The 72,089-nt window shown below is 29.5% G+C and overlaps 3 protein-coding genes and 1 pseudogene across 3 annotated transcripts; 3 read left to right on the top strand and 1 right to left on the bottom strand.

The window, feature by feature from the left end:
- Positions 1-15,497: 15,497 nt before the first annotated feature.
- LOC124828559 (uncharacterized) lies at positions 15,498-16,341 on the top strand. The gene has a single exon (XM_047301890.2). It carries the CDS (start codon positions 15,561-15,563, stop codon positions 16,083-16,085), a length of 525 nt encoding a protein of 174 aa, XP_047157846.1. The 5' UTR covers positions 15,498-15,560; the 3' UTR covers positions 16,086-16,341.
- An 8,606-nt stretch (positions 16,342-24,947) lies between these two features.
- LOC124828556 (pectinesterase inhibitor 3 pseudogene) lies at positions 24,948-25,865 on the top strand (annotated as a pseudogene).
- Positions 25,866-29,593: 3,728 nt separating this feature from the next.
- On the top strand, positions 29,594-40,703 carry LOC124828539 (ARM repeat superfamily protein). Its single transcript, XM_047301860.2, has 18 exons — positions 29,594-30,165; positions 31,501-32,020; positions 32,111-32,371; positions 32,821-32,912; positions 33,327-33,536; positions 33,608-34,000; positions 35,346-35,524; positions 35,672-35,765; positions 35,854-35,910; positions 36,271-36,408; positions 36,507-36,566; positions 37,588-37,701; positions 37,862-38,023; positions 38,121-38,249; positions 38,365-38,466; positions 38,539-38,618; positions 39,349-39,480; positions 39,839-40,703. Exons 1-18 carry the CDS (start codon positions 29,656-29,658, stop codon positions 40,425-40,427), a joined length of 3,822 nt encoding a protein of 1,273 aa, XP_047157816.1. The 5' UTR covers positions 29,594-29,655; the 3' UTR covers positions 40,428-40,703.
- A 1,766-nt stretch (positions 40,704-42,469) lies between these two features.
- FAB1 (fatty acid biosynthesis 1) lies at positions 42,470-53,693 on the bottom strand. The gene is made up of 14 exons (XM_047301859.2): positions 53,165-53,693; positions 51,675-51,880; positions 51,396-51,599; positions 51,166-51,276; positions 50,952-51,047; positions 50,772-50,817; positions 50,607-50,686; positions 49,856-49,924; positions 49,566-49,650; positions 43,706-43,860; positions 43,321-43,401; positions 43,180-43,239; positions 42,930-43,086; positions 42,470-42,839 (listed from the first exon to the last, which is right to left on the bottom strand). The coding sequence occupies exons 1-13, from the start codon at positions 53,331-53,333 to the stop codon at positions 42,970-42,972; spliced, it is 1,479 nt and encodes a 492-aa protein (XP_047157815.1). The 5' UTR covers positions 53,334-53,693; the 3' UTR covers positions 42,470-42,839; positions 42,930-42,969.
- Between the last annotated feature and the right edge of the window lie 18,396 nt (positions 53,694-72,089).

Raw genomic sequence — 72,089 nt, 5'->3', positions numbered from 1 at the left:
CTTTGTCAACTACGGCACGAACACACTATTTACAAGATTGGTTATCTCACTCTTTCTTCCTCAAACACTCAAGCAAACTTGCTATTGTTTTTCACTCAAGCACTCAAGACACAATAGCTCTAATGCAAATTTGTTAGAAAATAAATGACATACAAATATTGATCTAAATTACTTTGAATGTATTTTGATTGAATTTAACAAACCATTAAATAGTCGTTAACATAATAAATAAACCCTAAAATTCCAATCATATTTACGTAGGCATACTTTTAGACGAAATGAATTTTTCAGGTTTTACCATAGAATAGAAAAGAAAACATGGTAACTAGAATGATGAGAAAAATGAATACGATGACGATGTTTGTTGTCACATTTGGAATGAATCAACATAGAGATATCTAGAAAGGTGGAAGGGAAGGTATACGTTAATATATGCATGCATCTCTCACATTCAAGCATTACTGTGAGGTGGCTTGGGATTTGGCATTATTTTTGGAAAACTAATGGAGGCTGGGTGGGAAATAGCTAGGAACTCTGCACTTGGAAATTTAGTAATATGGTTCACTTTAATGCATGCATGGAAAATTGGAAACGGCTCTTCATATAATCCATGTCATATCATTCTCACTTTTTCATGCCAACAATTTATAAATTTAATAATTCATTAATGTATGGATAATATTCTGCCTCTTATTTTTAAAATATGAACCTTATTATTTACTTTCTCATGAAAATGTCAAGGCTCTTACAAGAAATTGGACCATATTATTTTTTGTTGACAATATTGTGATTCAACGCCAGCGGAAAAGTCTATGATATCTGTTTCAAAACACCCCTCAAATATGGTTTTTGTAATACATTACACGAAACTATGCGTAAATGCACAGTGTGGTAGTTTGTACTAATACTTTATATATATTAATTATTATAATTGGGTGACACTGTATATGTGGATAGAATATTGTTTAGTCTTTGGAGGTTTCTTTCTGTGCTTTTGTACATGCTTTTCCAACCGAATCCCAATTAAATTTCAATGACAGTAATCTATGGGGATTATTGCTTAAGAAAATGTACAATAATAGTAAGTATAATACCGTGCTCTGTATTTTACTCTAAAAATTGCAACAACATCAAAAAAATATATCTTGACGCCGTTTATTGCTTAAATATATTGTTGACAATTTGATTTTAATAATATAATAGTATGTATATTTTATTTAACAAAAGTTGTGAATAAAATATTATTATGATAGATGCTTCATAGTTGTTATCTAATTTGCCCATTACTTAATTATGTGTAAATGATATAAATTCCAAGTTGTAAGTCATATGGACGGAATTTGTAATTATCTTTTCATTGTAACTTCTTCATAGTTATGTAATATTAATTATCTACATGGAAGTTTCTGAGATAGAGTGTAGAAGACATAAATTCTACAAAATATATGACAAAATCACTATTTATATATGAACTTTTTTTACAATAACGACAGACATTATACAAACAAGGGTTGCATCTATAAAATAAAAATACATTTTTATTATTTTTATTTACTTTGTACACAATTATATCCTTACAACACCTCGCAAGTTGAAAGCATTAAAGAAAGTAATTTCACTTAAATTAATAATTATTTCTATTCGATTAATAGCTTAGTACATTCTTTGTCTTGTCGCAGTAATTATTAGGATATACTATGTTAATTTATGATTGAGATTTAATTTATTTATTGGAGAATTGAAAACCATCCGTACACATGTAACTTACTAGAAGGAAATTCCTAACAAATATAAACAACTAACCAACCACTTGCACTTGCAAAGACAAACAAAAATCAACAATAACATAACTATTTTAAGAAAAGAAAAACTAAATTCAAGAATTTAGAATGGACATTATTGAATCTCATTAATAATGTGTTTGATTTTATGTATGAACAATTTTAATGAATATGTTAAAGATGACTTTTTCATCTGTTTTCGTGTTTGTTTTCATGCCTATTAGAGAATTTGAAAGAGTTGATTTGTATGAGAGAAGATATGAGTGATCTCCGCATGTTGCAAAGATTTGTCAAAAATGAATTGTTTATTTAAAGGAAAAGACTAGAACACTCTTGCTTTATATCAAAAAAAGGTTGAAGATTTGTGAACAAATTTCTGCATGTATAGTAAGATTCTTCTATTTTTTGCTCTTTTGAACAAAAACAAATAGTGTAGGGTTGATGGTTCTATAAACAAATGTCATGAAAATGGATGGAATCTAGCCCGACCAAGGGGTATAATTGATTATGGTGGTGGCAGTAACGTGGTGGTAGTAACGTGGTGGAATCGATTATGGGGAGAAGGATGAAAGTGGTAGAATCAATTATGTTGTCATTTTTCGGCTGTAAGGAGAACATAATTGATTCTTTTAATATTTGTTTGGTAATGGAATCGATTCCACTATGTATTTAATATTGGGATTTTTTTTTCAATACTAGGTTGATAACAATGTTGGTGATTTGTTCACAACAAGGTAGCATTGTAGTGGCTCTTAGGTTAGCTCGTTCTAGTTTATGTATTTTTGGGTGGGAAAGGAAAAACTTTTGACTTGTGCTTCATCTTTGAGAAAGGAAAGTGTTGTGTGCTTGTGGTTGAAATAGCCATTAAAACCGAGCTTGCCGAGTTCAACTGAGTTTGCTGAGTTTAATCGACATTGCTGGTCGATCTTGCCTTGCCTAGCTAAACTCAACTTGTTAACCTTACTTGCTAAATTTACCTAACTAAAAAGGTTTTTTCTACTGACCTTGCTTGTTGAGTTTGAGGACTTTATCTTTTGTTATCAAACTTGACTAATAAAACTGAGTTTTTTAAGTTCTAAGAGAGATTTTATCGAAGGATATCCTTTTATTTTTACAATTTTAATTTTTTTCATCATTAACAATTTTAATTTCATTTTAATATAATTTCTACCACTTAAATTTAAATTTATATAAAAAAGAGGTAAATTAATAATTATCTAATTTATCCATTAAAACAATGTTTTTAATTTATCACACTCATACATCATTCACATACTCTTATAAATTTTATCTTCAAATTTTCTCATTTATCTCTTAATCCAAAAAACACCGTTTCTCCGTAACCTCAAATCTATTTCCTCGTTTTTCCTTAAATCTGTTTTATAATTCAAACACTATAATAATTATTCTTACATGACACTGCGTTGTTGAATAATTCGATAATGTTATACAGTTTTAACAATATGAAAAATGTCATTAGAAATTTATTAAAATACATTAATAAAGAATTATACTATCCTGTGATAACTTTTTTACAATAAGTAAAAATATATATTAATAAAGACGGTGATTAATAAGTACAAAATTATAGAGAAAATATGGGACAGTCAGTTATTGAATAGACAACACAGGGACAGTGACTATAACTGCTTCTACTCCACTGTTTCTTCCAACTAAGGTCTAAATTAAAAGCTGTCTCTATTCAGGATAGAAAGCTGGGTACTAGCTTCCTTCTAGTGGAATTTCAAATTAATTAGTACACACAAATTGGACATCAATAATTCAGACCTACCCGTTTCTCACCACCAAACACCCACCATTTTCTTTAAAATTTAAATGTGAATTTCATTCTTCTATTTAAATAGAAACAAGAAAATTAATCAATGAGAACCCTTTTGCTTTATGATTAAAAAAATAATACATTTTAGATTTTAATTATATTTGTTTTAGCAGAACAAAAAATAATATGCATATATAGATGTTAGTGTAACATGAAATAAATTTAAAAGTACTTTTATCCATGAACAGAAGAAAGCCTGACACTGTCCCTGTCGTTCTGGAAAGAAACTATGCATAGAAATGGTTGAATCGACAGCATAGCATTAATTTCTTTTGAATGTTCAGGTTTGAAGACTAAGGAAGATGGAAGGAAATTAAAGCTCAGTGATGATAATATAGCTCAGCATTCCAATCACTTTCAATTAGGACAGTGTATACCTACTTTCCCTTGTCCTTTTCATTTTTTTTTCTTTACACAATTATTTTTCGACAGGAAGTTGGCCGCATAAAAGTTTACATAATATTAAATTTATACAAATTATTGACATAAGAAAAACAATGGATATGGTTCAATTAAGATACATCCAACTTTCTTTGCCGGCTCAAAATCTTTAATGTCACCTCTAATGGGATCTTGACACGTGCATTCAGTCCGTACTACTAGTAATAAATTAAGATAATTATATTTTGATAATATTTTTTGATAATATTTTAACATCAGTATGTGATTGGTTCAAAATTATTTTACAATTAATAATAAACATTAATATGTTGTAAAAAAATATTGTCAAAAAATATTGTCAAAATATTATTACCCAATAAATTAATTAAAATATTCATGACTCGAAGTTCCAAAATCAGAATTTATTTCACAAAATACAAACACTTATTTTAAATTTCCAAAAAAAGCTTCAAATTATTTTTTTAATATTAATATTCACCTACTAAATTAATTATAAAATTATGTTTAAAAAAATTATTTTTATTAAATTAATAAGAAATTATGTTTAAGAATAAAGTTTCAATTTTTTTACTATAATATATTTATATTAAATTAACTAAAACTCTATGTTTCAGAATAAAATAACATTAAATTATTATGAGTTAGAATTAGTTTCTTTTATCTTCATCTAACTTTTTATTTACGATTTTATTTTTTATCTTTTTTGTTTTCTTTTATTGTAGATTTTTTTTAGGTTTTTGACAGTTTTCATTCTTTGAATATCATGTATCAGTTTTTTTTTTTATTTCTTGTTGGTAATTTTTCTTTCTCTTTATGTTACTTTCGTTTTTATTTATTGAATTTGTATTAGGATTAGAAATGTAAATCTTTTGTTCAGTTTTGTTTTTTATATTTTTCGATTTATGAATTTCGAGAGTTTATGAGGAGCTATCATTTTTGTTTGGTTTTACTGACTAGGTTAAGATTTAACCTAATATAGATGAAATCTCTAATGAAATAAGTGATGAATAATTATTGTATAAGTTACTTTAATTAAATGGAGTTTCTCAATGATTAAGATAATAAAAACCTATTTAAGATCAATAATGTCTCAACAAAGATTAAACGATTTAACCTTATAATTTATTGAAAAAAAATGTTAAATGAAATTAATTATACCAATTTAATAGGTAATTTGTTAAAAAAAACTTAAAAAAATTTAAATAAAATATCTCATTCTTAAGTTTGTTTTAGATCTCAAACCCTTGAGTTCATCGTTGTAATAAATGTATAAATTTACTCATCCATATATATAAAAGCAATAAAAATATTTTTAAGATTCACTACTTTATAGCGGATTTGATTGCGTCAATTATATCAAGTTGGGAAAAATAACGATAAAATAAAATTATATGTATTGTGTACAATTATTTATTTTAGTTACATCAATTAAAATTTTTAAATATTTGATTGTATGTTATTGTCAAACTATTTTATTAATCATTTAAGATAAAGTATGATTAAGATAAAATATGGCTAAGATAAAGTATGATATTTTGATTTTGTTAAAAAATTTTGCAATGTAGTATCTTGTTTGACAGACTTTCTAAAAAATAAAGAATCATTAAAAAAATGCAAAAGACAATGGTTGATCTTTTCATATATGAATAATTGTTCTAGTTTGCATGAGGATGAGTTAATGTGAAATTTATTGTTGATTGGAAAAAAAAAAGGATTTTGACCTAAAGTGTACTCCGATTATTATAAGTTGTGATTGACTACAACTAAATTTGGAGTTAAATGCATGTAGTCTCTAAGTTTTCGAATGGTAAAAATAATGTTTTATTTAGATATGGTCAAATATACAAGTCTTCCTATTTATCTTTTTAACTCATTCGGATGTCAATAGTGTTTTGTAGTTTTTTATATTTTTAATTATATTAACTTTTTTTAGATGTTTATATATATAATATTTAATTTTTAAGATTAGTATTAAGATGTTAAAAATTATATTTTAAAATTATTGTTATAGAGTTTAATGTGTTAATTTCTGTAGTTATTTATAGGTTGACATGTATATTTACATGTTTAAGGTTAATATTTATATATTCTATTAGGATTTACAATTGCTATTTAGAAATTTGAATGTTAATTTATTCAATTTTATCATAAGTTTAATTATGCTCGTAATTTTTATTTATTTTAAAAAATAGATATATAAGACTTAGTGTGTTTATATTTGAAAAGATTAATGTTATTGAAATTTTATCATAATAGTGTGAGCTTTAATTTTTTATTTGAGATCTAATAAAAATATTGATATATATATATATATATATATATATATATATATATATATATATAATATTATACATCCAATTTAAATTATTTATATTTATTTTATATTAAAAAAGGTAGTATTGATAATTATTGTTAAATCTTGAATTGTATCAGTCAGTAATTTAGAAGAATTTCTTAAATTGTCTAATTAGATTTAGATAAAAGAAATTTTAGTTTTTTAACGAATTATAACTTAAGAGTTTTTAAGGTTTTTGAAAATATGAGAGATAAAAAGACATGTGAGAGATATGTTGTATAGAAAAAATTTAAAATAATTAGATTAAAAGAATATATTAATTTATTTATTAAGTTTGAAACAAAAATATATCAATGTTTTGTACAAGAAAGAATTATAACTTTGTACCAAAATAAAAACATATTTAATTTTTAAAAAATAATAATATTATGGTAAACATAATTACTTATTCAATAATAGTATAATTTATGGTGTTTAAAGCTGTCAAAACGGGTAACACGGCTCGACCTGTTCCGACCCATGACAAGTTAGTCACTTAGTGAGCCAACACAACCCAGTTCACTTAATAGCAAGCTGTGAAAAATTTAAACCCGACTCGACTCACCACATGTTGGTGGGTTAAACAGGTTGGCTCACTAACTCACTTAATTATAAGTTTTTTTTAAATAAAAAAGTTATAATTTTTTTAATTTAAATCTAAATAAATTTCACTCTAAAATGATGTTAAATTTCAAAGACAATTCAAAATAAAAAAAATATTATAGCGTAATCCAGAAAAGGCGAACAAATAAGTTTTGAATATTGATGATTTTTATATCACTTGTCCATTTATAATATTAAAATTTTGAATACATAAACTTATAATATTTTTCTCTCTTGAAACATCTTTTTATCTGCATCTGCAATATAATAACAAAATGCTAACTAATAATATTGAACACAAAATAATAAATAATTAAATTAAATTAGGTGGGTTCCGGGTGAGCCGAGTTCTAAGTGAATCGGGTTGAAAACTAACCTGTATAAAAAAAATTACATTTTTTCCAATCCAACTCAACTCAAACCCGTGGTGAACCTGTTGACTCGCGGATTACAATCCATTTTTGACAACTAGTAACTCATTTTGACAACTAGTGTTTATAAGTTTTTGTATAAAACACGAGTAAATAGATAAAAAAAAATGTAATACTCTCAAAATTCTATATAATCATTTGAAATATACATTAAATATACAGAGAGAGATTTACATATAAAAACAAAATTTTATAAAACTAAAATCACAAGTAAGATTTAAATATCTTTTAAATGTTGATATTTTTATATACTTGTAGATACTCATGGTTCCATTACATACAAGGTCAACTATTATAATAAATTTTCAATATAATAAATATATATAAAACAATAATTTTTATTGATAAATCACAATAATTCAGTTTTATTTAAAAATCAACATACAACAATCATATATACCACATATCAATATTGAACAAAGAGAATATTAATTAACATTTTCAAAAATACTTCATGAAACTAAAATAATAAATTCCTTAAAATAATATATATATATATATATATATATATATATATATAAAGGATTTTTCTTTTTAGTGTTTTCATTGTTTTCTAAATTTAACCATCTTTTTAAAGTTAATCTCTTTTAATTATAAAACTATTTAAAAAAATATTTATAATAATAATAATATTTTAATTTTCACACATGTGTTTTAATTATATATATATATATATATATATATATATATAATATCATATAAGAAAATATAATAAAAAATAAGTATAATATATCTCTAAGCACATAGGAAAATTAGAATATTAAATAACTCAATCACGCTTAATTAAATTGTGTTCGGTTTTATTTGGGATTATGTATTCAAGTCAATTTAAACTAATCTATTCTTATAGCATTTTGATAATGAGTTTAGAGTGAATGACTTGAAACTGATTTATAGTTTTATTATAGAAAAATTATGTTTTATATACATGTGTATATATAATTAGTTGAACAAATTTATTATGATTTAACTTATTGATTTATTTTAAATTATGAACTAGTTTTTGGAAAAAAAAATTATCTTATCATATCATAATGTTGATCCAATTGACCTAATTCAAATCAATCCACTCAAGAATGAGTTATATTTGATTGAATTTAGCATAAAGAAATACGAAAATCTAACCTAATTCAACCAAATATTTTTTTAGTAGATTGGGTGAAGAATTCATCTAAATTATTTCAAACCAGATTCGTTTAAGATCAATGAAAAATATTAAAATAAAAATACCTTTATATATATTGTTAAAATAAAAATATTATTAAATTTATAAAAAATATATTCTTTGAAAATTTAATAATAAAAAGTACAAACAAAATTTAAAGATAAAAAATTAATGAAAAAAACTATATTAATAAAAATAAATTGGTAGTAAAATGGATACAACCGAAAAAAGGTTACTGAACAGTTATAAAAAAACAATCCTCTTGTATATAAGACTGAAAACACATGTGGATATGTGATTCACTTTTTCTACTATACCAAAAAATAATAAAATTATATAAAAATAAATTTAAATAATTTTTATAGTATTATTGTAGATAATTTTAGTTTTTATACATATAATTTTTCATTATAAATAGTTATTTTAGTTTTAAAATTAATTAAATTTTAGAAGAAAAAAACTAATTAAATTAAAAAACGGTTAAATTTAAAAAATATCATTTAAAAAGTACAATTTGTAAAATAATTATTTTGATATAAAAATAAAATTAAAAATTGACAAAAAAAATGTGTAATATATACAATATTATATATTGACTATGAATAAACTAAATAAAATATTACTTTTAGAGAATATGCAATAGTCAAGTCAATAGACCGGCACCTTTTTAAAATAGACTGTCATTTACTTACATTTCAAAAGTAAATTAATAATTAAAATGTATTAAAATACAGTATTATCTAATATCCTTAAAGTGATAGATATAGCATTGAAGTATTTTTTTATTATAAAGCATATGATTCTGATATTGTAAATTTAGCGTGATTTATAATTTTAAATGAGAAAAGAGTCTAAAGAATTTTTAGTTATTTTGTCTGTACAGTGATTTGTTGATTTTTTTTAATAATTATTTTTCAATGTGATTCTTACCATGAAGTTTGACTGGTAGATAATAGATGGAAAATAATAATAAAATGTCATTAATTTATTGATTATTATCATTACCTCTTATATTAAGGGTATTCTTACCTATTATTAATACTGTTTTTTGCTTTGTTTTTATTCGGTTTGACTTCTATAACTAATTTAGCTGTCATTTAATCTCCCTGGAAATTAGGTGGAACAATTATTATAACCTTTTGCAGCAAAAGTCAAAACTTATATGTGCATGAGTCATCAGCTCCATTCATATTTGAAGGCCAATAATTCAAATATGTTTGTATTTATAATCATATTGAAAATTAAGATGGGTTTTCTACTATTAGACCTGTTTCACTGTATACCGAAATACATTAAATGTTTTTTTATAATAATATTAAAAATATAAAGATGACTATCATATTTATTATTTTTAAATGAAAATAATTCAGATGTATAAAAGCATGCAGTTTTATGTTGAATTTTGAACCAGTTCATTGTCTATGTATCAAGAAAAAATAAAAAGTTGAGTGATAATAATTTTCAGGTTTATTATTTTAAATTATTTGTATAGACAATTAAAAAATCACTGTCTTGTCGTTTTTCTTATATCTAAATAAAAATATAATATGTGGTTGTATATAGTTCTAAAAAATAAACTCAGAAAACACTAAAAGTTTGAGTGAAAATATCAAAATTTTAAAAATATATATAAATTATGTGGTGATAAATCTGGGACCTTTCCCATCTAAACTACCAACATAAAAAAAAGTGAAACATCACCAAAATGAAATTATATAGTTAATTTCAAATAAATATAATTTAAGAGCTACATATGTTTTTTATTCTAGTCTGTCCTTCGTGTTTATTCTATAGTCTATATTCATTTTAATGCATCATCATCACTTTTACATCACACGAATAAATATGATAAATTAGAAAGTATAAGAATTTAGTATTTAAAATCATATTAAAATTAAATGAGAAAATATATGATATATAATAGTCAAAGTCAATTCCATTTGTATGTGTTTGAGGGCACAAAAATCACATCAATAACATCAATAGTTAAAATCTTTGACAAATTTTAAAATAAAATATTGATATTAACATTGTGTTTCTTTGGAGGTATTATTTTGTTCATAAAGAATGATGAAGAAGAATTTACAGATGAAAATCACCTTCTTTGTGGATTTTAGAGCAAGAGAAGACAAGGTTTTGTGGGATAAACTCAGCTAATTTGAGGAAATAAGTTTAAAAATATATTTTTATCTTCGATTATTTCTTCATGATTTTTTCTATGTTACAAAGGACCTATGATGGAAAGATATAGTAATTCGTTTTAAGTTATGTTCAAATGAATGGTGAATACAACAAAGAAGTAATCATGAAAAACAAAAATAAAGTTGTTTGTATTACATTAGAGCTGTAAGACGATGAAAAATATTCAGATTAATAAATAGTAATAATTTTATTATTAGTAAAAAGTTTTATAAATAGTAAAAAGTGAATAGTAAAACATAAATAGTAAAAAAAATCAATAGTAAAAAATGAACAATGACAAAGGGATAAGCCATCGAGTTGGTGCAGAGAAGGATCATATTTGTTTTGAATTAAAATAATATTTTTAATAAAATAATATTAAAATGAATAGTAAAAAGAAAACTTAAATAGTGCCAAAATTTTGGCCTATAAATAACATGCAAGGGATGTTGAATTTCATCAAGGATAAAATAGAAAACTTTATGCTTTGTTTATTTAAATGAATTTGGTGGAGAATGATTGAATAAATTTGAGAGGATTTGATTCAAGTAAACAAAGGGTTAGTGAGAAATCAAATTTAGAAAGAATTTAGAATAAGAAGAAATATAAAGTGGGATGTCTTATGTGTATATAAACCCAGGTGGGACTTTGTTTGTACCCAACATCCTCCCTTCAAACAAAGGGTGAGCTCTGATACCAGATGTTTTGGTACCACTTCAAAAGGTCTCTTACTAAGGAATGTATTTTATGTGTATATAAACCCATGTGTATTTCATATTTTATCCGATGTGAGACTTTGTTTGTACCCAACACTTTCTAGGCTCTTATGTTAATTATTTAATACTATTGTATGACTATTCATGTATTGAATTATTGTGTATGTTTATGTGTTAGTTATATAGCTGTTCAGGTTTGAATTTATGTGTTAATATAAAACTATGTTGTTATTTTGAATATGTGAATAAGAAATTTGTTAAAAACTAGTTGAAGAACACTTTGGTTAAGAAAATACTTGGTACTTAAGTTGTCCATTGTGACGCACCTTTCTTTCCTGTAAGTCTACTCGACAGGTTTTTAACTTAAATCCTATTGAACAGATTATGTACTGTTAAATTATTATGCAATATATATTGTTGGAAATGAAAATTTATGATGAATTCATGTTATTGTGGTGGATATGGAATTATGAATTTGAGCATGGTATGAGTTGATGAATATGAACATGATATGAGTCTCGTGGAGAGATTCTGTAGTGGCATGGTATTGTGTACACATTGATGTTGAGGGTCTCGTTGAGAAGCTCATCCCGATACTCTAATAACTCTTCAGTCTCAAGTAGAGAAGGATGAGTTATGTGGTGAGATGGGCAGGAGGTCCTAGTCTATGTGTCAATTTTGGACATAGGTGTTAACGGACTAACCTTGTGGTGACATGTTGAATTGTATTTGGCCATTATTTTGTTGTATGAGGGAGTGAAGGTCACCATAAGTGCACGACCGTACGAGACTTCCATCGATGTTCTATCCGGATAACAGAGTCTAGCAAAATCATTTTCATGAATATGAGTTAGGTGTAGTAGTAGTATCACACATCATTTTTAATAGTTTGTTACATGGTAGCTCATCCTTACTTGTTTGTGCATATGCCGAAAAAATCATATTTTTTGTAATGATCATATAAAGTATCTGTTATACGGGAGAGCAGACGAGGGAGTGTCGTCTAATCCAATACAAGTGAAGATGGAGGTGGAATGATAATAAAAAAAAATTCAAATTATCTTTAAGTTGAAATCTAAGTTTAAAATATATAATTAATATAAAATCTTTTATATTTCTAAATGGATGACTGTAAAAATGTCACGTATTATTTATGAAATATCAAGTGTAAAAATTTGAAATCTTACATTATCTTATAATCATAAACACTGAAATTGAAACTATTTTATTGATTACACGAGGTGTTGATATTAACGCCTAACACTGATAATACTATATAATATAAACAATATAATATAATATGACACAAACTTGATACCTGAAAAAAAAAATTAAAATTAAAATTAAATATACTAAACTAATATATAATATGTATAAAGAAGATGTTAACGTTGTTTATACAAATTTAATATATAAAATAACTAAACTGAAATAATTTAACATAACTAAATTGAAAATAAAAACTAAATTTCATATTTGCAACAGAAATAGGATAAAAGATATTTTTAGTCAAAGTATTGATTTCATTTTCCTCCCATGTCCAATATTTTAACTTCTTATTTCAAAGTCAAAAACACAAATTCCAATTAAAGTTCTTACACTAGAAGGTAATACCAAAACCTAGGTGAAATCTTAAAATAAGCTCTCTTTGAATTCAAAATATTAATAATGACTCGGGTTATTTTATACTAACTTTCAAAACAATTACAAGTATAACTATTCTTCGCTAAACTTTGAACCATAATCACTAAAGCTTATTATCTTTTTGTGCTTATAATATATATATATATATATATATATATATATATATATATATATATATATATATATATATATATATATATATATATATATATATATATATATGTGTGTGTGTGTGTGTGTGTGTGTGTGTGTAAAAAACCAAAATCACTTAAAACTTTCATATTCAATTTCATATATATTCAAAATGTGTATCTTAAATCAATTATAAATTTCTAACCTATTAATTTAATCATGCAGGTCATTGTATCACTAGCTTTTTCTTACCTTAATCAATAAAACTATAATTTGAAGAGGAAAAGAAGAAAAGGAAACTTAAAAAAAGAAAAACCATATCACTTAATATTGCATTATAATGAGATAATTTATTAAAGTAATTCATTTATACAATGAATTTAAATTTGGTTAATTATTTTATCTAAACAAAATATTTCAAAATTAAAAAAAAATCAATTACAAACAAATCGAATATAAATTTCAAATTTTTATAAATATATGAATATCTTATTTAAACACGACGTAAAAATAAATAAGCATATTCATCAAATCATAAAAAATAAGTTAAAAACTATGAAATCATTGTGCATTTGGATTCAACTTATGCCTGTGTCATCTAAGGGGAAAATATGAGATGAGAAAAATTAGCTCAAAGCCTACTTTTCCTTCCAGTATTATAGTCACCAAGAGAGAACATTTGAGAAAATTTTCTAAGGATATACTTATCTTTTCTAAGTTCACTCCTTAGTTTATTTTTTTCCTTTTCGGTTCTTTACTACTCTTGACCCAAACGAATAAAAAGCCCAACAACTCAAGTTCCAATTTTTCTCGACTAACCACACCACCCATTCAAACATATCCACTATATATATCATTGGCAGTACAACCCAACAATGTTTTTTATTCAACACTGGGCTAATATAATTATGGCCCAATTTAGTGCTGCATATTGGGTGGAATACAGCTACTCATAAAGGTATTGCTTTTGGCACTCCCCATAATTACTAAATGCACCACTGTACTAATATAAACAAACTAAACTACTCTTCATCAATCAATGCACCACACCACTATTGCCACGGTCACTTACATCATCGCCATTTTTTCAGAGGAACAAGAGAGAGAAACGCTTTGGAGAAACACAGAGAGAAAACACGAAAAAATTTCATTCTAGAAAGCTCTTTCTAAAATGTATTTAAGAAAACTCTTCCGGGTGTTATGGAAAACTCGTTTCAGAAAGTATTATACGTGTCTTAAAATGTTTGTCCCATAAATCCTATTCCATAATATATTTCATATGTTATGAAAAACTTGTTTCAAAATAAGATTTATGAAAGTTTTGAACGTGAATATTATCTCATACATTATATATGGATTATAATTCATGTTAGTGTTGTTGATTATTAGGAGGTATTAATTTAATTTAAATAGCTACATAAAACCAATTAGATGTTTCATATATTATTATAAAAACTAATATTTATTTCGTATGATAAAGGAAGGGTCATTAAATATATATACAATTAAAAGAATTCGTCATGGGTGAAATATTTTTTTACAAATTAGAAATTAGTATTTACTGTGATTTAGGATATATGTACCTGAATTCGGTCCCTCTGTTATACATATAATATATAATAAATTCCACTAATATATCAAACATCAATTAATCTAATGAGGAAGTTGTCATACAAAAATAAAGCACGAAAATTCTGAAAAATAATAAAAATGTAATTGATTAATCCAAAACTTATTTAAGTCTGTCTGAAAATACTACATTGTTCCTTAGTTATAAGACACTGTTTTAAGTGATTTATTATTTTTAATTTGTTAATTCACAAATAATAAATGGCATTCATTTTCATAGAAGAAAAATTGAAGAGATTAATTTTAAGAAATGGAAAACTTGCTTTTATTATTCTGTTTATAAATTAACACGAAAAGATGCTTTCTTGGAAAACGTTAGAGTACCGGAAAAATTGAGTAGATAAATTTAATATTATTAATTGAATTTTGAGAAGAAAAAAAAAGAGTAAATATGATGTTATTGTACCTTGAAATGTTCGCCCAGTAAAAACATAGCATGAAATGTTAGACTTACATATACCTCAGCGAAAGTCCAAGGTGTCATTATTTTATTGCTAATAGTTTGATATTTTTGGGATATGTGATGGGATGTACTGTACCATAATTGAAGAAGCATCTTAGGTGTCGATTCGGAGCATCTTATGTAAGATCCCATTCTCCAACCATTTACGTCATATAATAATCAATCTTCACCACATTTCTCATTCGTGTTCATTTCAACCTCTCTCTCTCTCTCTCTCTCACACACACACACACACACCATGAGCAAGGTTGTTTCTCCTCTGGAGGCTCAAGCCTTCAACTATCTAACATTCGGTTTCATCACTCTCATCAACAATTTCTGGACATGGCTAGCCGTTACTTTCTGGAGGATCCCACCAACCAAGTCAGAATTTCTCCCACCGCCCGATCACCCCATTCTGGATGAGTCCGACCCGGTTGCTGTCACGGTTCCACCGTGTGTTCGGAGTCCAACTGTGGTTGGTAATGGGCCTGACGTCGACGTCGACGGAGTGAGGAAGGGGAAGTTTAGCTTGTACTACGAGGGTGAGAGACAACGCGAGAACGAGGAGACGGTGACGGAGGAGTGGGAGGAGATTGACGGAGGAGGAGAATGGTGGGAGAACTGGGAAAGATTGTTAAGGATGAGAATGGGAGAAAACGAGAAAGGGTGGTACACGTGTCAAAATTTAGCGGCGCTTAACGGCGGCGTTGTGCGGTTTTGGGATGGTGGGTTCAGTTTTGGTAGCAGAAGAGACAGCAAACACTGTGTTCTTCTCCGGTAATAACATCAGCATAGAATATTGGATATTAGTTTAGATGCATGTGTGGTGCTGCTGAATTATAATTATTATTATTACCAGTATAATTCAGTATGTATATATGATAGTAGTGTAGTGGTTTGGAGAATTATGACTATGTATGGTTATTTAAAACACAAATGTTAAAAAGCAAGTTTACTTTCCCTATGTTTCATCCATCCTATGTTTATATCAGAGTTAGTTTGTTTCATGGATCCTTTGTTTGATCCCCATACAAGAACTACCAAGGACGTGTTATGTTTTGATGAAGTTACAGCCAAAAGGACTGATTTATTTCTGATGTATATATAAAGTATTGAATTGATCTTGAAATACTAGGATTTAATAATATAAAAAAAACAATTACAAAATTATTTTAATGTTTAATTATTTTGTAAGGTATAAGTACGTAGGAAAATAAAGGGAAAAAGTATTGAAAATGTAATTTTATCGATTTTATAAAAACTGAAAAAGAGATAAATAAAAATATAAGTTCCTCTACTCCATCTATCAACCACGTAAATCAATTAATTTTCCAAATAAAAATAAAAGTTAAGTTCTCTATTTACTCTTTTTAAGATGTATACAATAAACCCACTATTAATTTTTATTTAGAGGAAATACCAACGTTGGTTAATTTACATGTACGTGCGTATATGTATTTTTGTTCTATCTTAATTATAATTTGTTTATTCATCTTGGAAATAGCTCAGCAAAAAACAGTGTAAATTCTCATTCACTGACAACCAATGGGTTTGCTTATTAATGAGTGTTAGAAGTATGTGAAAGATTGAAGTGGTGACTATGTAAAGTTGCTGTGGTTGGTAATAGGATTCCAGAATTGAGTAATATTCTCAATCATTTTGAGAATATACCAACACATACAATAATTGCCCTTAAACTATTCAGAAGTTTTGTTATCTTAGTTATTTATACAATGATAAAATCAAAACCCTAAAAAAGGTTTCACTCGGATTTATCCAGATGATAAAAATTTCCCAAAAATTATGATTTTTTAAATATATAATATTATGATAAAAATCAATTTTATTTTAAAAAATTATATTTATAAATATGTAAATCTTTTAAATGATTTATTTTAAAAATCCAACTTGAAATCATATTTGTAAATACGATGAAGCAAATATAATAAGCAAACTAAGTAACTAAACAAATGAAATAATAAGTGTTGCAAACCGGTAATTGGAAATCTTCTCTCATTTGTTTATAGACTAATTTTAATATGTTAATAGACTAATCCTAATTCAATTTTATTTTTTTCTCTCATGAATTTTGATGAGAAAAGCTTATCTAAACATGGTCGGAAACACTTATATCACATTTTTTTAGTATCTTTTAATTTAATCATCAAATACTGTTATATCATTTTTAGCTTGAAAATATATAAAGAATATATCTATAAACAAGTGAGATGATCACAAATATTTATTTATATTTTAAAATAAAATAGAGCAACATAATAAACTATTATTTTTTTAAATGTAAAACTTTATTAATAGTCTTTATAAACTACTTATTGAATTGATTTATATAACTACAGTAACATAATATATATATATATATATATATATATATATATATATATATATAAGCATTAATTAATCATTTTTAATTGTAGTTAAAATTCAAATTTCATATTTTTACTGTCTTGTTGGATAAGATCACTAAACCAACTTTAAACTTTTGTTGCAAAGAAAAATAATCTAAAATTATATTTCACTTTTATTATCAATCCTCAACAATTTATTGACTTTAAAGTGATGTGATCACAGAAAATAATTAATTTTTAGAAGAATTAAACTATATATATAACTTTTAATAAAATATATATTTAATAGGTTCTACCTATAATAATAGTTATATAGTTAATATTATTTTAGTCAGTGAGTTTGTGAGGTGATGGCTTTGGGACCAGTCTCTCTCACACAGACCATGAAACAAAATTATTAAGAAAAAAGAGGTTGGAGAATGTTGGACGTACAAATACACACATAAACGACAAATTCCACCGATTGTGTACTTTTATATGTACGCCTTTTCAATAGTTATTTTCTGTTACATGAAACTAGATTGAGTGTAACACATATTTTGTTTAAAAACATTGATGTCACCAGACACCTCAAATGGAAAGAGTGGTTGAAAAGATTGAATCAGTATATTTCATACATCCTTCTCCGTTTTTTGTTTGGTTTATAACTTATAAATAATTTATATATAAAAATGTCATAAAAATTTATAATTTTATTTTTATTTATAAAGACTCGTTTGTCCAATCACACATGTTAGTTCTGCACCACAGCCGTTCATTCATCTGACAGTGGAACGAAATTGCCATTTGGTCCACAAGGTATATTTTTATATTTTTAAATAGAAATAAAATTAAAATAAAGTTAAATAACACGGGTTTTTAACTCTTAACATTGCTTTATTTTATCTTAACTGTATAAGATTTTTTAGATAATCTTTTTAAAAGTAGTTTCAGGAAAGCACAATCAAATTAAACTAAGCTAACTTTCTATAAGTTCGGATTATTTATTACATGAGTTAATTTATAAAATAATTTTCATATCAAGTTTTTTTCTTATTTTTATTTTATATATATATATATATATATATATAATTTAGTTTTAGTTAAAAAATAATCCTTGTCTAAAATAAAAGGATAGATAATTGATCACCAGAATGTTTTTTTCTTCTTATTTCCTATCAATGTTGTGATATAGGTATAGTTTGTAGTATGAATGGTAGGCCTAACTCACTCTTGCTCTTAGGCCCAACTCACTAAGGCCCAAAATATATTATAGGTAGTATTTTGTTTATGGGTGTTGCTCCCTCCACCACCACAGCCTTCTCCCTCCACCTCCCCTTTACTATTTTGCCCCTCAGTAAAATTTTATTTTTAGAATTATTGTTTTTTAATTTTACTCATTTATAACATATTTCACTGATAACCTACGTAGTTCCTTGTATGAGTAAAATATTTTTCTGCAAAGCTCAGTGATCGTGAAAAGAATTATCAAGCAATCTTCCTCTTGCTTTCAGTACGTGGTGCAGTGCGTTTGTGGTGTAATGTGCTTGTCGTGGTTCCTCTCCAAGTACGTAGTCATAATCCTTTCAATAATCCTAAACCCTAAACCCTTCCAATAATCCTTCCAATAATCTTTCCAATAATCCTTTAACCCTACAACGTAAAATGAAAACGAAGCCTAAACGGATGACATCCTTCAACGGATGTCAACATCCGTTTAAGGCAAAAGGGATGTCGACATCCGTTTCGCCTTAAACGGATGTTGACATCCGTTGAAGGATGTCATCCGTTTAAGCTTTGTTTTAATTTTATGTTTCTGTTATTATTTTATTAGATATTTTAATATTTTGATTTATTATTTTTGAATATCTTTTTAATGTATTTTGATAATGTATATTTATATTAGTTTATATTTAAATATTAAAATATTAAAATAATAAAATAATACAAAAAAAAAATTTAACTTTAAGAATATAATTGGAATTAAAGATAATTGGGGAGATGGAGGGAGAAGGCTGTGGAGGTGAAGGGAGCAACACCCTTTGTTTATAGTGATATAGGATATATACGACTAGGTTAAGTTACTCAAATAAATTGTTAAAGATATTTCTTGTGGACAATGTCTAAAAATGAAGGTCTTGGGAAAATTTCTCATAATTTGAATTAATGTTAATTTTTAATATCGTAAAACTAATTTGCATTGTGAAAATTATACTCATCTTGTATGGTATTATATATGGATGTGTGAGAAAAAAAAATACATTATTAAATAAAATTGAAAAAACAAATGTAGTAAGACTGAACAGCAACTCTAACACTGTACTTTGACTTTTATGGGTTAGAATATGTGGGTTCTTCAATTACCTCTCACCACAATCAAATATTATTATTGGTGAGTGGTGTGGTTTAATGCAAATACTCGTGCCTTTTAGTTCAAGTTATTTAAGAATTCATATGTTATAAATGTTTTTTCACCAATTTTATTTTATTTTTCTACTGATCAAGAACATGTGGTTATCTTATTAAAAAACACTTTTTTTACTTTAAATGCCACTTTTTTTTTCTTTTCTTGAATTTAAGATTTAAACATTGGATTATTTTCACTCTTTTCCCTGTCAGTAATCAAGAAAATAAATGTTTGAATGATAAAATGTGATTTTGTTATCTTCTATTATCGATGTATATAATAATAATTAGAGTCTCATGTGAGGATTTTGGTATTTTTTTATTATTGATGTAGATAATAATTAGTAAAATAATTATAAATTTGGGTGATGTGGCAAATTCTCTAAAACAATATGACTATTAAAACAAAATTTATTCTTTGACAAATTTATGACATGTGGTTATGTTTACATATAAAAAAATGTCAATTTTTTTAATACTGTTGTATTTTGTATTGACTTCAATTACTTATTGACAATTAAAAAAAAAAAATCTTGATGTGTTAGTACCATTCTTATATGGGTTGATGTTTCATTTGTCTTTGTATCAAATGTATTAAAATTTTTAGTAACATCTTTAAATGATCTGAAATTTTCAACACATATTCTTAAAAACTGATGCGTGGTATTATAGTTCAATAATATAATATATACCATCAAATATTATGTAAAACTTTAGTATTACATATATTATTTTACAAAGTTTGTTATTATACAATAGACAAACATAAACTAACTTATAAAATAAAACTTATATATATTTATCTACTACTGATTATATTTTATATAACTTAATATCTCTAACATTATATTTATGCAATAAAACATTTAATTTAAATTTATTTGAATACAATTAAGTGAAATTCTTAACGTATATAACAAGTAAATCATCCTAATCATTGTCGAAGAAGATGTTTTAATTTGTTTTTTTTTAATTCATCTTATAAATTAAAAATGTAAATCATCCTAATCATTGTCGAAGAAGATGTTTTAATTTGTTTTTTTTTTAATTCATCTTATAAATTAAAAATGTAAATCATCCTAATCATTGTCGAAGAAGATGTTTTAATTTGTTTTTTTTAATTCATCTTATAAATTAAAAATCTTTTTTTATGATTTTGAAAAAGAAAATATTTATGTTAATATCTGTGTTCATAAACAACAAATTTTTGTCAATTAAATTTAATTATTGTAAGAAAAATATTTTTACCTTTTACATTAACCTTTAAAATATTTTTTAAATAATAAAAAATCAAATCGTATTTTAATAATTGGACTAGTAGATTGTTAAACTAAAAGTAGTTCTTTGAAAGGTTGTAAATTATTTTATCATAACAAACACATGGTTTGAAAGATGGTAAACTATTACATGATTGAGTTAGTGGGTATCTTAGAGTTTGACCAATTGTTATTTATCACTATGGAAGAGTTGACCAAATTAAGTACATCATTACTCTTCTAAAATTTGTTAATTTCTATCATCATGTTTAATAAGAATGATAATATCTTAATCTTAAAATTTTCAGAAAAAAATAGATACCAAGTTCTTACCAATATATATATATATATATATATATATATATATATATATATAAGTACCAAATCTTTAATACTATTGTGTGAACTTCAATTATATATATTATATGCACAAAAATCTGCAAGAGTCACTTCTACTTCACCTAAGAGTTATCAGAAATTACAATTAAAAAAATACTCTAAAATTGACCTTAAGTATCATGATAAGAAATGCATGCAGTTTGATGATGCAAACAGTATAAAGTATATCCCCACAATTGACTTGCTTAATTTATCTTCATCTCATGTTTCATTTATCCCAATAAATCTATTGAAAAATAAATTAAATTAAATTCAATTTGTAATTAATGATGTGTACATTTATTTGTAGTATGATTTGATTATATTTTTAATTAATGTAAATTTTGTCTAACACATTTTTCTAAAAAATGAATCTTTTAATATGAAAGTAGATAATATTATTAGTTCAAAATAATATTTGATAGACAAATTCTCATATTATTTTACAAAGCTATTTAGACATTATTAGCCAAGCATATAAGCTAACTATATGATTTAATTGTATTCTTATATAACTTAATATCTTTATAACAAAATCGTTAATTTGTGTTGCACTTTTATCGGAATCCTTACTGCCACGTGTATAATATTTAATTTATATTTTATTTAAATATAAAAATGGAATTTTTAACAAATGACAATTAAATTGTATTAATCCTTGTCCAAGGAGATTCTTTTTTATTTTGTTCATTTTCTAATACATTTTGTAAATTAAAAGAAAAACTTTTGATGATTTTAAAAATTAATTATTTATGTTAACATTTCTATTTATAAACAAAATAATTTTGTCAAATAAGTTTAGTCATTGTAAAAAGAATGAGACTTATTTATTTAGAATTTGACCTTTAAAGTATTTTTTAAATAATAAAAAACTTATCAACCATACTTTAATTGGACTATTCTGGTACATTGTTCAACTATAATTAAACACCCATTTGAAGGTTGTAAATTGTTTAATTTGGAAGACTATAAACTACGTAATGGAGTTAATAGTGCATGGTTGACTAAACTAATATAAGTTACTTCTCCAAAGTTGATGAACACAATCTTACAGACAACCTTTTTTTTTTAAATTGTGCACTTGTCACATAGTATTATTATAAAAGTACACACTTGTCACAAAAATATACTTAACAAATTGTATCCTTATGTGAATAGAATCCTTAATCCTTATTTTTACATATTGACATCTGATTAGGAGTATATTAAATAAATCTATTGTTATGGCTTATTAATAGGGGTGTGATTAACTTATTTTGTATTTAGTTTAATAAAATTAAACAATTAAATTCTTCAATATGAGTTATATTTTTAATTATACTATTGGAAATGTAATTGCTATGATTAAAAATGTCTAATATATCTACATTTTTCTTATCAAATTGATAGGACAGTGTATTATGGACATCGTGATCGTATATTACTATCTTTACTGTTAAAGTTTAACTTAAATATTTATAATTCGAACAGTCTTAATATTAATCTCAATCATTTAATAAAAACAAAATGAAAATGTCTCTATTTAAAATACTAAACACCAGGAACGCTAAATATATATAGAAAAAACAAGTAGAAATTAGTGTTGCTAGGTATAAATACACATTAAATGTTTTTACATCCCATTTTAATATAATGATAATATTAAAATAAATAATCACAGAATCAATAATCAGAAACAGATAATCCATAACTATAATAATATATAAATAATCATGTATGCCTTGTAAGTTACAAGTTAAATGTGCAAAAACTAAAATTTATAAATATTCTGGATAGGGCATTAGGAATCGTAAATTTCAACAACTACGTTGTTAACATTATTGTCTGAAAAATTTTATATTCAATGGTAAGGATAGGCATTAGCTATCTTACTTTATTCATACGTCAAAGACTCAAAAATAATTTCAACGATTTTAGTTTTACATTTATTTAATTTAATTATTCAAAGTTATATTAAAATAAAAATAAATACTCTTTCTTCGATGAACACTCTTACCAATGACTTGAAGTAAACACGTGCAAGAAAGTGTGTTTTTAGCATATATAACAAATCTTCCGGTATTTAAGGAATGGAAGGAAATAACATAATATTAATCTCAATAATTTTTGTAGAATGTACTAAATCTCTGTTGACCATCTACCACTTGGCATCAGGACTGTCTTTTAGCTGGCACGCTGCATTTATTTCGTGAGACTCAAAATCGTTGACCTCCTTTTGTTTTTGTTAGGCGGAAAAAAAAAAAAACAATGGAAGCAACAAAAGATAACGTTGTACATAAACTAAATACTATCGAATTCATATAAAAAAAAAATTGAGTAAGTTTAATCAATTTAAAATATCAAAATTTTATTTATTTTTATTTTTATAACTGAGAAAACAAGAAATATATTATAACAACATTTAAAATTATTTTCAGTATATTTCATAAATAAAAATTAATAATTTGTCGGCATTGATTTAAAATTATATTCAAATAATATAGCATCTACGTGACACTCTCTTTAAGTTGTTTTTTAAATGCTTCATCCGAGGAAGCAATACTTTATCCCACATATATTTATAATTAAATGTTAGTCATGCATGCCCCCTGTTAAAAAAACCACACAAGTTGAAGGGTGTCTCGACATTTCATTTTCTTAAATAAGTCCCTACTTGGATCTAATAATTTTTTTCATACCCTATGTGTTATGTTTTTATTTTTATCTTATTTTGATACTAATTAAACATTATTATCTGACTGTCGTCTTAGGTCAAACTTAAGATGAGTTTACGTAAACAAAAGGAAATTTACCACTCACGAAAACCTAGATATTGATCGCGGTTGCAAATAATTGAGAAGTTTTTTTCATCTTCTATCCAAAATAAATTTGTTATAACAATTTTTGAATCCTGATTTAATTTTATATGATATATTTAACTCTTATGTGGCGACAATTTTGTTGGGAAAATAGCACTGATCAATATTAGAGTGTAAAATGACTGTTTTTTCGGACTATCGACACCATTTCTGCATTAGTATAACTTATTAACATTATTATAATTATTTCTTTCTTAATTGCTCGCTATAAAAAAAATTATATACATAATATAATATACGAAAAGAATGTGCTAACAATAATAATTTATATTTTAGAATCCAAATAGCCATTAAATTAATTAAACCATCAAATTCAAGACTTACAATTGACTCCGACATCATTAGAGTTTGTCCTATAAATACCACCTTCGTTTTCCTTACACAATGTGCCACCCATCTTCTACAGAACCCCTTAACACTCACATTCTCCCACCCCTTCTTCTGTTTGTTTTCTTTTCCATATATAACAAACATGCAAACGCAACCAATTTCCACTGTCGCCTTCACGCTCTTCCTCCTCTTGTTGTCTCCACCACGCGCCGCCGCGGCAAGGCCACCACCAGATCCACTTCGTACATCATGCGCGCAGGCCAGGTACCCCGCTCTATGCGTGCAAACCCTCTCCAACCTTTCCAACACCGCCGCCAAGCCCCTCGACCTTGCCCAGGCCGCCGTCAGAGCTAGTCTTGCCCGTACGCGCGGTCTCTCCGCCTACCTTTGGGCGCTAAAGGCTGCATCGCAGGGTTTCGAACTGAGGCAGCGAGTTGCGGTGAGTGACTGCGTGCAGCAGATATCCGATTCGGTGAGAGAATTGAGCAAGACGCTGTACGAGTTGCAGCACCTCCGCGACAACACCTTCCAGTGGCAGATGAGCAACGTCCAGACCTGGACCAGCGCCGCCCTCACCAACGGCGACACTTGCATCTCCGGCTTTAACGCTGTCGCCGCCGCCGCCTGGAATATGAAGTTAGAGCTCAAGCAAAGAGTCACGGACGTTTCCATGTTCACCAGCAACGCGCTTTACCTCATCAGCCGTCTCGCTGACAGCGTCACGGGGAAGCCTCGCGCCAATTCCGGGAACTGATCCTGTCCGTTCATCACGGTTCTTAGGTATGAATATCTGAAGAGTGTGTTTGGAAAGATGTTAGAAGGTAGAAACCACGTTTAAGCGTTTTTTTTTTTCAAACACGCAAGCACCTGTATAAGTAGTAAGGATCTGTTTGCAGTATAAGCTTTGGTATTGGTTTTCTGCTAAGTAATGAACGTGTGAATTATACTGTTACTAATATAACATGGCTTGACTCGGTTTTCTTATTAATGTAAAATATGTAATAATTTTTATTTTCTATACTGCTTACCTTATTATTATTATTTTATTTTCGCTTCTTTCTTCTAACCTGCTCAAGCTTCCAACTTTCATTTAGCACATTTCAATTATTAAATCTACTATAACTTATATAAATTGAAGAAAATAAAACATATTACAGGAAAAATAGCTAGCATAAAATTTTAGTTTACTACAAAAACTAGTGAAAAATAAAAGCTTATCCAAAACAGGTTAAGGAAAACATAAAAAATTACATGTGAAAGAATTGTTAATTTAAATACTTTCTTAATTAAATTCGACAAACCAAATAGAGTTAAAATAGTATTTATAATTTCTTTACGATTTAGTATACATAAATATAAATTTCCTTCTCTAAACATATTTTGAAATAGTAAATAATTAGATCGTCTTAAGCTAATAAATTATTTAACCCGCAACTTTTCTCAGTAGATAATGCATACTCGTACTTTCATGCAAATCTATGAAAGTTTAATCACGTGACTTGTGTTATATGGATGCGATGCGATCTATACACATCTCTTAATAAATGTGGCACATGTGAAAGTGTTACTATAATCCTTAAGTGCTGACTAGCGATGCATTGTAGAATATTTAAATTGGCTTGTCATGTGAATGGCACAAGTCAGAATTCAAGAGTAACCTTGTTGACTAATATGGGTCCAACTAAAAATAATTATGATGAATATACACTATTATGCAAAACGTGGATATAACCACGAGATATAACGTAACTTATTAACAAAATAATATAATAAAAAATATGATGATAATTTCGTAAATATTTAAAGCAGTATAATATGGGATGGATGGATAATAGATGAAGTATCAAATTTGAATTAAACTTTAAAAATAAAAACACGATACTATTGTGTAGTATCAGTTTTTATCGAAAGTGTGTGCTTTTTTTTATCTTTTTTGTTCAAATTTTTTTTTTCTCGTACTTGGTTTCAATATCATTGTTTGTTTTCCTCGTTCATCATTGTTGTATGTCTCGTTTATGTTTCTCTCCATTCGAAACATCGAAAAACAATTGTTGTTGGACCTCCATTGACGTCCTAGAGGAGCTTCTGTGTTAGTATCACCGCCACCACTCAACCCTTATCATAGTTTATTCTTGTTTTTTTAAGTGTGCTTAAATCAAGTGATAATATATGATTTTAGTTTCAAGAATGTAACAAAATCGTGTTAAAAATGTCTATAGTTTGATACGTTTGCAACTTTTCCCTTACATTAATAATAAAATAAAAAGTTTAAGTATCCTTTTTTTTTCAATAAATTTAGCAATAGTAAAGTATACAATTTTGTACTATATAGACTAATTTAACTATATACACTTTTAATATAAAGTTGACTATGAAATTTTGATAAGTAATTAATATACTAAAATACAAAAAATAAGTTAATTAATAAGTTAAATTTATATACAACAAAAAAGTGAATTATCAAGTTGAGTTTGTGCAAAAGAATCAAAATATTGAGATTATACATAATTGAACATATCAAATCAAATATTTAGCTTTCGACATTAAGTCAACCTTCAAATTTATCTAAAATCCTATTTTTTTCAAGTGAAAAATTCTTATGTGACTCAACAAAATAACTTGCTTCAAGCTCAATGATTAAAAGATGTCGAATAAAATCATAACTAATTATGTGATACATGATTCATCGGGGTTTTAACTAAAGTCAATACAATGAAAGTGTTTTTCAATCACAAACAAAGTGCTAAAAAAAATTATGGTTATGAGTGGTATACACAAAAAAGCATAAAAGTAAAATACTAATGTTAAAACACAACAAAGATAATGTCTAATCTTGACAAAAAAAAATGTAGTTACACATGAATGAAATAGAAAGAAGATACAAAAATGAAGAAACTAAGTTGAAAAGCTATGGAAGCACGAGGGAAGCCTTCCACCAATTCACCCATCACGTGAGAAACGTATTTTCTCTAAAACCTAGTGCTGTCAAAATGGATTGTAATCCGCAAGCCAACCCAACTTACCGCGGGTTTGAGTCAGGTTGGATTTGAAAAAAGTGTAACTTTTTTATGCGGGCTAGTTTTCAAGCCAGCTCACTTAGAACCCAACTCACCGGGTTGTACCAGTGGTGAGCTGGGTTGGTTCACCAACCCACCTAATTTAATTTAATTTAATTATTTATTAATTTATCTTTCAATATTATTAGTTATCGTTTTCTTTATTATATTGTAGATGGTGATAAAAAAGAAAATGTTTCAAGAGAGAAAAATATTGTAGATTTATCTATTCAATACTCTAATATTATAAATGGATAAGTGATACAAAAATTATGAATATTAAAAACTTATCTGTTTGCCTTTTGTACATGTTTTTTATTGTATGATACTTTTTATTTATTTTAAATTGTCTTTCGAGTTTAACATATTTTAGTGTGACATTTATTTAGATTTGAATTAAAAAAAAATTGTGACACCTGGGCACTGAGGTGCAAGAGGCACGAAGTGCAAGGGACACAGACAAGGAGCGACTCCTAGCAGGCTTCCAGTGGAAGGGACACATGGATGAATCGAACATACACCAGAATGAGAGAGATCTAGAGACTTTATAGGTATGAGACTATATAGTTAGAGAATAAGTTAAAAGGATTGATTTGGCTACTCATATCACCAAAATGCATTTGCGGGGGCGTTACAAAATAATTTGACTATTTAACAATTTTTTAATTATTTTATTATATTAATATTTTAATCACCACTTGACATATCTGATTCCTCACTAATGACAAACGTGGAGTGCTTATCCACTATCACTATTTTAATTTTTTTTAAACAAAAAGGTAGAAAAGAATTTGAACCCATGTTCTTAAAATCACCACAATTTCTACCATTTAAGTTACCAAAATTTCTTATTTAGCTTTCCACATTTTATTTTTACATAAACATAAAATTGTTACTATTAAGGTAAATATTTTTCATAGGTATTACAAAAATTATAATTTTTTATTTTAAAAATTTTTATAATTAAATGAACCCGTGAGTCAACCCGTTTAACCCACCAACCCGTGGTAAGTCGGACCGCGTTCAAATTTTTTCAACTTATTAATAAGTGAGCCGGGTTTGATTGACTCACTAAGTGACCAACCCATAATACGCCGAGCCGGATTACCTGTTTTGAGAACTATTCTAAAAAGTATGTCTAAAATCTCAAATGCATTAACTCTCCTTAATGTTTCTCAAAAATACTGGTAATAATACTTGGAATAAAAAATGAGTTAAAATCATTATAATTTTTGGTAAAATTAATAAAATAAAGACTTCCTAAGAAACAACTGAACATAATGCAAGTTTGAAAAAACAATATAAAAATTAAAACTGTGTTTTATACTTACTTTATAATCAATTTTACACAAGGGTTATATTTTAATTAATACAATTTATTTTATTATTTTGTATTTCATAATTATTTATTTTAAATTTAATTAACTATTTAATTAAAAATACGATCTTATATTTTAATAATTATAATATTTTTTATTATGATAACAATAAAATGGTCATAATATGTGTGTACAGTAATATGTTTTAAGGGAATGTTAATAATAATATTTAACAGTGAATCCATGCAGTGGACTGGGCCTATAGGCCCAATATTTGCCGCCTAAGAATTAGAGTTATTAACAATACTATGAATCAGTTTAGGTATTTTCTTATTGTCTGGGTGCTTACACTGATAATAAACCTTGGGAGCAAGCTTGCTAGGGTTTTATCACCTAATCGACCATGGAAGGCCTTGAAATGGAGGAACCTGCATTTTGCACAGACGAAGGCGACGATGATTTGTGCAATTCAATCATCTCTCGTTTTGGCAACTCATCGGAGGAAAGCCACCAGCGCCTCTGCGCTGTCATCGGCGCCATGTCGCAGGAGCTCAAAGACAACAACAAACCCTCCACTCCGTTTGCCTACTTCTGTGCTGCACGTCTTTCCCTTGACAAATTCACGTCTGAATCCAATCCCTCCAGCCATATCATCGACGCGCTTCTCACCGTTCTCTCACTTGCCATCCCCAGAGTCCCCCGCGTCCTGTTGAAGAAGGAGAGTCTGCAGGAACAGCCATTGTCCGAGAGCCTTCTGCGAGTTCTCCGATCTCCGTCCGCATCGGAGAGCGCTATTGTTTCCGGATTGAAGTGCCTCTCACATTTGTTGATTGCTAAGGAAAGCGTGGACTGGTCTGACGTGTCTCCCTTATTCAATGTCTTGTTAGGATTCCTTACGGATGCAAGACCAAAGGTACTTATTCATTTTTTAGAACCTGACTCTGGAGTATGTTATAGGCATTCCTGTTATGTTTTTTGGAATTATAAAATAATCTTAAAAATTTGCTAATAAGATAAATGTTTGTGCGATCATTTGCTTCTGAAATTATTTTTAATTAGCATACAATTACTTTCTTTACATGTTCTGTTTGATGGGTGAAAATTATTAGTAAAATCTTTCCAGAGCAAAAGCAGCAGTATGTTTTTCCAAAATGAGCTAAGGTTAGAGTTTAATGTAACTGATCACTCTCCAACACATTATCATTCTAGTTAATTCAAGCTCAGGAATAGCTGTCTTTGCTCATCCTTGTAAGTGATATTCGCTGTCATGACATTCTTTTCAAGAAGTTTAAAAAACATAAGGAAAACAAGTCATTTCTAGTGAGATGGCTCTGGTGATTGAGGGCTATTCAGTGATGACAGAGGAAGAGTAGGTTCTGATAACTGTTATAATGGTCTGCGGTGGAATAATTTTGGCTTCGTATTTTCCTTGTTAAAGTTAAGTCACTTGCTATAGGACCTGGGTGATTTGCAAACTTGCAGCCACACGAAGAAATGAACATAGAAAAGTATTAGTAGTTTATGGTGGTTTATGATTTGGAATTTTCTATTTATGACGGGTCTCCTAACAAAGTATAGTAGATCCTAAATTTCCTACATAATACCCTTTTAAGATAATTGATGGAGGGCCCAAAGCTTTGTAAACCAAATTTTTTTGGTACAAATTTGAGTGTTTATAACAGTACATTATGTAATCAACAACAAATGGCCTTTGTCAGCAGGCACTATGAGTTCATTTGTTATTTATAACTATAACTATTATTATAACAGTCAAATTTGCTCTAGGTAGCAAAATTTGATTGCTTGGATTCTTGCTATTGTTTTTGTTGCTCTGACTTTACTGCCTGGTTTATAGAGAGAGAGAGAGAGCATGAATCTGTTTAATTTTTCCCCATAAGGAAGCACTAACCATTAAATACCTGCTTGGTTTACTCATTGCTTGCACCTAATAGCCATAACAAGAAATATTTAAAATTGCAAAATAAAAAGGGAGGACCTAAAGCATGTTATGAAGTAGAGAACACAAGGCCTGTTAGTGGAAAAAACTTACCTCCTAGATGAATCAATCATTTTCTGGAGTATAAATCCAATACAATCAGAACACGTAATTTGATATTTTGAAGGATGGTCACATTACTTTTGTTTTGTTTTCTATATGACTTCTTTGGGTGTTGACTAAGGAAGTGCAATGTTTGCTGTATTGTGAAATATGCTCGAATCTCTGTGTGCTAACTATATCTATGCACAGGTCAGAAAGCAATCACATTTGTGTCACCGTGATGTCTTGTTAAACTTTCAAAATTCTTCACTATTGGCGTCTGCAAGCGAGGGAGTCACAGGCCTACTTGAAAGGTTTATATTGCTTGTTGGTGGAGCAAATGCAAGTACTGGTGAAGGAACTAAGGAAGCTCAGCAGATTCTGTATATTCTTGATGCCTTGAAAGATTGTCTTCCTTTTTTGTCACGGAAATCTAAGACCAGCATTCTTAATTACTTCAAATATCTCTTGGATCTGCATCAACCCCTAGTCACAAGGCGCATTACAGATGGTCTGAGTTTTCTCTGTCACTATCCATTGTCAGAAGTTTCCCCTGAAGCGCTACTTGAGTTGTTAAACACATTGGCCCGTTCTACGGAATCAAATAAAATGTCTGGAGACAGATTAACATTTACTGCTCGCTTGCTTGATGCTGGAATGAATAAAGTTTATTCTCTTAACCGACAAATATGTGTTGTCAAGCTTCCCACTGTCTTTAATACCCTTAAAGGTAAGATGTGAATTCTGCTGTGCTTTTGGATTTTGTAGATATTGTCAGAAGGCAATTATGAAAGTGGTATACTCCTTCTGAAAAATGCAGATATTTTGGCATCTGAACATGAAGAGGCTGTATATGCAGCCACTGATGCACTCAAGAGCATGATATGTTCTTGTATTGATGAAAGCTTGATTAAACAGGGAGTGGAACAGATCAGTTTGAGTGAAAACAAAGAATCGAGGAGATCAGCACCAACCATCATTGAAAGAATTTGTGCAACTGTTGAGAGCTTGTTTGATTATCACTACACTGCAGTCTGGGATAGAGTATTCCAAGTTGTTTCAGCTATGTTTCAGAAACTAGGTGCGTATTTGAATGATATTATTTTGGGGAACTAAAGGAAAAATCTATTTTATTTCTTGTTATAATACAAAACAAATTATGACAAATAGTTTGATACCTTTTTATTTTTAATTTAACTATGAAAAATGTAATTTATTAGACATTTTGTTTATTGAAATAGACTATCTTATAATCTGTTGTCACATAACATATACAAGCAATTTTTTTTCATATAACAGATTGTAACAATAATTGATTATAGATATCTTTCTCATAGCTACGCTATATATTTGATTTTTTAACTATTAATTTTTTGTTGGCCATTGGTGACATGCATTATTTTTTTGCAGTTTAGTTAAATTGTGTAAAACTTGATTTGGTCTCATTTCATGAATTTTTTAATATTATCCGATAAAGAAATCTTGGTATGGATGGCTTGATGCTAACATATGAGTTTATGTTCAATACAGGAAACCAGTCGCCTTATTTTATGAGAGGGATACTAAAGAACATGGAAGAAGTGCAGAAGCTTCCAGATGAAGATTTTCCATTTAGGAAACAGGTCTCGTCTTCGTTATCATTTTTTTTCTTAGCCATGTTTATACAGAGCTTACAATTTTGCATGTATTTTGAATTATATTATGATGATTTTGGAGATTCAAAAGCAATTAGGTAGTGATTGTGAACCTGGTGTTCTAGGTGACAAATCTGTGTTCATCCCTTGCTAAATGTAATCTACTGGGACATTTAGTGTTGTTGATGCATGATGCATGTGTTTAACTGGTAACAGAGTGTAGTTGCTCCAAGCTGTACAATTGAGTTTTTTTATGTTCAATTATTTTTGAAGAAGTTTAGTGTATTACTTTTTCTTGGTTCCTTAATCAATATTATTATTTTGGGGATGTGGAACTTGTCTGTTCTTTTTTACTTTTTCTGTCTATGATGTTCCTGATATTTTTACATTTTATGATTGCAGCTGCACGAATGCTTTGGAGCAGCTCTAGTAGCAATGGGACCTGCAACTCTGTTGTCCTTTGTACCTCTGAATTTGGAAGCTGAAGATTTATCTGATGCAAATGTCTGGCTTTTTCCAATTCTAAAACATTATATTGTTGGTGCACCTTTACATTATTTTACTGAAGAAATTCTGGTAATGATCAAGCGTATGAGGGAGAAGGCTCAAAAGGTATATTTGTTTTTTCTAAAAAAGGTGCAGTGTTATATTAAATCACAGTGTTAACTTATTTATGCATGCAGCTTGAGAAGCAAGGATTGATGGTGTCATCAAGGAATGCAGATGCAATTGCATACTCGTTGTGGTCTTTGCTGCCTTCATTTTGCAATTATCCTTCAGACACTGCTAAAAGTTTCATGAATCTAGAGAAACATTTGCGTAGTAAGATGAAAGAAGAACCTGATATTCGTGGAATAATATGCACTAGCTTGCGACTTCTGATTCAGCAAAACAATATTTTGGATTTAGAACACAAGGGTTATATTGGTGAGGATATGGCCAAAGAACAAGTTCACTATTCACAACAGGTTGCAACAGACAATTTATATGTACTGAAATCATCTGCAAAGAACTGGTTAAAAGATTTATCAGAAGTATTCCTTAAATCTACGAAAGATGATGGTGGTTGTTTGCAGGTACTCAAATTTAAATAATTAGGAATGGTTCTGCAATTTACTATAGTTGAATAGAATGCAAATCTTGCCTAACACAACATGTAGTTAGAGTTTTTTGTTCTGTATATGTTGGTGGTCTCTATTTTCGTTTTTCTTCCATGATTTTTATTTCCTAGTTATGTAATTGATATTAATCCTTTATTATTCACAAGATATGTCTTAAGCTTCATTATAACTCCATATTTGATACCGATTTTGTTATGTAATGTCATTAGATTAGATTTACTTATTATCTATAAATTGGTTGAGACACTTAATTGTCCTGTGTCAATCAGTATGTTGGAGTAGAGAAGATGCAGACAGTTTATGTAGATAGTTGTCAAAGAAATTATGTCATAAGCTGTTTTTGATTTAGACACTGTTCTGTATCTGGATTATTGTATGAATTCTTTCATGTGACTGGCACTATGGTTAACTCATGGTTTAAGTATATGTGTGTGTGTGTGTGGGGGGGGGGGGGGGACATGTGTACTCCTTTTATTTATATTCATCTTTGACTGGCAACTGAATAGTGATCACAAAGTCTTGTAGAACTCATTAAGTTATACTAATAGTTAGTTCTCAATGGCAAAAACAAAAGGCTGTAGAAGTGCATTTTCAAGTTTCAGCTCTTCAGTTGTCAATTTATTGGAGATAAAACAATTCTTGCACGAGCCAGTTGTAAAAAATTGAATACCTAATAAAATAATAACAAAGCTTGTTATTTTACTTGTTGTAGGTTGATATTGCATAGATAGATTAGCTGAAGAATCTTGAGACAACTAGGGCTCACAGATGTTAATTACACTAGCCTCTCCTAAATTTTTGTGATATTACACAAACTCCTTGTTTATTCTACTTGTACAGTCACCTTTATTTGTTGTTTGAAAACGTGCACTTCGTTCTCTTATGTAACGGCAGGTTTCTGTAAATGTAATGCAAGCACGGGGAGTTTGTGTAATTTACTAAAACCTTGGGTAATTTATGTAATTTACTGTATTAAGAAGAGTGATTGTGATTGTTAGAATTTAGTGTATTCTTTCAATATTTTATTGTGTGGGCTTCCATTTCCATTTGTTGGACCTTTTTAAATTGAAAGATAGCTACCTTGAATTCCAAGTGTTGTCTTTGATGTACGGGGCAATATTTCCAGTAAAATATTCCCCTCTGGTAAAATAGTACGTAGAATATTGTCATTCATACACATATATAGGTAAGTTATGAGAAAGAAGAATTTTCCGTGGTATACTGTTTGAATTGATTCTCTTCTTTTTACATTTAAACGTGTACAAGAAGTTAATAGTGTTGATCTTGCTTTCATGTACAGTGTACAATTGGTGATGTTGCTTCTATAGCAGATAAAGCAGACGTAAGGAATTTGTTCAAGGAAAAAATGGTGAAGCTTTATAAAATCACTCAGAAAGCCAGAAAAGTAGGAAGCTCCACAAATTCTCATTCTATGCAGATTGATGATGCATCAAACAATTTGTCTCCATCAATTTTAAGGTGCTTATAATCATCTATTTCTTCCACCTTGCCTTGTGATTATTTACGAAGTTGTAAACTTTATTTTTTCTGTCACATGTCTATTTTACTTAAATTATTTTATTTATTGAGTTTCTGCATTTATTTCATATATTTTTTTTATCCCAGGGCACAGCTTCTTGATTTAGCAGTTTCACTGTTGCCTGGTTTAGATGCTGAAGATATTGCTCTATTATTTGAAGCAATAAAGCCAGCATTTCAGGTATGACTGTGATATAAAGCACTGTAAGGAATTTTCCAATCACCTTTTTCTAACAGGAAAGGATGATTATATTGATTATTATTTGCAGGATGTTGAAGGTGTCATGCAGAAGAAGGCATACAAAGTACTTTCAATCATTCTTAAGGTATTTTTTTTCCTTCATTTTATTTTATTTTCCAGTGAACTTAGAAGTTTCAAATTAATTCCTTTTTAATGTAATGTTTTTCGTTTCAGTATTCTTGGTACTACTTCCTTGCTAAAATGCTCTTCCATAACCGTTGTTGCCCTGTATATGCATATTGTCAGGATCTATAGTTGATTGTGTTCTATTAATTCGGCTTAATTCTTTATCTTTATCTTTAAGGGATCATCAACGATGTCATTACTATAGAGTTTCTTGGAGCCCCACAAATTAATTTTAGAAGTTGATGATTTTACTGTAGAGCTAGTGTCATGTTGGTAAATATTTGTGCTTACAGTTTTCTCTTTTGATCATTCTTGACAGAGCTCAGATAGTTTTGTTTCATTAAAGTTTGAGGAGCTGCTTGGAACTATGGTTGAAATTCTTCCATGTCATTTTTCTGCCAAACGACATAGACTTGATTGCCTTTATTTCTTGGTTGTTCATGTCTCGAAGTCAAAGGTATTCCATGCACGACTGTTGCTTCTATGTTTTTGGTAGACTATTGACATGTACTCTTGTATAAGTAGAAATAATCTGAAACTTTGTACTGCCTGTAGGATAACCTGGAGCACTGGCGAGACATTTTCCTTACCGAAATTATACTTGCTCTTAAAGAGGTATTGTTATATTAATTGTGGAAGGTTTTTAGAAGTACAGTTTTAGTTTCAATGCTGGAAACTATTATATGTTTGGATGGAATAAGATTCGATATGAAGAGTCAACTGGGGACTTGCAGCAAAACCTTGTAGTGTTGGTGTTCATGTTTCCTCTATAAGACATGTAACATGGCTGCTGCTTTTTGATTGTCTAATTATTTTTTGCGTTTTAGCTGACCAATTTTAAGGCTCCTAAAACAGCATTTTTTTATGTTTTTGTTTGGTGGAGTCTGGGGCTTAAGTATACAACCTACCATGTGGGTGTGGGGATAGGAAAAGATAAGTTGAAGTTTATGCGAAGCAGTGTTGGATTTCATCATGGGATCTACTATTAGTCTCTAGCAACTGGTATCACGTAATGCATTTGCGTTTATGTATCATAGCGCAACATATTTCGGTCATGTATAAATAGCTTGGGGTAATAGTAGTTCAGATCAGAATCATTCTGGAAGGATTTTTTCAAATGTCGTAGGATTTGTAACGCTTTCACATATGGTTGGCGTTTGTTTTATTTGCATATACTATTTTATTACTATGGGTTATATATTTATGTAATGTGCTCCAATTCAATGTTGACGGGCTGTTGCATAATGTTCCGATAAATTTTGTCTATTATTTCTTAAATGTAAAGAGTCCCTAAAGCCACTGTTTTCATTGCTTATAGCGTTTAAAATTCAAACTTTAATTTCTACTTGTGTTTGTTTTGTTTATCTATTGTATGTATTCTACGTATTTAACCTATTGCTTTTTGTCTGTACATCTTTAGTATATCTTTTGTGGTCTTGACCATTTATATACATACTCATACAATACAATGCTTACGATTCGTCATGGCTGATTTTGTATGATTTGAACTGTTGTGTGCATTATATGTGGACGAAGAATCACAAGATGCTCGGCATGGGCACTACATTTACTTGCTGTAGCTTCGTAGCTTTTCTTCTTGAGGTTTGTTACTAAATTTTAAAGAGTACCCTTGCAGGCGAACAAAAAAACCAGGAACAGGGCTTATGAGATTCTTGTTGAAATTGCCCGTGCCTTTGGGGATGAGGAGAGAGGTGGAAACAGAGAAAACTTGAATAATTTTTTTCAGATGGTAAATATCCAATTTAAAGTTGTTTTTTATCTTCATTGATTAACTGATGTAAACCAATTTGGCTTGATTTTAGAATATTTGAACTTAATTATTCAATACTATACCATCTATATGTTTTGCCCACATCGAGTAATTTGATTTTATGCTTTTGTGAGCTTAGGTTGCTGGACACTTTGCTGGTGAAACTCCGCATATGATAAGTGCCGCAGCCAAAGGTTTAGCCCGTTTGGCTTATGAGTTCTCTGATCTTGTTTTAACTGCTTTGAAATTGCTCCCTGGCACACTTGCTCTGTTGCGGAGTAATAATAGAGAGATAATCAAGGTTTGTTTCGTTGTCTATTTAGTAAGTTAAATGCATTGCTGCCTATGTTATTTTCTAGAACCACTAATTAAATGTGCTTGGTCACATCATTCTGTAGGCCAATCTTGGTTTTTTAAAGGTATTAGTAGCCAAATCACAAGCTGAAGGGTTGCAAACACACTTGAAAAGCATGGTGGAAGGTCTATTGAAGTGGCAAGACAACTCAAAAAATCATTTCAAGGCAAAGGTGGTTTTGCGTCTCACTTGATTTTTTCTGGATACTTTTTTTTGGATGACCGCAGTTTCACAATTGAAACTACTATTGTTCATATTGTAAACTGTGATATTCCCATCGTTTTCAGGTTAAACTTCTTTTGGGAATGCTTGTCTCGAAGTGTGGGCTGGAGGCTGTTAAAGCTGTCATGCCTGATGAGCATATAAAACTTCTCTCCAATATACGCAAGGTCGGTTGAATGTCATTCTGGCAATAATTTATTATAGAAGTTTCCCAGAAATTTGAATCCTTTTTTTAACAGATCAAGGAGCGGAAAGAGAGAAATCGAAGTGTTAAATCTGAAGAAACTAAATCTCACTATTCAAAAGCAACTACATCCAGGTAACAACCATATATATATATATATATATATATATCCATTATTAGAAAGAAGACAACAGTTAAAATCCCACACTCAATATCCAATCCCTTTCTTCTTTGTTCTCTAGCATCTTACACACACACACATATAGATCTTTTTGGGGTTACTTAATCCCAAATAGTGGTGCAGTTCACCCTAAATGGGCCACTATACTGAAGTTTAGATATAAAGTTGTAATTTATGCAGTACATATCTAAATTTTCAAAATAAAAAATACCCAAATTTATGACAGCCATAGTGTCGGTGATAACATCTGCTGTAAGAAAACAAAAGGGCAGAACAGTGTCGATGATCTGAGAACAGTGAGAAAAACCAATGGAAAAAGAAATGCTAGTGTAGAATTCATAACTAAGGTCTTTATGTATCTAACTCACGTAAACTTGTATTTTTTGTATCCATAAATTAAATTTGGATTCTAAAGATTTTAAGATTGATCCACCAGCAATCCTCGGATGCACAATCATTTTAAAAGGACATACTTTTGGCACCTCTCAAAAAACTACCTGTTAAATGAGTTTTTCTAATAGTTGGGTTTTAGTTGAAGTTGAGTTGCATGATTAGTCTTCTGATTTTAACATCTTTAACTCTTGAAACCCTGATCATTTTATTGTTGTGAATTTCGTGCAATGTTTGAATTGCAAGACATGTCTATAATCGTTGCATAAAACCAATAATTTATTTACTTTTCAGGCAAAGCATGTGGAATCATACAAAGATTTTTTCAGATTTTGATGGGGATAGTGGCAATAGCGAAGCAGAACACTTGATTTCTAGAGGTGGCAAAGCTTCCTTACATCCGAAATCATCAGCATCTTCATTTAGGTAAGCTGTAACTTTTAACTTTTTCATTCTTCTCGTGTATAAACTCGAATAAAAATTTAACCTTAAAGTATAATCCAAATAAAATTGCATATAAAATATCAGTACAAATAAATTTAGTTTTTCTGAAAAAGAAATTTAAATAAGTTGAACTGCACAGTATAAGTTTGAAAATTTAATTTCTCTACTTATTTTATCTGTTAAAGTACCCGATTAGTATTCAATGTAGATTTTTCCCGTATACTGAATTTTTTTTTGCCATCTCCACTCTTAACCATCTGAAGATAAGTAATATAGAACCTAGCCTTAGCCAAAAGCTTTCTATCTGAAAATCAATTATGACTGAGTCATCTGTATCTAGGTCCAATATCAGGCTGAGGAAGAATTTGCCGGAGCACTTGTCAGACGAATCTGATGATGAGCCACTCGATTTGCTTGATCGGCAGAAAACAAGATCAGCTCTTAAAACGTCAGAGCATCTAAAAAGAAAGTCTAGGTTAGATGATGGGATGGAGGTAGATTCAGAAGGACGGCTGATTATCCGTGAGGAAGGGGAACGGAGGAAGAAAAAACGTGAGGATGATGATTTTGATTCTAGGAGTGAGCCTGATAGTCACCTGTCTGCAAAATCTGGAACTAAAGGCCAGAAACGGAGAAAAACATCAGATTCTGGCTGGGCCTACACAGGGAAGGAATATGGTAGTAAAAAGGCAGGTGGAGATGTTAAGAAAAAGGACAAACTTGAGCCGTATGCATATTGGCCACTTGATCGGAAAATGATGAGTCGGCGGCCACAGCAGCGGGCTGCCGCAAGAAAAGGTATGGCTAGTGTTGTAAAGATGACCAAGAAACTTGAAGGAAAAAGTGCCTCCAGTGCACTGTCCCTACAGAATATGAAGCGAAAAAGGACTCAAAACAAAGGCAACAAAGGAAATAAAAAGGCCGCATGAGCGTAGGTTGAGATTATCGTAATGCATTCGCATTATGCCAATTTTGAAGCTCCCTGTGCTGTATATCAGTTAAACTTAAAAAGAATGTTGTTTTGTTTTCATTCTTTATTTTATGAGAAAGAGAAGCAGGCTTTGGGGTTGCTGTTTTCTGTGATACAAATTGTAGTGCTCTTAAATTGTTTTACAATAGCCCAGGCTGAGTGTGGAATTATCCATGAAAATAATATTTTTATCTTTTGAATTGACAAAAAAAAAATGTTATATTTTTTGCGATAAGTCGGGTTACAATTGCTCGATTGCTTGTAGTCTAATGAAAAATATTAACATTCCAAATTAAGTTAAAATTTATGATCCATCCTACTTTCCTTTCAGCATCCATGCATCTCTTCTACTTACATTTTGCCATCGATAACATTCTGTTTATGCTTTTCGTTGTTGTTACAAAAGTGTCCAAGTAATTTACAATTTACCCTATCCGTGTAATTTAAAATTTACCTTTTGAGGTGGTTTGATATATTTAGTGTTCTCAAAATGTGAAAGAATGATAAAATTACAGATTTTCGAACGTGTATATAGTTTAGTATTATATTTTTTATGGATTAATCGTCGAGCCAGTGGTACAGCAAACAAGATTAATGTCTAGAGAAATTTTTGAAAAACTGATTTCATACAATTTTATTCCCTCCACTTTTGTTTTAAACGAATGAAGTATTTTTGTTTTTGAAGACAAATATTAGTAAATTATCTTCTGGCTAAAATCAATAATACTTATAATAGATTTAATATAAGAAATCCTTTTGAAATTTTGAAAGCCAAGTTCAGTTGAATTTGATAAAATTTAAATGATTTTGTAAGGTTTAAAATTACAACTTAATGAAAAGGAACTAATTATTATTTTCGTAAAGTTTAATATTTTAGTAATTTAAAGAAAATAATGGAAAATGAGAACTTAAAAATTTAAGAAAAAGGTATTTGATAAAAAGATTAAATAGTGTCAGTTGCAAAATTAAATTAAATTAAAAAGATTACAACAACACTATTAATCATTTTGGTTCCAATACGTCATTGCTGTATCTGGTAGTACTAAATGTGCTTCTCATTCTATTGATGTCGTGGAGTTAAAAAAAAGGGGAAATGAATCGTTAGAGAATTTGTCTGTAATTAAGTACAATTATTCCTAAACTCTGCTCATTACAGAAATTACTCATCTATTTATTATTTATAAAGATGCTGTATCTATGGTTTTTACATTAAAAAAAATTCTAAGGTATGCATAAACTATTCGTGTATTTTAAATTAGAATATAAAGTTGATGATGAAATTATTGTTGTTTATAGATACTTTCAATATTGTTGATGATCAAATTTCTTTCAATAAACTATTCTAATGGGAGCATTTCATACGAGTCAAATTCTGGAGATATTTCTGCAAAGCCTTTTTTTTTCTTTTCTCAATCAGTGCATTTGAGTTTTTGCATCTTATTAATACTCGATTTGCTAGTTTGTGATTTTGTTTATTGGCTGTTGTTTTCCTCTGTTTTGTTTGGTGGTGGTTGTTTTTGTTGTAGAAATAGTTTCTTCAACCTAACCTAACCTAATAAATCCCCAAGTGATGCTCTCTGCACTCTGTTCAACGGCTTTGGGACAGTACGTTGACTTTTTCTTCTTCACGTCAACTCAATGTTGTGAATGGTATGAAACAGGTGTTTGTTTCCAGTTTCTACAAAATATATACAATAGTATCTTTAATATTTTCGTTCGAATTATATAACTCAATTTTTGAAATTATAAAAATTAAATAACAGACGAATGATAAAATCAAACAGCGAAAGACTGTAAAAAGAAAGACGATAAAGAGTGCGTGACGAAGTTTCTGAAAGTTTTGTAACGTCTAAAATAATTTATATAATTTTTTTGTGGAACTTTATAACCATTAAATCTTTTAATCTTTGATATTTTTCTTTCAAAATCTAAAAATATATTTGAATAAAATATTAACTTGAGCAATATTTTAAAAAAAACGTGAAGCATAGACAAAATAAATAGAAAAAATGAGTGAAATTGGTTATTGGCGAATGCCCAGGCAGTGAAATTGGGTCTATTTGTTTGTACATGGGAATGAAAGAAAAGAAAGTGTATCCCATAAAAATGGTTGTTAAACGGTTACATCAAAAGTGGGTCAACTCCTACTGTAGCCATGCATGGTAAAGATAGGATTTTATAGGAGTGGATAGACAGTGACTCACTCACTCTCTCTAACCAGGAGCTTCAGATAGATAATAATCTATCTACTCTCTCTCATTCTTTTCCCAACAAACAGTTTTTCCCTCCAACCAAGTAATCCACACCGCATATTTTCTCACCCAACCAAACGCTCCAGTTAGTATGCAATAACTCTCTCGGTACTCACCAACTGCAACCACACAAAAAACAAACTTAACTGTCGACCATAGTCATAGCACCAAAAAACATAACCTCTTTTTAACTCAGATATAAACCTTACCTTATGATAAATGACAAAGTACTTCCCTATAAATTCTGTTTCACTTGAAGGGTGCAAATATGATTGAAGAATTGTGACCCCCAAAACCAAATGAGTTTGATAAGGCTGCCTTGATATCCAGTCTCTCTTTCTTTGACCCAACAAGCACTTTGGCATCCTTTTTTCATTTCACCAAATCAGATAATTGTATTATAAACAATGTGACAACACAATTTTAAGCAAAAAGCTTGTTGCAATAGGTAACACATACCACTCCTGTATCTGGGTTTTCTAGGTTGATATTGGGATGAACCCACCCTGTCCTAATTGCCTGCATTGAGGAAAAATAAAGCTTTTAAATATACTTAGTGTTGAAAACTGAGCTACTACACTAGTGATTACTAGTTTTAACCTGTACTGTGGCTACAGCTTCCACACCGCCAGCTGCCCCTAGTAGATGACCAATCATGGATTTTGTAGAATTCACTTTTAACTGTATTATGATAAATAACAGCATTAATAAAGACTGGAAATCATTACTACCTTTCAATTGGCTAGAATGAGAACGATAGCAATAATATCATGTAAAGTGAAATGTTTAATTACTAATTTGGTCCGTATATTTGCTCAATCTTTACATTTTCATTCCTTCACTTGAAACTTACATGATGTAGTCCCTACCCAATTCATTTTAGTCCCTATAGTACAAAATCATCGGGACTAAAACAGATTAAAGTTTTAAGTTTAGATTAAAAAGTTGTAAGAACTACATGAGTAATTACCAAAACGCAACTTACCTCGGGGTTTTGACCAAAACAATGTATTAGAGCTTGGTACTCTTTAAGATCTCCAGCTGGTGTGGACGTGGCATGTGCATTTATGTAATTCACATCCTCTTTTGATACTCCAGACTGAGCTAATGCCTTTTCAATGCAAAGTATAACACCGGCCCCTGTTTAAGATCGAACAAATAAAACATAAGTGCAATCATAAGTCTCGAATAATCTGCAGGGACACAACTAGGATCATTTATTCTAAGAAAAAATCATAATTATTTAGAAGGTATATCAAAATGACCCTAAAAAGCTAAACCTAACTCCGGAACCATAAAGAAAATGAGGCAGGATACATGTAATCTTTCACAATTCTGGAATTGTCATGATAAAAGTGAGTAATTACATTCCAAAGTTTGGAGATGATACGAAGACAGATTAATGACCGTTTCAATCGTGCTGAGAATTTGTAACAATAGAAATGAATAGCATAGTTTATAAAAGATAAATCTTAATACAGAAAATCATAGATACACTTATTTTCTTCAAAACATGAGTTACAAGAATTTAGATACAGTGCTCACTGCGGACTGCGATTAGACACCAAATGACAAATGATAGTTACTTTCGATCAACTATCTACAAACTTCAGTAATGCAGCTCACAGACTAAAAATACAAGCAGCAGAAACGAAGGGAAACTGCATCTATGGGCACCAAACCATATTCATTTCCACTTCCACTTCCACTCCCTCCTTTTTTTTAGAGCAACGCATGAAAAAACAGAACAGCACCAGATTCACATTTAAAGCATTAATTTTAAATAATTCAAACTGAAATGCTTCAGAATTAGAAGTTTGGCCATCCATACGAGTGAAAGTGCCAAAACATAGAATGAATTCATAAAAGCTAGCCTAAGGATATATGCATATACAGAGCTTCAAGCTTTTATATTTTATACTATTATTATTGTTAGGATATTTATCCTATTTTATCATGATTATATTGTGTCAAGGGTTACCCTATTTATCATGATTATATTGTGTCTAGGATTACCCTATTTATCATGATTATATTTTGTCTAGGGTTACCCTATTTATCATGTATTTGTGTATCAATTTATTCTTATAAATAGAAGATTGTGAGAGGGATCAATTAAGCCCTCAAGAATTATTTTTTTTCAATCTTAAGTTGGTATCAGAGCGGGTCGATCCCGCTCTGGTTTCTGTCTCGTAATATATATCTGTCCGGCACCACAGTTCTTCGTCGCCCGCCGCTGCCCGCCGCCGGCCACCCTCAACCGCCGGCCACCGTCGCCGCCGCCGGCCGCCGGCCGCCGGCCACCGCCCGCCGTCGTCCATCACTGTCACAGTTTTCTTCGTCTAAACCTTTAGGGTTTTCTTGTTCCTCGCTAGTACTATTCGTCTTCTTCAGAGATGGCGTCTGGCAGTACTCTCTCCTTCTCTGGAAGTCCATCAATTACCTCCGAGAAGCTAAATGGAAAAAATTATCTATCATGGTCTGCTGCTGTTGAAATGTGGTTCCTTGGCCAAGGGCATTATGACCACCTTGAGCGAGATGGAAGCCATGTGCCTACTGAAAAAGCTGATCAGTGGAAACAAGCATATTTCCAGTTGTGTGCCCTGTTATGGCAATCAGTGGAACCCAAACTTCTTGTATCTTTGAGGGCTTTCAAAACTTGTCACTCCTTTTGGAAGAAAGCCCAAAGCATTTATGCCAACGATATTCAACGTCTTTATGACACTACGAACAAGCTTGCATCTCTTAAAATGGCAGACCATGATATGGTATCCTTCATGGCTGAAGCCCAATTTGCTGTCGAAGAACTTAGGATGTTTTTGGAAGTAGATCCATTAAAGGATATCAAAAAGAAACTAGACAAATTTTACATGGTGTTAATCCTTCGTGCCCTACATCCCGATTTTAATCATCTCAGAGATCAACTTCTAACTAGTCATGAGGTCCCCTCTATGGAAACATTGACCACTCGCCTTCTGCGTGTCCCGGTATCTCAAACTCAAGAAGCTCATGAACTAGTGGAACCATCTGTCATGGTTGCCACACGAGGAAGAGGAGGACGTGGCACTAGAGGAGGACGACGAAGAGGTCGGGGACGTACTCAATGCACATATTGTAAAAGGATGGGTCATACTCAAGAGAATTGCTACTCCTTACATGGTTTCCCTTCCAAAACCGCCAATATTTCGAAGACTGAAACTTACACTTCGAAAACTGAAACCTCCACTTCTATGTTTTCTGAGGATGAATATCAAGAGTATTTAAGGTTAAAGTCTAACAGCTTGGCACAACCATCTCAATCTCTCAATACATCAACAGCCTGCGTTTCTCAATCTATGAAATGTCAAAATTCATGGGTAATTGACTCCGGTGCTACTGATCACATTTCTGGTAATACCTCTTTGTTCTCATCTATTTCCTTTCGAGAAAAACCTCATTTCATAACCCTTGCTAATGGATCTAAAACTTCTTCCAAAGGAGTCGGTCATGTTTCTTTGTCTTCCTCCCTCAATCTCAACTCTGTCCTTTTTGTCCCTAATTGTCCTTTTAATTTAATTTCCTTAAGCCAGTTGACTAAAATGTTAAATTGTTCAATAACCTTTGATCATAAATCTTTTGTTATACAGGAGCGTGGTTCGGGGAGACAGATTGGAGAAGGATATGAAGCTGGCGGATTATACCATTTTGGATCTCGTCCAAGGGTGTCTTGTGTTGCTGCTCCTAATCCTAAAGTGCTACATGATCGACTTGGCCATCCTCATTTGTCCAAATTAAAAAAGATGTGTCCTGAACTTAGTGGTCTCCAAACCTTAGAATGTGAGTCATGTCTATTAGGAAAACATGTTAGATCTTCCTTTCCTAAAAGGTCTCAATCAATATGTAATTCTAGTTTTTCCATCATCCATTCTGATATATGGGGACCTAGTCGTATCTCCTCCTTTGGTTTTAGATATTTTGTTACCTTTATTGATGAATATTCAAGATGTACTTGGGTTTATCTTATGAAAAATCGTTCTGAATTGTTAGTTATCTTTACATCCTTTTTGAATGAAATCAAGAATCAATTTGGTCAAGTAATCAAAATATTAAGAACTGATAATGCAAAAGAGTATTTCTCATCCTCCTTTTCTGCCATCTTGAGTTCCCATGGTATCTTACATCAGTCTACTTGTCCTCATACACCACAACAAAATGGTATAGCAGAACGAAAAAATAGACACTTGGTTGAAACTGCTCGTACCCTTTTGCTTGGTGCCCATATTCCTGTCCATCACTGGGGGATGCCATCTTAACTGCATGTTATCTTATTAATAGGATGCCCTCCTCCTCTCTTGATAATAAAGTCCCTTTCTCCATTTTGTTTCCTAATGATTCTCTCTTTCATACATCTCCCCGAGTGTTTGGCTGTGTATGTTTTGTTCATGACATGTCTCCAGGTCTAGACAAACTCTTCGCTCGCGCTCTCAAATGTGTCTTCTTAGGCTATTCTCGACTTCAAAAAGGATATCGGTGTTACTCTCCTGAAACTAAGAAGTATTACATGTCTGCCAATGTCACATTCTTTGAACAGACTCCTTACTTCTCTCCATCTGTTCAGGATGTTTCTATCCTCCAGCAAGTCCTTCCTATTCCAATGGCTGAGTCAAATAGCTCCACTGTCTCTGTCATTCCAAGTCTTGATCACAATCCTTCTACACCTGTTTCTCCATATACTGAGATCATCCCACACAGGGCCCCAATGGATAGTCCACCTCCCCAAGACAATGGTGAATCTCCTACTTCAGATTCTTCTCCCTCGTCACCTCCTCCCACGTCTCCTGGTGCAAATGATTCAGCATGGCCTATTGCCCTCAGAAAAGGTACTCGTTCCACTCCCTCATCCCATTTATAATTTTCTAAGCTATCATCGATTGTCGCCCTCCTATTTTTCTCTTTTATCCTCAGTGTCCTCTGTTGTTATACCCAAGAATGTGAAAGAAGCACTTGATCATCCTGGATGGCGACAAGCTATGATTGCAGAAATGCAGGCTCTTGACCACAGTAATACTTGGGAGCTGGTGCCCCTTCCCCCAAGAAAAAAGGCAGTTGGTTGTCGATGGGTGTATGCAGTTAAAGTTGGCCCTGATGGTGAAATTGATCGGCTCAAAGCTCGGCTTGTTGCAAAAGGTTACACTCAGGTTTATGGTCTTGATTATTGTGACACTTTCTCTCCTGTAGCCAAGATGACTACTATTCGTCTCTTCTTTGCCATGGCAGCCATTCGTCACTGGCCACTTCATCAATTGGATATCAAGAATGCCTTCCTACATGGTGATCTTGAGGAAGAAGTTTATATGGAGCAACCTCCTGGGTTTGTTGCTCAGGGGGAGTCTGGTATGGTATGCAAATTGCATCGATCTCTATATGGCCTCAAGCAATCCCCACGTGCTTGGTTTGGAAAGTTTAGTTCCATTGTTCAAAAATTTGGGCTAAAACGCAGTGAAGCAGAGCATTCAGTTTTTTATTGTCATTCTTCTCTCGGGAAATGTGTTTACTTAATAGTATATGTTGATGATATTGTCATTACAGGAAATGATGCTGTTGGAATATCTCAACTAAAAGAGTACTTGTGTAGACATTTTCAAACCAAGGATCTTGGAAGTCTCAAATACTTCTTAGGCATTGAAGTAGCGCAATCAAAAGATGGAGTTGTAATCTCCCAAAGGAAGTATGCTCTTGATATATTACAAGAAACAGGCATGATTGATTGTAGACCGGTAGACAGTCCCATGGACCCAAACCAAAAATTAAGGACAGAAGAAGGTGAATTATTCTCCGATCCAGAGAGGTATAGGAGGCTGGTTGGCAAACTGATTTATCTCACTATTACAAGGCCAGATCTATCCTTTGCAGTTGGAGTGGTTAGTCAATTCATGCAGGTTCATGTGTTGACCATTGGAATGCTCTCATTCGCATTCTAAGGTATGTAAAGAAGGCTCCCGGGCAAGGATTGTTATATGAAGATAAAGGAAGCATTCATGTCTCTGGGTATTGTGATGCAGATTGGGCAGGTTCACCTATTGATAGACGGTCTACAACAGGATATTGTGTTTTTCTGGGAGGAAACATTATTTCATGGAAAAGTAAGAAACAGAATGTAGTAGCTCGATCAACCGCGGAAGCCGAGTATAGGGCAACGGCATCATTAACATGTGAACTTATATGGGTGAAACAATTCCTTCAAGAGCTTAAATTTTGTGACATCCATACTATGAAGATGTATTGCAACAATCAAGCTGCTCTCCACATTTCATCAAATCCAGTGTTTCACGAGAGGACTAAACATATAGAAATTGATTGTCATTTTGTTCGTGAAAAGTTGTTGACCAAAGAAATATGTACTGAGTTTATTGGGTCAAACGATCAACTCGCAAATGTATTGACTAAGTCATTAAGGGGTCCTCGGATTGAGTTTATTTGTTCCAAGCTTGGTACATACAATTTGTATGCTCCAGCTTGAGGGGGAGTGTTAGGATATTTATCCTATTTTATCATGATTATATTGTGTCAAGGGTTATCCTATTTATCATGATTATATTGTGTCTAGGATTACCCTATTTATCATGATTATATTGTGTCTAGGGTTACCCTAAGAGGGATCAATTAAGCCCTCAAGAATTATTTCTTTTCAATCTTAAGTATTATCATAAAATAACTCGCATCAGTTAAGCAAGAGTATTTCAACTAAGAGGGAAACATCTACAAAAATTTAAGTTGTGTGTGAACTCTTTATGAAAACACGTGTGAGCAAGTTTTATCATAAAGATTATATGAATACAGAGATCTTTAAGCATTTAACGTTTTACCATCAGGACGTGGCTCAGTCACATGATATGCATCACAGGTGAAACTTCCACCAAGGAATTCAGCATATATGTTTGCACCTCTTTTCTGCAATGTAAAAAAAAAAAATTATACGCAAAAAGGTGATAGATGCGTTTAATTTCTATTAATATGCACGTCAAATAAAGATTGATAGAGAATTAGTAGTAGGATTGGTACTGACAAGTTTAAAGAACATTCCTAACAAAAGGTAAATCCTAATACAAAGAATAGCTTGTTTTGTAGTCAAACTATTATCACCAATTAGTACTACCTTAGCATGCTCCAGTTCTTCTAAGAGCAAAACTCCCGCCCCTTCTCCCATGACAAATCCATCACGGTTCTGTGAAATCATAACCACATGCGGATGGTCAGTAACAAAAGTGCGCAACAAGAAAAGCATAAGCACTCATACACAAACTCCAAGAACACATTTTTATTAAAAAGAAAAGGATATTCAACCAATTCTCTATATATCATAATTGGAAAAAAGTAGTCTGGTAAAAACTATAGAGGGCAATGAATCCTCATTGGTTATAAAGGCTGTCTGATCTCATCATTTTTGCATGTTTGAAAGAGTGATTCCCTTAAATAAACCGTGTGCTGAACTAGGAAGCATAAATGAGACAATTAATAAAAATCAGACATAACACAGCTATAAAATCAGCATAAATTAGAAATATTAAATTACAAAAGATGGCTGTTGTTTTCAAATTAAAAAATCATTATAGACAATAGTATAATGTTAAACTCCATCAAATTATTATGATATTTCAATTGTATTGTAATAAAAGTTTAAAAATAAAAGAAAAAAAACAAAACTAAAAAACAAAATTAAAGTGTCCATGCTATTTCTGACAAAGCTTCAGCACGGTTCAGCTATTGTTTAGAAGTTTTAGTACTTCTTAGCAGCCAAACACAATGCAATCAATTTCATTTTATTTTATTTTGCAATCCAAGGTTCCATTGATGAACTCATGAACCGTTGCAATGTTACAACAGTTTTAGTAAAGTTAGAGTATTACAATGTCCCAAGGGCGTGAAGCTTTGGTAGGATCGGTATTCCTCTGTGAGAGTGCCCTGCAGGCCACAAAGCCTCCCAAACCTGCACCAATATTGCTGGATTAATATTGCATTCATGGCAAGACAATTTCACACAAGCCATGAAAGAAAGAGTAACAAAATAGTACCAATTGGTATAATAGCAGCATCTGAGCCACCACAGAGCATCACATCCTGCAGACAAATTTCATGTTTACTAAATTTGTTAACACCTTTTGACATAATGAGAGCATCATTAAACCAACTTTTTTTGTCGAAAAAAAAAAGTAAGGGAAAATATGGGAAATCTCAAATAGCAAAATACTTACAGCTTCACCCCTAATGATATGGTTTGCTGCATTCAATATACAAAAGTTACTTGTAGCACAAGCAGTAGAAATAGAATAATTAGGGCCCATCCATCCCTGCAATCCATAAAAGAAATCATTCCTTGAAAGCTTTGGATAATGTGGACGTAAAAAAGAGCAAGTCTATGACAAAAAAAAAGTCAAGCCAATGCGCCCAAAGATCTTTTAAACAGACCAGATCCATAGCAAGCATGGCAGAACCCATATTTGTTGTTGCAAAAGGTACGCAAAAAGGATTCATCTTCTTATATGAGATTCGTAAAGCTTCAATGGCATCATTGAAAACCTGTTAATACACAACACCAGCAGGGGTCACAATGTCTTAAAGATGCTATGATGCTTCTACATAAAAATCATATTATCGAATTTACAAAAGTAAATTATTATCCAGTATTGAATCTCAACCTTCATGCCACCCATTGCCGAGCCAATCAGAACTCCACACTTTTCTTTATTTAACTGATCCATTAAGTCTTCAGTAATTCCAGCATCAACCAAGGCTTTTTTACCAGCTGTCAGCATATAGAGCATGAATTTATCCATTCTCTTTGAAAGCTTTGGTGCTACCCAGCCATCAGTTGAGAAAGATTTGATTTCACCAGCAATCCTCTGCAAACAGATTTTATTTGAGAACAAGATCTACAGGAAGCAACAGCAATAGAATTTGAGTAAAATGCAACCTACTGTGGGATATTCTGCACAATCAAATGTTTCAATCTCGCTTATGCCACTAACACCATCGAGCAAATTATTGTAGAAGATATCTGGATCATGCCCAAGTGGTGTAACCACTCCCAATCCTGTCACAACTACTCGCCTTTGCTTCGTATGAGGTTTTTTTATTGTTGTGACCTCTTGGGCAGGTTGCAAAGCTACAGCCATTGTTTTACCTTGAAATTCACAATTCCAATGGCATAGGTCACCGCTCAACAATTATAAGATGACATATGAATCATGAGACATAAACTAATGTTCAAAATTTGGATCCCTTCTATCTACGTCACCATAACTTTGGAGTTCAAAATCACCAGTAAATGCCTACCATTCAAGAAAGTAGATGTCTACCACTTGAAAATATGTATCTTCTAATTGTCAAGAAACCTTAAACCCTAAAGGTGCATATGAATGTTTGGCAGGAAATACAACTACCAGCAAAGAATAAATACTCGTTAGGTTTTAAGGGAACTGTGATATAAAAATGTTATTAAAAATCATCACATAGAAGCAGGCCTAAATTTCCATCCGCTGTTTAGAACTTTTAAATAAGAATAACAATAAAAGAGATCCTGAACCAGCCCATCCCTATATGAATCAGCATAGACATAAACATGTCCAAACTCGAGAGGGTTAAAAATACAAAAGAACAAGTAACCAAACCATTTGCCATGCAGTTTGTCCCAAAAATTCATTTATTTTCCATTCATACCATAATAAGAAAGACTCGATCTTTGTCCCCTTGTATTTTAACATACCAAAACCAATATTATAAAGGCATTAGTTAAAAACACGTCATAATGTTTCACTCATAAGCATGGAAAGAGCCCAAAGAAAAACATAGCCAAAGAGGTGCCCATACATGGGGCGTTACTTTCAACTTTCGGCACATGAACACTTCACCGCAACTGGCATTTCAGGAAAAAGAAAAAAGAAAAAAGAAAACGAAAAACCCATAACTGCCTAGTCATATTTAAAGTAATACTTTGTTATACAAACAAACACACACGATGAACAATCTCCACGAAATTGCAATGACAATAAAAACCATAATTGCGAGATTGATTAATTAATCAATAAGAAAAGAAAAATGGGGAATGGTTTTCACGCGTGCCCGTACGAAAAATACTAGAGGCAAATTAGTGAAGTGACGCGCGAGTATCCAGTGCTAACCTAACCAAATAATTTCCCTCAACCAACGAAGCAACAAAAGCAGGTACCAAACACCCTTCGAAAATTAAACCGAATCAAATAAGCCAACAGCCCCACTTAATTAAAAAACAAAAACAAAGATCCAAAACGAAAACACAAACTCAAACGAACAATAAAAAAAAATTATCAACACAGGGTTGAGTTGAAGAAAGCAGAGTCAGATTCAACGTTAAAGATTGAGGAAAGAATCAAGAATCTGAGAAATCGCGATAAAATCCAAAGGCAAGATTTGAATAAAAACGAAATACCAGAATGAGCGGATCCAGAAAGAGAGGAAACGTTGAATTGGGAAGTGCGGGACTTCTTGGAGGAGCGGAACATTGCGTTAGGGGTTCTGCTGCGGTCGGCGTCGCACGTGACTGACATGCAAGCCGCGACGAGCCACGTGCAGAGGGAGGAGGTGGTGGTCGAAGCCATCAACGAAATCCAACGGTTACGTGTGGTCGCGAAAGAACGAACGAACAAACGAACAAGTGAGGCTAATCAACAACAATAACAACAATAGCAGCAAGTGGAAACGACGAAACACGCATACACATCAAACTCAAGTGACGCGTCGTTTTGATTTCAAAGGGATTTATTACTGTTTATATTATTGTTATTATTGAGATTGAGATTGAGACTGAGACTGAGACTGAGACTGAGGAGAAGCTCCAGTGCTCACAAAATGCATTTCCGTCTCTCTCTCTCTCTTCAACGCGATACTGAGTTTCTGCAATCTCAGTTCTTTCTGCTCGAATGCGCCCACTCTCCCTCCTCTAATACTCCTTCTCTCTCTAATGTCACTCACAAATCAAAATATTAATAATCACTTTTTTTAAGTGCTTCTATTTTACTTTATTCCTCTCACTATTTTTCCTTCTCTATATTCAAATAACCTTCTTAAACTTTAGAGCTAAGTAAAACAAATTCCGTCCATAATATACTTTCATAAACCCTAATAATAACATTCTTTTTCTTTTTCTTTTTCTTTTCTTTTTTTTAATTTCAATTTTTCGAATAGGGAATTATTAAATGAGAAGGGAATCTTACCAAAATTGATAGTTTTCAATCTATTTTAAGTAATAGAAAAATAATTTTATTACTATATTTGGTGAATTTAAAATAAAATTGCGTAATATTTTACTTCTTTGTGATTGGTGCTGGTTAAGCTGTGATTGGATTCGTATTTGCTCTGGAATATGCTGGAGAGAGGAATGAAGTGGCGTTATTTAGGTTGTTTCGCCAAACGAAAACGAAATCTGCTTTTTTATTTAAAGGTTTTATTTTTAAAATTATCTTCAATAATTTTTATTTTAAATAATTAATATTAGTTTAATTAATGATATAATTAATATTATTATGTGTGGAGCATGGTGGAGTGGAATAGATGACCTAAAAACTGTATGGACAGAGAGAAGGGTTTGAGGCTTAGGCACGTCCTTACCGTCCCTAGTGAGGGGTTTCCGTAGAATCTTACATCGTTTTAGAAATAAAATATAAACAAAATAAACTCAATTTTCTAAATTCCATTAATTTTATCATTATTTTTCTTCAACTATTTCCTACTTCCGCATGTCTCATTCTTTGCTAATGCACTTCTGTCACCGCCCAATAATTCTTTGACTATGTATTACACTCACATTTAAATCAATCAAACTTTTCATTTTCTATCCCCTCTATATTCCTTTAAATATGTGAACCACATTACATTAACACTTTTATACACTATGTTCAATTTCCATATATTTAATAATCATTATTATAGAATTTATAAAAAAAAAACATAATTTGTGTGTAATCTCCAAAACTCATAAAAAATGTCAATGTAATTATTCTATTTTTTTATGCACATTATAAAAATCTCTTAATATGTAATTACTTTATACAGAATACACGCAATTATTTGTATGTATACATCATGCATAATAAAATAATTCTATATTTCCGCATACATTAATAAATACCTTTATTTTCACAATATATTGGATGAGAACAACATTTACACCTATGTTTTATTAATTTTAAAGAATAAGGGATTACATAAAATATTTTGTAAAAGATAAATATTAAATAAGTCTCACCAAAAAATATTATTTGATTCGGATAAAAATATCCTATTTGACTTCAATAACTAAATGTAGGTAGAATAGTATTGCAAAATTTACTCCAATAATTTATCGCTTTCTTGTGACTTTATATCTTAATTTATATGATAAAAAGTATTAAATAATATCAAAATTAACCGTATTTTTGCTTAAACATTCAAACTAATGTTTAAGCACCCAAACTATTGCCAATATAATCAATTCAATACACTAGAACAAATAATGTTTCTAAACACGCACATCATTAGCAAGAGAAACAATTTAACATCTTCGTCATTAAACTTTCACCCACATCTTAATTAGAAATCATGTCACTCACACGTGATGATTATTTTTTATTAAATATAATTGATCATAGAATCCATGATAACCTTAATTCATCAATGATAAAAAAATTTGTTAACTTTATTATTATTTTAAATTATGTAGATTGAAATATCATATAACAAAAGGCTAACATTAGACTTGTGATGAATTATCGCGATTGCATTAAGAGACTAAAAATGTTATAATAAAATTTTGACTCATCAATCTTTACATGCAAATATTTATACATAGACATGCAAACAACTTAATTAAAAATCATCTAAAAAAAATAAAAGGGAACTTATTCTAAATGAATTATAATTAATAACTTGTCTTTTATTTTCTCTTGAAACTAAATCTTAAAATAAAATCCAAAAACATAAAAAAATAAAGAAAATTTAACTTCAAAGAAATAATAATGTGTAAAATAAATTTAAATAGCTAAATTTTCCGATTCATTAACTTTTTAACTTAACTATTAAAATATTTTTATTTTATCATATTTAAATAAGTGATAATACCAAATTGTTGTCTCCTTCATTGGAGTTCCTTACGTCATATTTAAATAAATTAAAGAAATGGGCATGCATTTGCCATGTAAAACTCACAAACAAGTATAATTCTTTTACTTATAATATACTTTACTTCCAAAAATATGGAAGAAGGAAATTAATTGCTTTCTAGTTATACATTACCTTCCACCTAAATGTCGCATCACATAGTTCCATACTCAAAACTTCCATGGTTTTTTCTGATTGTATAACACAATTACATTTCTACATATTACATTTTGTCATCACAACAATCGTATAAAAAAAATTTATGATATTGAATACTATTCTACTAATAGTATATAATAAATAACAAACAGAAAAAAATTATAGTAAAAAGTGGAAACATAACATAATAAAAATATCATAAAATTACAACATATTTGCATTTATTGAATCATAAACACGTTTATTTTATTTTTTAATATTTAAAACAAAATATTAAAATTAATTTAAATCTGTGACATTCTAAAAATTAAATTACCAATTATACTATAATTCAATTAAAGACTTATACGATATTCATAATAACACTACACAATAAAAGAGTATTTTTAATCAAACTACAATCATTTTAGCTCATTCAAACTTTAACATACAACAACTGGATTACATATAAGTTTACATCTTCAAAAGCGAAATATCAATTCATATTTTTCTAAATATTTATATTTTTCTAAATATTCACATAAAGTATGTTTTAGTATAAATTAATATTTAATCAAATTCAATATGTGAGTTTATAAACAAACTGAATAATAATAACTATCATTATAATTCATGTATATCTACACACATAAAAATAGGGATGACAACAGGTTGGACGGCACATATAGTGTTATCCACAATTCAACCTGTAATGGGTACTCGCTTAGAAAATACTCACGGGTATTTTAAAACCCACATATATTCACAAAAAAATTAAAAAAATATATTTTATACATTTTTTAAATAAAATTACAAAATAAATATATATAATATAATATAAAGTAAATAAAATTAAATATAAATTAAAGTTTAATTAAATTTAACCTAATAAAATATAAATTATTTTTATTTTTAATTAAACTTAATTTAAAAAACAATAATATCGTGGGACGGATAATTTAATATCGCACTCGAATCATTTAGAAGCGAGTATTAAAATATTCAGTACCCTTTGGATAATAAAGATATATGAATAGTAATTACCCGTTGCAGATTTTTTTGTCATCCCTACACAATAAAAATAGGTAAAAACTCTCATCTCAAATTCTCATCACTAATAATTTATGTTACTTAAATTAACAATGAAGTAATGAGATATTTGTTATATCATATATATCAATACTTAATACATAAATTAAACAACAATTCACATGTATTATTTTAAATGTGTGGTCACAAATTTATATAAGTTTCATCAATCTCTATAAATATTATAGTACAATATAATTAATTTAAATAAACCCCAATTCAATAAGATATAAAAGAAAAAATATTTAAGTTGAATTTTAAAAAATAAACACATTCAATCGGTTTGAGAGACTATAAAGATTTCTTTTTCTAGTTAAATTGTATCTTTTGTATTTTTATAGTATTTTAATTTATACGCAGTATTGTATCATGCAATAAAGTAATATTGTAAATACTATGTTATAATATTACTTGACACTTTTGCCTACAGTAACATAAGAAAACATTAAATCAAAATAATATTTGAAAACAAAATTTCTAATTATTTAATAACTTTTTCCAAAATTGAAATTTTAATAGAATCAATCTAGTTAATAATATAATTAAATATCTATTAATGAAATTCAAAATCTATTTTATAATGTCCCTTCTCTATGAAATGTTATTAATATCAACAATACACGTTATTAATATTGACATTTCTCATAACTTAATTAAAAAACATATTGTGAATTAGAAGAGAATCTATAGAATATCTACACAGTAACTTCAACTGAGTTGTGGATTGTGAAACAAATTTACTTTTTACATCAATCAAAGTAAAAAGAAAATATGAAAACTCAATATCTCCAATAAAATTTAATAATTTTATGTTGGTAAATTATTCATTCTTGTCCATTAATAGAAGGAAATTTTATTGTTATCCTGCACCCCAACTTTTATGTGCGATATTTTGAATAAGTTGAGTCCATCCTTTATATTTGAAGAGAGAGAAAATATATCTCAATGTATTTATATAAAAGTTTAGAAAATTGTATTTGTACAGGTGATATTATGTTTTAAATTGTGAAATTTTTGATTATTTTAATATTAAAAATTTAAAATATAAGTAAAAGTTTTATTTCAATGTGGGACTTTGTTTGTACCAAATGCCAAGGCTTCACCTGATTATGGAGGGACGTACTCGACTGAGCCCGGTCACCAAACCTGAACCATGGGCTCTGATACCATTTGTAGGGAGGTTCAACACACACACATACACATAGATCTCCACACTGGTAAGATATTGTCCGCTTTGGGTCAAGTCATAAACTCATGTCCATCTCTTATTTTATTCAATGTGGGACTTTGGTTGTACCCATTGTGTTGTTCTAAGTGTAGATATAGCATTCTGCTAGCTTGAAAGAGATTTGATACTCTTTAAATTGTCTTATAGTCAATAGTAATTTCATTGAAGCCTTAATTTGTTGTTTTCTTCTTCCATCTTCGTTTCCCTTCAACTTCGTTTCTCAATCTTAATCATTCAAAGTACTTAACTAAAACACCTGAGTTAGAAAAGATGATACTGATATAGAGCTTAATGTTTGTTAATATTAGTCTGGTGTAAATTTCAAACATCTTACGTTATGTTGAAAGATATATAGATTTGTAGATGTTAATATTGATTGTTTTTCGTTCTTCATTCTTCACATGTGTATCATAAGTTTTGAACATGAACAAATAATTGGAAAATCTCAATGCAAAACCCTAAAATAAAAAATCCCCAATTTCTTTATGTGAAATTTCCGTTTTTATGAAAGTTATATAGATTTATAGATGTTAATATTGGTTGTCTTATGGTGGTGTTATTCTTTTTCCCTAATCTTCCTCAATTTGTATAACTTAATGACAAAATAGAACAAAACGACTAATTTTTTAAAAATAATTGGCGCGATGTAGAAAACGTTAATTAGGATTTAAGTGAATTTTTTTTTTAATTTTTTAGTAAATTTTTTATTTAAAAAAACAAAATTTCATGTCATTAACTTATTCAATCAATCATTTAAAAAATTATATTAGCATGTCACGTCAATGTTTTTTTAATATCGTTTAGTCAATTTAACAATATAGATTCTATTGCTCCAAATTTTTAAAATCAAGAATCCAATTCAGAAAGAAAAAACTAAAAAACTAATTTAAGATTTGAAAAAAAAAATCTGAAATGATTAAACTTCATATTAAAGTACCTTATTTAATTCAAACATAAATCTTTTATTTTACTTGTCAAGTTTGATAAGTTTCTTATTTTACTTTCTCTAAAAAAATTTGTTTCAAAATTTGGAGGATTGAATAGAGATTTTTTTGTTTATATGTATTCTTACTATTCGTTTCCCTTTATTACAATTAAAAATTAACATTATATTTAAGTGCGTGTAATTTCAATTATAATTTTTATTTTTATGGGCACGAGATCAGGTATAAATATTAATATATGTTTTTTTATCAGACTATAGTTTTCTAAAATAATATTAGTTTATTATTTTCTTTATTTCTATTTTGCTTCATCACTTATGATTGTCTAGTTTGTTTGATATTTTGTTATTTATTTTTTGTTAATTTCATATTAAATATGAAAAATACAACTTTTTTTTTAATTTATTCATGGGTCATTATATTTTATTAGTTTGTTAATTTTTGTTTCCAGAAAAAACAACCATAAACCAAAATTTGAGTAAAGACACTAAATGCATCACGATTTAGATTAAGAGGTACGAAAAAAAAGATTTAAATTAAGATCGTTATCATACTAATTTAAACCACTTTAAATTAATTTTAGTTAATTAGGTTGAAGTCAACTTCACATTAAATTTATTTTAATTGATTGGATTGAAATCGAATTCACAATTAAATTCTAAATCTTTATTAGACATGAATTAGTATTTAACAAAATTAAAACAGGTATTCAATTTATGATTTCATTTGATTAGGATATCATTCTTGAATTTCGAAAGTGTTTCTGTTGAACTCTCACAATACATTAATTAATACTGATTTTGATGTTTTAAAATATATTAATATTAATGTATTTTAAGATTTCAATTAAAGAACAGTGAAAAAAAAAACTTAATACATGAGAATTGTTTCCAAATATTGACATTGAGAACAACATAAAGCCCGTGCAATCCTAGAGTCAAATTTAATTAATATTTAGTTGAAAAAAAGATATGAAAGGTGAGAAACTATATAAACGCAGAATAATTTATTTTTGTAGTTGAGAAGATACAAAACACATGTTGTGAAAATGATTCACAAGTTGCTATTAATTCGTCAATAATGATATCATTAAATTATAAATGCTTTCTGGTTGGCTTCCACATCTCCATTTGTCCCTTTCCTTTCTTTCTCACAAAAAATAAACAGACTCAACACGTGACACATATCGAGTTACACGTGCGATTTAAATATTTGAAAAAATCACTTGATTTTTAATTATTAACTTCACAGGAAATTAAGCTCAACTTTATTAGATCCTTAAGGGTGTGTTCTTTTGGGGGAATATGTGGGAGATGATTTGGGGAAGATGATTTGAATGGATTTGAGTAGATTTGAGGGTAATATTTTTGTTGTTTTTTTGAGTGGATTTGTGGTTAATTGAGAGTGGATTTGGAAGTAAAGTTTGTGACAATTAGTGTAGGATTTGATTGATGTGATAGATTTTAAAAATTAGTTTAATTGGTAGAAAATGAAGATTACAAAATTGCCCCTACTTATAAAAGTATTATAAAATGTTATTTTGTAATGTTATATTTAATTGTAAAAATGTTTATAAAGAGAAAAAAATTATGAATAATTATTAAAATTAATGTTTAAAAATTTTAAAAATTAAATTGTAGTAAAATGAATGTATTTTAAAATGTATAATTAAATTGTAATATAATTTAGTACGAAGTGATATAAATTTATTTGTCACGCATGTAAGAATGATTAACATTAATCAAATTTTAATTATTAGTTATAAATGTAATATTTAGAAGGTTTATACAATTTTAGTTACTATTTCATCTATTTTGTTTAATTTGGTTTTATTTATTATTTTTTATTCAAAAAGTTCTGATTTTCATCAATTTTAGTTAATTTAGTTTTTTTAACAAAGATTAAATTGTTAACAAAAAAAATAATAATGTTGTTATAGTTCATAATTTTTTTAATTTAAAAATGTTATTCACGTATGAAGTCAACATTATGTTATGTGATAGTGTTTCTGATAGTATTTTTTGTTAACCATTCAAATGTCTTTATAAAAAAGGATTAAAGTGACCAAAATTAATAAAAATTAAGACTGTATTAAATTCTTAAAAACATAGGATCAAATTGAATAAAATAGACAAAAAATAAAGACAAATATTATATTTAAATCAATATTTTAACAAGTAAATTTAATAATTATTTTAATTTTTCTTATTAAAGATATTAATTAACAATTAAAACTTAAAACCTATTCACACTTTACTTTTAATATATACATATATATTTATAATTGAAAAAAATTAAAATAAAAAAATTAAAAGAAAATATATCAATCAATCTACTAATGTGGGATAAGTTAGAATTTTCAGTTAATTTTTTTTATAAGGAGTCAATTATGCATGATCAAAATGAATCGTACTGTGCTACTTTATAATTTCTAAATATATTTGTCTCCTTATTAAGAGACCATTAAAATATGAATGGGTAATACATAATAAATATTCTGTAACCAGTTACAATATTCTGTAACCGATTACGTTTTCAAACATAAATGTCCACTGTAACCAGTTATGGCTCCCTGCGCATGGACAACCGTAACCGGTTACGCTGTCTTGTAACCGAGTACTCCATGCAAGCTGATACCCTCTTCTTTTTCCAGCAAGCTACAGCCGTGATCAATCTAACTTCTTCAACCACTCCTTTCACGTTCGGTCACCTTCATCCACTCCGTCATCATCATCAACAACGTTCTTGGTCCTCCGCCGACGCCCACGACGTCGTGGGGCTGCTGCTGCATGTAGGGCTTCATGGATTCCTTTTCTGGCGAAGCACACAGTTCATGATGATGGACAGAGTTTGCCTTTACCCTACACAGAAACGTCTTCCTCCTCCTCTCCACCTCCCTCTCCATCTCCATCAACCTCTACTTAGATTTGCAGTCGTCCATGGCCACCACCACCACATGTCCTCCAACAAACAAACCTTCATCCTGCACAAATCTCCCTCATCTCCCTCTTCTTCATCCTCCCTTTCACGCTGGACCCATCCATAGCCTCAGTAACGACGACGACAATGCACCATTGGAACTAGATTCTGCATGATTTCGTCGACCATAACAGGAAGTTGTAACCGGTTACGTTCACGTGTAACCGATTACATCAGGGCGTGCAAATCTTCGAAAACGTGTAACCGGTTACGATGTTTGTAATCGAATACAGATTCCGCTTTCGGACTCCGTCTTCGTCGTCAACCACGTCCTTCGTCGGCGATTCACCACTGTCTTCTTCTTCATCACCATGACCAACTTCAACCTGAAACAACCACACCAATTTTTTATATTATGTTTACTATGCATGGGAATAACGTTTTCATGATATGCATATTTTATTGTAACCCTGGCTGAATACTTTGCTGGAAATTTCCAATTCGTTTAGGGCAAAGCTGTCTTTTTATTCAAAATCATCGCAAATCTTCTCAAATTAGCGGGATGGTGATAACGTATGAATCTCGCAAATCCTCGCTTTTCCATCCGTGCAAATCGTCCCAACCGAACGTCAATTTCTTCACAAATCAGTCCTCGCAATTCACCGTGAATAGTACTATCCACGCATACGAACACAGCATAAGGGTGTGTTCATTTGGAGAAGAGGAATTGAGGGAGAGTGAATGAATAGATTTGAGGATGAATTAAGTGTTGTTTGTTTGAGTGAATTTGGAGGTGAATGAGAGTGGATTTGGAAGTAAAGTTTGTGAGAATTAGTGTAGAATTTGACCGATGTGACAAATAAAAAAATATGATTTAATTGATAAAAATTAAAAATTATCAAAATATCCTTAGTAGTAAAAGTAATATAAAATTATAATTGTTAATATTATATGTAATTGTAAAAATTATTATAAAAAGAGAAAAATATAAAAATTAATTTTTCACATAAAAAATTGTATTATTATTATTATTACAATTATAAAAATTATTATTATTATTATTATTATTATTATCATTTTTATTATTATTATTATTATTGTGAAGTATAATGTAGATTGAAGTTCATTGAAGCATTGGAATTGAATCTCAATGATTGGAATCGAATAATAAGTCCATATTTTTCTTCAGAATCTGAAATAGGACCCTTTCTTTTTTTGGCATCTCAATTGGGTCCTTATTTTTGTAAAATTGAATCAAATAGGATCTTTCTGTCAAATTGATCAGACGGCGTGTCATTAAAAAGTGACTGAACTTTTTTTTTTAATTTTTAAATTAAAAAATAGAGTTTAAAGTGAGGGCAAAGTTGGGAAAGCCCCATTTAGGAATTTAGGTTTTTTTATTTATAATTGAAAAAAAGAAATTGATTAGCGATGCATACTTTTTTAAAGTAGAATTAATTAAATTTAATTACAAAAAGTCTCCCTCTCTCTGCTACGACTAGAAATCTAACCCAAAACAATCCAGAAATGCTCTACCCATACGCAGAAACAATACGCAAATCACCAATTCAATTCGAATAAAAAACCAATTACACCAGAAATCCCTAATTTCCCAATTTCAGCAAACCCTAATCCCCAAAATCAGATAACAATAGGAACCCTAAACCCAAACTCGATACTGCCGCTGCTTTCGCCAAATCACGACGTCCATGCCCTTACGCCGCAAACCGCCAAGATCTCTTCCCTTTGTAAGACGAAACAGAAACGGAAAGGAGGAGGAAGCCTCCCTCTTGCGCCGTGATCCAAAACGAAGAGGAGAAAGTAAACCTCCGCCACGCCATCTCTGTTGAACCTGACCCTTCTCTCCCTACGAGGAAGCGCTAAAGGATAGAGGAAAGAAGGGTTCTATTTGAATCGCGTCATCACTGCACCGTCGGTGACGCCCTCGTCGTGCACTTGCCGCCATCGCAGCGCCATAGATGATTCTCCAGGTCGGTTGCCTGCGAGATTGGGGAAGGTTTGCCCCTTGCGCGACCCACTGTGTTTCTTGGTTCAAAGCTGAACCCAAAGTCTAGACCCTTGTTTTTATTTAAACTTACCAAATCTGATGCAGAAACTAATTAGGAATATAAATTAGCATTAAATAAAAAAATCATTTCATTAATTAATCTTAATTCTACTTTAAAAAAGTTTGTATCCCTAATCAATTTCTTTTTTTCAATTATAAATAAAAAGACCTAACTTTCTAAATGGAGCTTTCCCAACTTTGCCCTCACTTTAAACTCTATTTTTTAATTCAAAAATTAAAAAAAAAGTTCAGTCACTTTTTAATGCCACGTAAAAAAAACTACACAGTCAACATGCCCTATTTAATGCTGTCTGATCAATTTGACGGAAAGGTTCTATTTGATTCAATTTTACAAAAATAAGGACTCGATTGAGATGTCAAAAAAGAAAGGGTCCTATTTGAAATTCTGAACTAGGGACCTATTGAGACATTAAACCTACAAAGTATTATAATTGGATACAGGGGTTGGAATCAGGTACAAGTTACTTGGAATGAGTTCATCATCTATTTTACTTTTGTCTCGTTATGTAAGAGATAAAATGTGTTTTTCACCCATAATCAGTGCAAATCTCCTCCCATAAGCAAAGATTCAAAAAGCGCTGCTCCAAATACTATCAATTCCTTCCTTTCAAATTCATTAATGTGAACAGAAATTTCATCACAAATCATTCTTCGCAAATTCATTTTGAATAGTGTCATCCATAGAAGTGAACACAGCATAAAGCCTTCAGCTTGTCATTGGAATTAGTGATGTTAGATTTAAGCAATTTTTTTATAACATACTAATTATTAAATAAAACCAATAATTATAAATGTCACGTTATAAGAAAATAGTTTCACTTGTTTAAAAAAAAGTGTCATATACCGCGGAAAACTAAATGTAAATTTCCATTAACTTAATTACTACCATATTTTTCATTACATGTGCCATTTAACCACGTTCTTTTTAATACGTGTGCGGAGAGAATAATAATAAAAATGCAAATTAACAGAAAGTATGAACAGGTTTTTTAAAAAAATATGTTTAAGTACTAAATATAAGGTTAACTTAGCAGTAAAGTAGGAAAGGAAATGTAAGAGAAGCCTGACTTTAACTTTTTTTACTAACAATTCGTAGAGATATAAAATTAGTTTTGATGAGTTTGGAATAAAGCGCGAAAGAGATTAATGTTTAATATATATATATATATATATATATATATATATATATATATATATATATATATATATATATATATATATATATATATATATATATATATATATATATATATATATTAAAATAAACAAGAGCTGAGTTTTATTTTTAATATAATTGCAAAAAGATTGAGCGATGTTAATTCAAAATGTGTAATTTTATTTAAGTTTTACTTATATCTATCAATGGATCAATTAAATGCTTAACTTGACATCCTGGTATGGAAAACAAAATTGATCAACTATTATATCAAATTTATTTTTATTTGTGTAATGAATTTGTTTGACTTATGGAGGTAGATTAGTAGACTAAAATGACTCACAATATCACTTTCAACTGTAGTTACACATTATACATGAACAAATGTGTATAATCACATTAATTTTTTTGCATTTTGTTAAACTAAAGTATTTTTATTTATTTTTTAAGATTTAAAAATCATGGAGTCCTTGTCTTTTAAACTCATAACATATTTTTATTGTTCAATACTTTAAAGTTATGGAGACTTTGCCCCTCGATAAAAGAATATATTTCTCAATAATTTTAATTTTGTTCGAAAAATTCTTTAATTTTTTTATAATTATAAATATTCAATTAAAATCAATTTTTTTTAGTGAAATAAATTAAAATAGTCTCAGTCTGTTAACTTGATTAATTTCCTCTTCAGATATTCAATTGGAAGTATATTTTTAAAAGATAATTTTTATTTTCTCTTTTACATCTCAAAATGTTTTTTTGAAACAAAATTTTGTTTAGAAAAAGTATTTTAAAATTTTGATATTTCATGAAGTTTTTTTAATGCTTAGTGTTTCGGTCGAGTTTGGTGTGACCATACTAAAACACTCCTAATTATATTGAAGACTGGGTGGATGCTAGAGACCAGACGGACGAACATTATTCAACGCGTGCAGGATGAAGATCAGGCGAGTTTTGCTCCAAGCGGGCCACCATTGGGAGTTGGATGAACGTTGAGTTGAGGCCTTTTGAAACATTCCGAGACGGTTCTGAGATCGGACGACTCTTGATGACTGGACGAACACGTTGAAGGGTAGACAGATTCATTGAAGGCCGGACGACCGCCTTGATCTTCCTCATGTTCCAAGTTGTTCGTTCTTCCTCCTCCGAGTCGGGCAGGCGGGTACCTGTCAAAGGCACTTTGACCCTCAAGTTAGTAATGTAACGAGCGGTAAGTAATGTATGTATATAATGCATCCTATGCAACCCTCTCATAAATCATACCTAGGACTCTTATTTATACTGGTTGTAATGGACTTTTACCTTTTGTCGGCCTGATGGCGACCCAATCACATATTAATCTCCATTAGGGGCTTTAATGAGCTATTTGTAATCTAAACATATGACCCCGGTTGGCCGGTATGGGTGGTCAGCCTAGATAGAACCGTTCGGTTCACGGGATCGGAGAACCATATGGTATACCAACTTTTGGAAGAGTTGAACTCGGAGAGCCGTACGGTACACTGAGGACCGTACGATACACTTAGAAACAGTCCTTTTCATTTCATAATTTAGAGAATATAGTCTCGAAGGTTAAGAAAACAAATTACGAAATGCGAAAAAAAAAATAGCGTTAAATCTCTTAACAAAACAAATAAATGAGAGAAATGGATTATAATGGTTTTTAAAAAACAAGGAAAGTAGAATTTAAATAATAGATTTGATACCTTACATATAACGGTAATTATTATAATAAAATGTTAAAAGAAAAAAAAAAGGATTGTGTATAGGAGAAAAGGAGGGTGTAAAAAAGCGTTTACTACTTCCTACATTTATTTTTTGTTATGCACTGAATATAATAATGTAATAGTAAGAAGAAAGGGGTTGGTGGAGAGGTTGAAAAAGAGAAGTCAGAACAGGTAAGCCAAACGGGAATATGAGTGAAGTGAATCCCGTTATTTCCCATATCACACGAACAACGCGGCCTCGTAATTCCACCTTAAACTGCAACCAACAAACATCCCCATTGTCTATGAAAGACAACATGAAATGCAACTACCCACACAACTTTATCACTAAAATTTTAAGGTTGTTACAAACTCCTTTCTCCTAAATCTTTATGCTGCTTTTTTCTCTTGTGCTGGAAAACCAACCCTCAACTTCCATCTTTACAACTAATAATACAAATTCTAACATTATTATTTAATAACTTTTCTTCTATGCTACAAAATTACCCAAAGCTTTTAAACTATAACCATGCGTGTCATATTTGTAAACATTCATATTACTTATAAACTATTTAATACCAAATTAATAAATTATAATTAAAAATATCTAAAAATCTTAATAATAACATTATCTTAAATTGATGTATATTTAATGCATCTTATTAAATATTTAAACTTTTTATATCTTTATCTATATTATTTTTATATTTCACCTTGTAAAGATCCTTTACTCAAGGACTTCAATTCTAAAACAATATCATAGAAGTTAAAAATTAATAATAATAAAAAAAGGACGAATTAATAAATCCATAAAAAATATTACAAATTTTTAAATACAATTATCAACCATATTCTTTTAGTCGTATAAAAATATGAATATCTCTTCCTTAAGCTCTTTTAACTCAATATATCACAATTCACATTAACATATTGACAAATGAAATATAGTACTTACCGCAATATTATTTTATACTTGAAATTACACACATGTGTAAGGTATTATACAACGAGTTAATATGAGTAGTTGTTAGCACAACAATAATAGAATATGATAGAGATGCTTTAGTAAAATCATGATAAAGTGTTATAAGTGATGATTATTGTCTTCAAATGTCACATTATTATTTTAAGCAGTTTCACGGTAAACATGAAAATGCAACATGTATTATGACAAAGAACTACTTAATGAAAAGAGTTTTTTTAACAACTTTTCTTTTGACAGTTTTTTTTATAACGTATTCTTCATGATTTGTGATTGGTTTGTTTCAAATATTTTTTTAAAATAAATTCAAACAAACCAATAAAGTGGTGACATGTATCATGTTGTCAAAAAATTAATATATCATAATCCTTACTTAATATATGGGAAAGTTATTTATGTATACATATGACAAATATATTTTTATTAAAAAATAAATAACAAAAATAAAAGATAAATGATTATCAGAAGGAATAAAACAATTTTCGTTATCTTATATCCATCTCAAAGAAAAAAACATTTTCATTCTCCTATTTATATTCAGTAAGTATAAAATTTTTGTTACATTTTCATCCTAAATAACGAATATATATTTACGTGTGTTTCCACCTCCTTTCAATATTAATTAATCATTTTTATATAAGAAAACATGCATGATATTATAAGGACATATTCATGTTTCTTCACTATCAAATATTTTAAAAGAATTATAATTGTATAAATTTTAAACTAGAGTACTGAATAATATTTTTTATGACAATCAAAATATTCATCAACTTTATAAATACTAATGAAACAAAGTTGATACAATCGAAAAATAAATTTTAAAAAGATAAAAAAATATTCAAGTTTAAAAATATTTTAAATGTCTTTTTACTTTCTTTTTCTAAATTATAATGAATTTTTTCACACTAATAAAAATTATATTACACCATTTAAACAAAAATGTACAAAACAACAAAATATTAAAACTCATAAATATTTTATCTTTTGAACTTCAATTTATGTTAGAAGGTGATAAACAATATTCATAATAAACAATATTGTATAGTAAATGAAATCTCTTTATGATAAAATTACATTTATGATGAGTTAAAAAGTAAAAATAAGCATATAAAAACTCATCAATAATCTACATGATAAAAATAAACAACAAATAAAAATATTAAAAATGATCAAATGTGTGTCTAAGAAACAATTTTATACACTACTGAACGGAATCACATTAATGAAAAAAATGTATAATTAAGAATGTGATAAAATAAAAAACAACTTTGAGATCCAAGAATTTTTTTTAGAACTTTATAGAAATCAAACTAGTTAAACTGTTGAGGGATGATAAAAATATTTTGTTAAAATAAATAATTTTATACCATTGATCCCTTGAAATCGAGAATCAAACATTCTCATATTAAAAATTAAATAATAAATAAAAACAATAAACAACTATTTGATTAACTAATTAATAATACACTTGGATATAAAAACATAAATATCACAATGGAGAAAAAACACTTAAAACATGTAAGTAAATTTCATGAATATAGAACAAAACAAATTAATGAGAAAAAATTGGACAGTGAAAGAAAAAAATATTATAAAACTAAAGATTAATATATATATATTAATATATATATATATATTTAAATATGTGAGCTTTAAACTTAACTTCGACTATACTCGTCTATCTATATCTACGTATATCTCAAGTATAAGATTAAATATTAATAAGTGATCCGATAATAGTGGACTTTAAAACTAACTCAATTTTATCAAACCGACTTATAAAATATTCGTACTCACTTATATACTCTAAAATGATATTATCTAAAGAATAATTTAGAACAAAAACTCATTTTATCTATGTCATATAATATGTTTCTAAACTAATGTTTATGGTAAGGCTATATGAAATAATAATTTTTAAAATAATTTAAAGCTAGTTTAATATAATATTTTCTCAAACATTAAACATGTTTGAGTGAACTTCATTATAATCATTTATAAAAACAAAGAAGAAAGATTAAAATTAACTTTTTAAAATTAAAATGAACGTCTATATTATTTAATTTAAGGAAATATTTTCATAGTTATCTAAATTTTTATTTTCGATAGATAGATAATGGGTAGTAAATAAGTAAAGAGAATTAAAAGAAACTAATTTTTGCATGTTTGGTTTTGGTTAGAAAGTAAAACGAAACAAAAAAAATGTAACATCCAATCCATACAAAGAAATATCTGAAATATTTTTAATTATTTTATCCTATCTATTTCTGTAATTACTAATACATGGTTAAAGAACCTTTTTAATAAAACACTTACTATATCGGAAACACGAAAAAAATAGTAATTATTTATTTTTAATTAAAACACACAACTAATGCTTCAAAGCATCAACTCCATATTCCTTTTAAATATTTATCAAGTACTCTAAGAATTTTCATTACTATTTACTTCCTGGACAAGGTAAACATATTATATACTCAGGAACCAACTGTTCTTAAATATATGATTAAATTTAGCACAATTTCTAAATCTTATTCGAATTTATAATTAAATCTATAAATTAATAAAACTATTTTCTTATATATTTTTCATCTTCAACCATATATGTTGGATATTTATTTTACGAACACATTTCATACTTCTACTATATTCTTAATTATATTTTAAAACTTAAAACTATTATCTCACGACACGTATATAACAATACAAAAACAGTAGAAATAAATAAATATTACAATTACATTTTTTTCTCTTTAATATAAATCCGCAATTTATAAAAAAATAATTTTCAATTTATCTGTAAGTTAATTTTATCAAGATTAATTTTTAGAATTTAAAATACTTGTAAAAAAATTATCTGTCACATCATTTAGGAGCAATTTGGGTAGAAGTCATTTTCCTTAAAAGCATTAGTTATTTTGAAAACAAGTTTATACATAGTAGAATTAGATTGCTTAACTACTGAGACTATGGGAAGCAGTTCTCATTTATTTGGACCTAACTCACCTAACCAAAGTAATTAGTGTAAGCTTAATCTTGACCAACTTCAATATCTATAATCTATTTAATTAGGAACATTAAGTAAGGTTGTACTTATTAATGCTGTTACAAATTAAAACCAGATACTAAAGATAATTAAATCCAAACATGAACAAGTGATTAAATTTTTATGGCATGCTCTATCTTGCTAAAAACTTTTACAACAATTGAAGTGTTAATTTAAAAAAAGTATCATACACTCATAAATTTGGCTTATTCATACAGATTTTGATTAGTTTAATGGAATTATAAATTCAAACTTTGTTGTCTTTATTAATACAATACATAAAAACGACGTGTGATAAGAAAATAACAGTAAAACATGTTTATTAGAAATATGTTTTTATATTAAAATCAGAAACGTCATGTAACATCACTTGATGCAATATTTTCATGTCATGTGTTTGTTCCAAACAAAATTTCTTAATGAAAAACTCCGTGGGGTTGCTAGTACAGCTGTAAAACCGGATCACTCAACTCGATCCGATCCGATTCATCACGGATTGACTCACTTAATTAAAATTTTTTTAAAATAAAAAAAATTACAAAACTTTCTATAATTCAAATATAAACAAATTTCATCCCAAAATTTCACTCCCAATGTAGGTGTTTAATTAATTTTGAAAATGAAGAACTTAAATAATTTTTTCAAGCAAAAACAAAATAATAAATATTTTTTAATAAAATTAAAATTAAATTTTAATAAAATAAAATTAGGTAAGTGGGTTGATGACCAACTAAGTCCACGAGTTCAACTCGCATGAAAAAAATACATGGCAGTTGCTCCCTCCACCATCACCGAATACTCCCTGCACCACCCCATACCAATTTTGCCCTTCTCTAAAACGGATGTCAACATCCGTTTCACCTTCAACGGATGTTGACATCCATCCGTTTATATATTTTATATTTTAATTTATTTATTTTATT

This window comes from Vigna umbellata, chromosome 1, assembly GCF_029865625.1.
Source record: "Vigna umbellata cultivar VRB3 chromosome 1, Vumbellata_1.0, whole genome shotgun sequence".
In the NCBI taxonomy this organism is placed as follows: Eukaryota; Viridiplantae; Streptophyta; class Magnoliopsida; order Fabales; family Fabaceae; genus Vigna; species Vigna umbellata.
The sequence above is the reverse complement of the archived record's forward strand: the minus strand, read 5'-3'. Positions and strand labels throughout refer to the sequence as shown.

What these genes read in the sequence shown, in the direction of transcription:
- LOC124828559 (XM_047301890.2), top strand. Translation starts at nt 15,561, where the DNA reads ATGAGCAAGGTTGTTTCTCCTCTGGAGGCTCAAGCCTTCAACTATCTA.
- LOC124828539 (XM_047301860.2), top strand. Translation starts at nt 29,656, where the DNA reads ATGGAAGGCCTTGAAATGGAGGAACCTGCATTTTGCACAGACGAAGGC. An exon ending in CAATAAAGCCAGCATTTCAG is followed by an intron (nt 35,766 to 35,853) that starts GTATGACTGTGA and finishes TATTATTTGCAG; the next exon opens with GATGTTGAAGGTGTCATGCA. An exon ending in TCATCAGCATCTTCATTTAG is followed by an intron (nt 39,481 to 39,838) that starts GTAAGCTGTAAC and finishes ATCTGTATCTAG; the next exon opens with GTCCAATATCAGGCTGAGGA.
- FAB1 (XM_047301859.2), bottom strand. Translation starts at nt 53,333, where the DNA reads ATGGCTTCGACCACCACCTCCTCCCTCTGCACGTGGCTCGTCGCGGCT. An exon ending in AAGAACTGGAGCATGCTAAG is followed by an intron (nt 49,651 to 49,855) that starts GTAGTACTAATT and finishes TTTACATTGCAG; the next exon opens with AAAAGAGGTGCAAACATATA. An exon ending in GACTGAGCCACGTCCTGATG is followed by an intron (nt 43,861 to 49,565) that starts GTAAAACGTTAA and finishes GATCTTAAACAG; the next exon opens with GGGCCGGTGTTATACTTTGC.